The sequence below is a fragment of the Phacochoerus africanus genome, chromosome 4 (assembly GCF_016906955.1).
Source record: "Phacochoerus africanus isolate WHEZ1 chromosome 4, ROS_Pafr_v1, whole genome shotgun sequence".
NCBI classification, from domain to species: Eukaryota; Metazoa; Chordata; class Mammalia; order Artiodactyla; family Suidae; genus Phacochoerus; species Phacochoerus africanus.
Genome location: NC_062547.1, coordinates 66,848,695 through 66,920,783, shown reverse-complemented (window position 1 = coordinate 66,920,783; position 72,089 = coordinate 66,848,695). Strand labels below are relative to the sequence as shown.

Below are 72,089 nucleotides of genomic sequence, written 5' to 3'. Positions count from 1 at the left end.
CATTTGAAGTTTCTGGGCCAGGGTTTGAAACCAACTGCAGCTGCTTTGGCAATTGCCAGATTCTTTAACCCAGGCCCTTAGCCTGGAATCAGACCTGCACCTCCACAGAGACCCCAGCTGCTTGCAGTCGGATTTTTTTTTTTTTTTTTAAACCACACTTGTGGAATATGGACCTTCTTAGCATGGGCTAGGAGTGGAATCTGAGCTGCAGCTGTCGGCCTACGTCACAGCCACAGCAACACAGGGTCCGAGCCACATCTGCAACCTACAGCCTACACAGAGGCTTGCAGCAACTCCAGATCCTTAACCCACTGAGTAAGGCCAAGGATCGAACCCACATCTTCACAGACACTATGTTGAATTCTTAACCTGCTGAGCCACAGTGGGAACTCCTGAAAACAATTTAAAATATGTACTTTTCATATGTTTAACAAATAAGGGATAAAATGGAATTTTAAAGATGAGTTTTTCAATGATTCAATAAGCATATGGAAATTGAAGATAATTACAGAAATAACAATTGAACTCTAAAAGAAAAACATTCATTATATAGCAATAAAAGGGTGGTGTGCCCTTCATGGCTCAGCAGTTAATGAATCTTAATGAGTTAGGATCCTTTCAGATGCAGGTTCGATCCCTGGCCTTGCTCAGTGGGTTAAGGATCTGGCATTGCTGTGAGCAGTTGTAGCTGTAATTCAACCCCTAGCCTTCGAACCTCCATATGCCACAGGTGTGGATCTAAACAGGAAAAAGAAATAAAAGGGTAAAAGGTGTTGCACTGAAAAAACAAAAATAGTGGCTCATCACCTCTCCTGCTGGTTGGTAACCTAATGAAAACAGTGAGTGAAGTATTCTCTTCTCTATATTAAAATGAAATGGTTCTCGGAGTTCCCGTAGTGGTGCAGTGGAAACGAATCTGACTAGGAACCATGAGGTTTTGGGTTCGATCCCTGGCCTTGCTCAGTGGGTTAAAGATCTGGCGTTGCTATGAGCTATGGTGTAGGCCAGCAGCAACAGCTCCGATTAGACCCCTAGCCTGGGAACTTCCATATGCCATAGGTTCAGCCCTAAAAAGACCAAAAGACAAAAAAAAATCTCTCCTTTTCATGTGTGCCAGCTTTAGGTCTGAAATGAGAGGCAGGATTTTAGGTTCTGAACATGTCAAATATTTTACTGATTTAGGCTAATGGATTCTTTGTAACACTAAGAAATTGGTAATAACTCAAGTTTGGACAGAAAAAACCAAAAGGATGAGCAGTTAATCAAGTGAAGTGAGATTTGATCACTGGAACACAGTTACAAATGGCATCAAATCAGAATACACAAAAAGTACAGTGGGAAAATTAAAAAAAAAAAAGAATACACAAAAAGCTTAGTTTAAAGGTGAGCATGCTAAATAAAAAACAAAGGAGAGGAGGAGTTCCTGCTCTGGTGCAGTGTGTTAAGAACCTGACTATATGGGGGAAAAATGTAATTGTAATGTATACATGTAAGGATAACCTGACCCCCTTGCTGTACAGTGGGAAAATAAAAAAAAAATTATAAAAAAAAAAAAAAGAACCTGACAATAGCAGCTAGGGCGGCTGAGGTGGCTTGGGTTCAATCCCCAGCCTGACACAGTAGGTTAAAAGATCCCTTGTTGCCACAGCAATGGTATAGGTCTCAGCTGTGGCTCGGATTCAGTCCCTGGCTCAGGAACTTCCATATGCCACAGGTGTGGCCATAAAATATAAATAAAAAACAAAGGAGAGGAGCCTTTGAGATCTTTACAGCAACATATTTGACCAAATAGTCTAGGTTTGGCAAGTATACAGGGAATGAGTTCCTAGAAAGATGAAGTTAAAGAGAAACTAGATTCAGATTAGTTCAAACTCAATTTACAAATTAACAATGCAAAGTGATTTTGTTTTCTATACTTTTCATTCAAAAGAAAATTAAAACTGTATTTTAACTGCTAGTGTGAACTTCTCATGTTTCTGAGCTTGCCAAAGTTGATAGCAGATGTTGTTATTAATGTGACCAATTAAATCTCCACAATGTTATCTCAGCAAACAATAGTTTCCACGATTGTCCAAAGCCCTGGAATCATGAAATAGGACAGTTCAGTGACCATTAAATGGGAAATGAATTATGAGAACTACTGTTTCCAAGGACGCCTTTCCCCACCTCTTCAAATGAAATTTGAAATTTCAATTTCTAAAAAAATAGACCTTAAATTTCCCACCATGGCACAGTGGCTTAAGAATCTGACTATTGCAGCTCGGGTCGCTGCAGAGGCTTGGGTTCGATCCCCAGCCTGGCACAGTGGGTTAAAGGATCCAGCATTGCCACGGCCGCAGCTGGTTGGGATTCAGTCCCTGGACTGGGAATTTCCATATGCTACAGGTGCAGCCATAAAAAATAAAATAAAATTAGACTTTATACTTTCTTCATTTAGACATAGTTTAAATAACATTGTTTCATTTTTGCATTTTCTCCAAAATCAAATTTTAAAACTTCTGAAATTTGTGCATAGTAAGTGATCTCAGTTGTTTGGAGAGTAAAATTACTTTTGTTTAATTCTGTTTAAAAAAAAAAATGTTGGAGTTTCTGTCGTGGCTCAGCAGAAATGAATCTGACTAGTATCCATGAGGACACAGGTTTAATCCCTGGCCTCACTCAGTGGGTTAAGGATCCAGTGTTGCTGTGAGCTGTGTGGTATAGGCCGGTGGCTACAGCTCCAATAAAACCCCTAGTCTGGGAACCTCCATATGCTGTGAGTGTGGCCCTAAAAAAAAGACCAAAAAAAATGTTAACACTATACCATTTGCCAAGAGGTTGGCCTGAAGTCTCTTTTTGGGGGTCATTTTTAATGCATTTTAGGTGGTTATCCAGCATGCATATAATGGAACTAAAAGCTCCTATGAGAAGAGAAGGGCTTTGGAGCATTAATTATGTAATTAGGTGTAACACCCCTGTATGTTAATTATCCTTTTTCTAATGATTCTTTTGAAGGATAAAAGTGGCGCCTTTTTTTTTTTTTTTTTTTAATATTATGGCCACACCCAAAGCATATGGAAGTTCCCTGGCCAGGGACTGAATCTGAGCCATAGCTGAGACCTATGCCACAACTGCAGCAATGCTAGATCCTTTAACCCACGGCAGGGGATTGAACCCACACCTCCACAGCGAGCAGAGCTGCTGCAGTCAAATTCTTAACCCATTGTGCCACAGTGGGAATTCAGGTTTTGTTTTTTTTAAAGATTTATTTTAGCTGTGGATATTTTCCATGAGAGGAAGAAAACTGAGAATAACCACCTGAAACTAAGTTGTGTGAAGTCCTTGTGCCACTCTTCCCAGGATCTTTCCTGGGCACAGACATCTTGTGTAGAGTTTGCTCTTTGGAAATGTTCCTGGGTGATCTGACCTGTCAGCACTGCCCCTCCCCAGGTTTGTCACCCTGAAAAGATTTATTCGTTTATGTGAGCCTCAGTTATTAAAAAAACTTAAAAATTTAAGTAATCAGTGAAGCTTGAAAGATGGTATAAAATATTTCCAAAGAGGCAAGAAATAGGTGAATTTCAGAAAAAAGAAAATATCATTGTATTACATTGAATGTGTTAAAACATAAAAAAATTCTTGTTTCTCTTTCTTCCCTAAGCAAGTGTAGTAATATTCTGAGGTCTCTTTGTTTTAGGGTTTTTTTTGGGGGGGGGGAGGTGTTCAAATGCAATTCCAGGGCTTAGGCTTCAGCTATTTAGATATAGTTATTTGTTTATTAAACAGTTTCTTGCTGTGGGAATAATTATTAATGAATATCATTATTTTCTGAAAGTAATAGATACCTAGGGGTTTTCCTGTTGAATTCAAAAAATGCCTTGCAGTTTTCTTCCCTCCTTTCTCCTTAAATACTAGGTTTGTGTGATTTTGCTGGATTCTTCAGTCACTGGGTTTGTGTCATTTAGAATATCATCAGGGAGTTCCCTTTGTGGCTCAGCAAGTTAAGAATCCGACTAGTATCCCTGAGGATGTGGGTTCAATCCCTGGCCTCGCTCAGTGGGTTAAGAATCTGGTGTTGCTATAAACTGTGGCATAGATTGCAGATGTGGCTTGGAGGCCAGCAGTTGCAGTTCTGATTTGACCCCTAGCCTGGGAACTTCCATTTGCTGCAGGTGGGGCCCTGGAAAGGAAAAAAAAGAATAAAATATCTTTAGCATGGTCCAAAGCAATGTGACTGGGAGAGCCTGAAGTCAGTAACCCAAGGTGAGGCCCCCTTGAGGCTGCAAAGGAAAGTACTTGAAGGCCCAGGTGATTCTTCCTGGGGAGCCAAGCTCTATATCCCACCTGTTCATACCCACGAGGGAATCTTTATAGGGAGAGACGCTACAGAGCCCTAGAAAGCTGGGGGTGCAAGTGCACACGACAGAAGGGGTTTGGGGGAAGATGGAGTGTGGCAATACCCTTTCGAGGTTTTAACTGTGGTTCACTTTGGGCCTGTTTCTAGGTTTAGGTTGGAGTTTTTCGTCCGAGGTGTAGCTGCCCTCAGAGTGTATTTTGTTTACACTGAGAAAGTCTGTGATAGTCAGTTGTTCTGTGTCCTGGGTTAGGGTTCATGAATTTGGAAGTTTATTTGAATCAACCTTAAACTGAATCCTGCCAGGAGTTCCTGTTATGGCACAGCGGAAACTAATCCCATTAGTATCCATGGGGCTGCAGGTTTGATCCCTGCCCTTGCTCAGTGGGTCAGCAATCTGGCGTTGCTGTGAGTGTGGTATAGGTTGAAGACGTGGCTCGGATCCTGCGTTGCTGTGGCTATGGTGTAGGCCGGCAGCTGTACCTCTGATCCGACCCCTCGCCTGGGAACTTCCATATGCTGTAAGGGCAGTCCTAAAAACGCAAAAAATAAAAACAAAAAAACTGAGTCCTGGGGAGTTCCCATCGTGGCGCGGTAGAAACGAACCCGACTAGGAACCATGAGGTTTCGGGTTCAATCCCTGGCCTCACTCAGTGGGTTAAGGATCCAGCGTTGCTGTGAGCAGTGGTGTAGGTCACAGCTGTGGCTCGGATCCCCCGTTGCTGTGGCTGTGGTGTACGTTGGCAGCTGTAACTCTGATTAGACCCTTAGCCTGGGAATCTCCATATGCCACCGGTGCAGCCCTAGAAAGACAAAAGACAAAAAAAAAAACAAAACAAAACCGAAAAACCTGAGTCCTGCTGAGTTTTCTCACTGTGAGAATGGAAGCCTGAGGGGGAGATTTTCCATTAATCCCCGGGGAAAGGAGGATGTGGGGGGCCCCCAGAGTTCATTCCTGTGGCTACTAAGGTGTCCCCATCCTCCTCCTCCAGGGACTGACCCTGTCCAGCTGTTCCATCTCAGTGGGGCGAGCCTATCATGTGTCAAACTTTCTAAATGTGGCTTCTTCTGCCCTGGGGGACGCTGGCCAATTATCTGTGCCGATTCCAATATTTGTTTCTAGCCTTTGGATTCTTTTATCCATTGGCAAGTGCATTGGATCTAGTTTTCCTTAGCACTTCGTAATTAATTCTTTGTGGAAGAAATAGCATTTTCAGTTTCTTGAGCTTAAAAATGTAAGTTGAGTGAGAGGATGTCAGTAAGGCAAGAAAATGGTGGAACTAAATAGAATCTTTGTTCCTTTTAGGGGAGAGAACCTCAAGGTGGGAGATGAATGTGTTTACATTTTCAGCTACGTGTTTGTTTCATTTTTATATCAGTGTTCGGCGTGTGCATGTCCTTAGAGAATATTGATATTTCAAAGGCTAAAGCAATTGAATTCCTGTTTTAATTGATGTGAGGAAAGCTAATCAAATTTTACGAAACTTCTCCTGTGCTGAAAGAACTAAATCCACGAGTTCCCTGGCGGCTCAGCAAGTTATAAAGATCTGGCATTGTCACTGCTGTGGCTCTGTCATTGCCGTGGCTTGGGTTTGGCCCCAGGAACTTCCACATGCCGTGGGTGCAGCCAAAAAAAAAAAAAAAAGACTAAACCCAAACCCTTGTTACATTATAATGATGTGTTTATTCCTGAAAATACCCTTCCCCCACCATGTGAGATACAGGGGACCACAGACTAGGGTGCACCTTGTCATTTCTTGTTGTAGCAAGGGATTTAAAATTTTTCACCTTGTATGGTTTATCCTTTTGTAACCATTAGTATTGAAAGGAACTAAATCTTACAGTGGTTTCCTGTATACCAAAGTTAAAATGAAAGAATCTTTAATTTCAGAGTTCCCGTAGTGGCTCAGCGGTAACGAACCCTCCTAGAATCCGTGAGGATGCGAGTTCAATCCCCAACCCCTCTCAGTGGGTTAAGGATCCAGTGCTGCCCTAAGCTTCTGTGTAGGTTGCAGACTCAGCTCAGATCTGGTGTTGCTGTGGCTGTGGTGTAGGCTGGCAGCTGGAGCTCCTATTCAACCCCTAGCCTGGGAATTTCCATATGCCTCAGGTGTGGCCCTAAAAAAAAAAAAAAGAAAGAAAAGACTGTTCTGTAGTAAAACATGGTGCATATATTTTCCTCTGCTTAATCTCAAGAAACCTGTGAGATACAAAAGCCTAACTTCAGAAAAGTCACTGCCCACCTATCCCGGTCTCCTCCAGTGCTGTTTTCAGCAGCCACCTACACAGTTCTGATCATTTCTTGAGCTTCCTGTTAGTGTTTCTTTATATAAAAACAAGCCATTGGGAATTCTTAACCCACTGTGCCACAGGAGGAACTCCTTGATTACTTGTTGATCATCCTGTTAGTGTTTCTTTTTTTTTTTTTTTAAGTTTTATTGCGGAGTTCCCATCATGGTGCAGCAGAAACGAATCTGACTAGGAACTATGAGGTTGCAGGTTTGATCCCTGGCCTCGCTCAGTGGGTTAAGAATCTTGCGTGGCTGTGGTGTATGTCAGCAGCTCCAGCTCCAGTTTGACCCCTAGCCTGGGAACCTCCATATGCCACAGATGTGGCCCTAAAAAGCAAAAAAAAAAAAAAAAAAAGTTTTATTGACATATAATTAATTAATTCATTTTGGTTTTTAGGGCCGCACCTGTGGCATATGGAAGTTCCCAGGCTAGGCACATAGTTTTCATACCCACTCCACATTTTCAAAATTTATTTTAGTGAGGTATAGTGGATTTACAATGTTAATATCTGCTGTACAGCCAATCAATTGGGTTTTATACACACATACACATACTTTTTCATATTCTTTTTTTTTGTCTTTTGTCTTTTTAGGGCCGCACCTGCAGCACATGGAGGTTCCCAGGCTCAGGGTCCAATTGGAGCTGTAGCTGCCCGCCTACACCATAGCCACAGCAATGTGGGATCCGAGCTGTGTCTGCAACCTACACCACAGCTCACGGCAATGCCAGATCCTTAACCCACTGAGCAAGGCCAGGGATCGAACCCACAACTTCATGGTTCCTAGTCAGATTTGTTTCCACTGCACTACGACGGGAACTCTCCATATTCTTTTTCCATGATGGTTTATCACAGGATATTGAATATGGTCCCCAGTGCTACAGGATCTTGTTTATCCATTTCTATATCTAATAGTTTCCCTCTGCTAATCCTAAACTCCCACTCCCTCCTGCCCTCACCCATGTCCCCCTTGGCAACCACACGTCTATTCTCTGTGTACCAGCAGACTCCACATTTTTTGATGTTTGCTGACGGCTTATGCCTCACCTCTCTTCCCCTTGTGTCCACACTTACAAGCTGATGACAAAGTCTGTAATCCCTGGGGCATTAGTTTCACATTCCAGCTACACAAGACCCTGTCTATGTACAGAACTCGTGGCCTGGCCCCACCCCTGACAAAGGTTGTTTGCTTGACCAAACTTTAGTCACACTCCTGAATCTTCTCTTGGGTCCATCTGTGGAGTTCCTTGTAAAATCCAGCTTTAGCAGAAACCCTGCTAAGTTACCTAAACCAGAATTGCCCAGCCCCTGTCCCCCATAGCTGATCACCTCCTATATCTTTCCAGGTTCCTGCACCCCCACCATCCCTCAGGTGATGTGTGAGCACCTTGGCCTGACTTTCGTAAGAATCCTGTTAAGTCACTTTATCCAGACCTACTAGTCCCTGATTTTTCCCTTAGAAATTTTCCATCCACTGAGCACCCCCACCTTGCTCTCAGGCCATGAATTCCTACCTGTACAGGCTGTATTCCCAGTTGAACCCAATCTCAGTTTCCACCCGCTGTGAAATCCCATCATAGTGATCTCCGTACCTGTCCTAAAATCTGCCTTACTCTCTTTGACAAGTGTCATTGGATACTTTAACACCCCTACACCCCCTAGCCACAATACCAACCCAGGCCAGCCTCCTTATCTTGCTTTCTGCAGCCATCTCAGAGCTGCTTGAGAAGCCAGCCCTGCCCTCCCACTAAGACCTCAATTATGTGGGTCATAGGCTTTTCCCTACCCTGTGTGTGTATATTCGCATGACCCACTAGCATCAGTCTCAGCATGTGAACCCACCTCTGCTGGTGACCGTAACAGCTGGCCCCATGAGCAGCAAGCATGTCCAGATATGACCGCCACCCATGGGTCTGTCTTCTGCACAGACTTGCTCACCTGCTCTGCTGTCCAAAGGCAGCCGGCGCTGGGGGCTGCTGGGCACTGGGGAGCTCATGCTGTGAGCTCTGCTGCCTTGTGTTGCACTGTTGACCTACCAAGCCTCAGTTTAGGTTCAGCCCCCAGAGTTGACAGCTTTGAGAATTCCTAGGCTTTGAGGAACCACAGTACAGGATTGGAGCCCTCCTGAAATTAGTTCTGGATCAGTATCTGTCCCAGGATTTATCTTTGTGTTAGAAGCTATGACAGAGGCTGAGTTGGCCCCTGACATGCCCTGGGTGGGGATGGCAGAGACGGACTCTATGCTGTGCAAGCGTTGGACCCATTGGGCATTGCTCCTGAAAGAACAGTCATTTTAAAGGAGAGAACGAGGAGTTCCCGTCATGGCACAGTGGAAACAAATCCCACTAGGAACCATGGCGTAGTGGAAACAAATCCCACTAGGCCTTGCTCAGTGGGTTGAGGATCGGTGTTGCTATAGCTGTGGTGTAGGCTGGCATCTGAGGCTCTGACTGGACCCCTAGCCTGGGAACCTCCATTAGTTCTAACTGATGTCAGCCTGGGGTCTTTAAACCCTATGAAGCAGGAAGTTGTCACAAAAGAGACCCCTAATCCTTTCTTTCTTTTTTTTTTTTTTCCTTGTTATAGGCACACAAGTGGCGTATGGAAGTTCCTGGGCCAGGGGTCGAATTGAAGCTGCAGCTTGTGGCAACACCAGATCCTTAACCTACTGAGCCAGGCCAGGGATCGAACCCACATCCTCATGGACTCTATGTCAGGTTCTTAACCCGCTGAGCCACAATGGGAACTCCCAAGATCCCCCCCCGCCCCCCCGCCACATACACACACACACACAATCCTGATGACATTAATGTGAGGCACTCTGGAGGAAAAAATGTATAAATACCAGGGTAGAGAGGTCACCCTCTCCCCCAAGGTACATACAGTGACCAAGAACAAAACAAAACAGGGAAAGACAGGAGAGAGAAAGCAAATGAAAAAATACTGAAACAAAGGCCCACAATTTGACCCAACAGAAAATGTGAAATATACTAAAATAACTTACACAACAAAAAAGATAAAGGGGGTAGTGTGTGGTTTCTGAAGCCCCTACAACATAGGTTCTGAGTTAAATTTGCCATCAGCTATACTTCACTGATGCACAGACCTTTGTGCAAATAATCAATACTAGGTCTCAAATTACGGCTGTATTGTGACCCCACTAAACCTAAGCAGGTACCCTGATAATCTCAGAGGAGTTACTAAATATAAAACAGGGGACAGGGAGTTCTGTCATGGTGCAGTGGAAATGAATCTAACTAGGAACCATGAGGTTGCAGGTTCAATCCCTGGCCTCACTCAGTGGGTTAAGGATCTGGTGTGGGTGTGGTGTAGGCCGGCAGCTGTAGCTCCAATTAGACCCCTAGCCTGGGAACCTCCATATGCTGCAGGTGCAGCCCTAAAAAGCCAAAAAATAAAATAAAGTAGGTAGATGTGTCTCACCTTAACCATCAGCCAACTATTCTCTTTCCTAAAGACCCCATGGTCATAGGACCCATTTGTCCTAAAGCATCCTATAGTGAACAGGAAGACTCTGGACTAATGATTTGTAAATTAAAACGAAATAACATTTTTGCTGATTCCAAATTGGCTTGACAAAATAGGACTTATCCCCCAGGTAAATTACATAATATAGCCAATGTAAAATTAAACAGAGCCTTGAAGGATTAAAAACCATTATACCAAAATTATTTAGTGAAGGAGTTCCCTTGTTGCAAGTGGGCTAAGAGTCTGGCATTGTCACTGCAGCCCTGAGGTTGCTGCTGTGGTGCGGGTTTGATCCCTGGCCTGGGAACTTCCACATGCCGTGGGCGAGGCCAAAAAAAATTATTTAGTGAAGAGGTAATTACTCCTAGTGCTTCTCCTCTTCACAGTTGAATTTGGCAGAAAGAATGGAGGACACCTCCTAGTGGATTAAGGCAACCCCCAGGCTGTGGTTGCACCATGCAAACCCCTGTTCCCTGTCCCTAACATTATTGAAATTGCTGGCTCCCTTCACTCAGTAACTGGTAAACATCCTACTCTCATAGATTGTTTGGTATTATTTCAACAGCCTCTCACCTGCAGCTGGTCTTCACCTCTGAAGGGATGTGACACACCTTTACCTGCACACGGTCTCTGCAGACAGGACGTAAGCTTCGTCCACCTTGCTCCAGGAGCACAGGTAGGACGTTACATTAATGACAGTCTCCTCTAAGGAATTCATTTGACATTCAAATACAAATACTGTAAATACAATTATTGTATAACATTGACATACAAATATTGAAAGCAGGAGCTCATGGAAAGTGGATGGGGTCATTAGCCCACTTGTAAGGCCCTGACACCTTGGTTAAATCCCTCAAAATTATTTGGTAACCCAGAGGCTCCTCTCTCCCTGACACCATGAAGAAATAGCTGTTGTCGGTCTCAGCATGCATAGCATCTCCTAGGTTGTTTTAATGCTCGGAAAGCAACTTATTCTCATTTATAAATTTTATTTCTAGGAGTTCCTGTTGTGGCTTGGCGGGTTAAGAACCCAACATAGTGTCTGTGAGGACGTAGGTTCAATCCCTGGTCTCACTCAGGGATTAAGGATCCAGCATTGCCATGAGCTGTGCACAGTCACAGAGGCCAGCAGCTGCAGCTCTCTGATCTGACCCCTAGCCTGGGAACTTCCATATGCCAAAGGTGTGGCCCTAAAAAGGAAAAAAAAAAAGAATGAAAATTAGTTTGGAAGTGTCCCCTTCTGTCCACGTTGTTTCAAGAGCTTGAGAAGAATTGGTATTAATTCTTCTTTAAATGTTTGGTAGAATTCACCAGGGAAGCCATCTGGTCTCGGACCATCCTCCCATCCTCCCTTCCCCCAACCCCCTTCCCTCCTTCACTTCCCCAGCCCTTTTTTTTCTGCGCCTGCAGTATACAGAAACTCCAGGGCCAGGTATCCAACTTGAGCCACAGCAGTGGCAATGCTTAACCCACTGTCTGTGCCACCTTTGTTGGGACGGTTTTGTTTTTTTTTTTTTGTCGTCTTTGCCATTTCTTGGGCCGCTCCCGCGGCATATGGAGGTTCCCAGGCTAGGGGTCGAATCGGAGCTGTAGGTACCGGCCTACGCCAGAGCCACAGCAACGTGGGATCCGAACCAAGTCTGCAACCTACACCACAGCTCATGGCAACACCAGATCCTTAACCCACTGAGCAAAGGCCAGGGATCGAACCCACAACCTCATGGTTCCTAGTCAGATTCGTTAACCACTGAGCCAGGACGGGAACTCCAGTTGGGAGGGTTTTGATTACTGACTCAACCCCCTTATTCATTGCTTAGCTGTTCAGATTTTCTGTTTTTGTGATTCAGTCATAGTAGGTTGTATGTTTCTAAAAATTTATCTAATACCTCTGGGTTATCACATTTATTAGTGTATAATTGTTCTTAATAATCTTTTATGACTCGTACTCCTGTGGTACCCCTTATAATTTCTCCTGTTTTATTTCTGATTTTATTTTTATTATTATTATTATTATTATTTTGTCTTTTTGCCTTTTTTAGGGCCGCTTCCTGCAGCATATGGAGGTTCCCAGGCTAGGGGTCTAATCGGAGCTGTAGCCGCCAGCCTATGCCAGAGCCACAGCAACGTGGGATCCGAGCCGCATCTGCATCTGCAGCCTACACCACAGCTCACAGCAACGCCAGATCCTTAACCCACTGAGCAAGGCCAAGGATGGAACCTGAAACCTCATGGTTCCTAGTCGGATTCGTTAACCGCTGCGCCACAGCGGGAACTCCTTATTTCTGATTTTATTATCTGAATCTTCTCTCTGTTTTCTTAGGCTAGCTAAGGGTTTGGCAATTGGTTTATCTTTTCAAACAACCAACTCTTACTTTGACCGGTTTTTTACTTCCATGTGTTTTCACATCTTTTCACTTCAGCTTGAGGAAATCCCTGTAGCATTTCTTACAAGGCAGGTTGCAGTGAGGATTTTTTTTTTGTTCTTTTCATCTCTTTTAGTTTTGGACGTTCTGTCGACATTTTCTCTTCCTCAGTGTGTGATTATTTCCCTTTCACATTTCCACTGTATTGATGTGTTCCCCCCCCCCCATCAAAGGAATAGTTCATTTCTGTTCTGTTTTTTACTTCTTGCATTACGCATTTGGTTCTTTATTAGAGCTTCCATATTTGTGTGCATTACCTATCCGTTCTTGCATATCTTCCACTATTAGAGCATGTTAGTTGCTTTAAATCTGGTCTGATAAATCTCGAAAACCTGCTACATCTCAGTCAGGGCCTTTGCCTGGTCCTAGCTCCTGAAGATGTGGGTTTTTTTTAAAGTCCTTCACTGTGCCTTTGAAATTTTTTGTTGAATACTGGACATGATGTACTGTGAAAAGGAACTGTGAAAAAGAGGTAAACAGGGCTTTGAGGGTGAGGTTTTATCTTTATCTGACAAGCATTCAGGCTGTGTTTACAATTTTTTTGTAGCTGTCTGTGGTAAAATATCCTCAGGTGTCCTGGCTTTTGTCTCCCATGTCGTCTTTGGGGTACTTTAGAGATTTGTATCTAAGTTCTAAAACATACAGTTCTTTTTGTGTTTTCTACTATTCTTAAACATGAGTCTTGTTGACATAATGGTATGTTGCAGGTGGAGAGGAAAAGTTCTGTAGTCTCATGAGGCGGTTTCTGTATTTTCACGAGCCTGTGTCCCTGAGCTGTGTCCTGTGGTATGATAAGAAAAATATTTGGTCTTTGTCCACAGTTCTTATCAAAGACCTCCTCAAGCCCTTGGACTTTAAGTGATAAGCGTGATAACATCTTACTTGTAACAAGGCAACTGTTTCCAGGCCCCTAGGTGGGGTCAGGGTAGGGGGTTGGTCACCAGAGGCATTGAACTTTCAGCCCAGCCCGGCCTCTGGGGAGGAGAGCGGGACTAGAGATGGAGCTATATACCAGTGGTCCTTGGTTTAGTCAGTCAGGCCTGAAGAAGGAAACTCCATCTAAACCCCTAGAGCTTGGAATTCAGAGAGATCTGACTTAGTGACACATCCGGGTGCCTAGAGAAGGCATGGAAGCTCCCTACCCCCCACCCTCCCCCAACCACCGCTTTGCCCTGGGCCCCCTTTCCACTTGGCTGTTCCTGACTTTTTTTTTTAATCATCTTTTATGACAAACTTGTAATAATAAAGTGTTTTTCTGTTTGTTTTTTTATGGCAGCATATGAAGTTCCCAGGCTAGGGGTGGAATCATAGCTGCAGCTGCTGGCCTACGCCACAGCCACAGCAATGCCAGATCTGAGCTGAATTTCTTTTTTTCTTTTTTTTTCTTTTTTTTTTTTTTTGCTATTTCTTGGACCGCTTCCGTGGCATATGGAGGTTCCCAGGCTAGGGGTTGAATCGGAGCTATAGCCGCCAGCCTACACCAGAGCCACAGCAACGCAGGATCCAAGCCGCGTCTGCAACCTACACTACAGCTCACGGCAACGCCGGATCATTAACCCACTGAGCAAGGGCAGGGACCGAACCTGCAACCTCGTGGTTCCTAGTCGGATTCGTTAACCACTGCGCCACGATGGGAACTCCTGAGCTGAATTTCTGATTTACACCACGGCTCACGACAAAGCTGGATCCTTAACCCAGAGTGAGGCCAGGGATCAAACCCACATCCTCACAGACACCATGTTGGGTTCTTAACCCACTGAGCCACAATGAGAATTCTTAAAGTGCTTTTCTTAATGTTTAATCTTCTTAATGTTTCTTGATAGAACAATTATCAGAGTTGTTCTAGCCAATTAACAAACATGAGATGCCATCCAGGGACCCTCTGAATTTGTAGTGGGCCATGCAGAAATTTGTGTAGCCTGCCCCCTTCCCTTTTTGCACCTGGCATCTGCCATGGTGGCAGTCTCATGGGATTGAACCCTGCAACTGTGGATGCTGATGTTAACTCTGGTTGGTTTGTGTTAAAACTGAATTGTAGGACACCCAGTTGGTGTTGGAGAGTTGGAGTAGTTTTGGAAAACATACTGAGTATTTGCTAATAGGTTAGGCAAAAACGCTGGAGGAGACTCCATTTGGCCATGTCCCTCCCTCTGTGTCATTTAGGCACTGGCAGAATCCCAGTTGCTTAGCCTCTAATGAAACAGATTCTTTTGAGGACAGAACTAGTTAGGAAGATTAGAATAGGAGTTCCCTGGTGGCTCAGTGGGTTAGGGATCTGGCATTGTCACTGCTGTGGCTTAAAAAAAAAAGAAGAATATTGTGGGCATATTTCAAAATAGCTATTTCTCTGTTGCTTTCCAGTTTGGGAGACAGCCATTTGCCCTATGACCTCAGTTCTTTGGTAGATCTAGACCAGTCATTGATTTTTTGTGTGTGTTTGCTTTTTACAAAAAGTTTAGTTTGTTTGTTGAGGAGGGGACTGTTATTTTTTAACCTCTTTATCTGTCAGACCAGAAACCAGAGGTCTCCAACTTCTTTTTTTTTTTTTTTTCACAACCGCACCTGCAGCATATGGAAGTTCCCAGGGCAGAGGATGAATTGGAGCTGCAGCTGCTGGCCTGCAACACAGTCACAGCAACACCAAATCTGAGCCACATCTGTGACCTATGCCACAATTTGTGGCAAGGCCAGGGACCAAACCCACATCCTCACAAACATTATGTCGGGTTCTCAAAGTGCTGAGCCACAACACGAACTCCATTTTTTCATGTTTGGCTACTGATGTGTTGGGAAAACTCAGTATTCTTCCTGAGTAGAAAAAACCCAGTTCTCTCCTCCTGTGTGTCTCCTTTACTATTACCCAGAAAACTTCACTTCTGAAACTACTGGTCACCAAATGTGTGAGGGTTTTTTTCCCACAATAAGTAATTCTTTGTGACACGAGCGGGTGTCCTACAGTTTAACTCCGACCTAACATGGTCTCCCTGAAAGTAGCACCAGATTCCACAGGTGAAGGGTTCAGTCCCACAAGGTTGCCCACTACCCTACTCCCATCCCCCACTTCAGATGCCAGGCACAAAGAGTAGGTCCCCAGGTTAACTCACAACTTCTGTTTGACTTCACTACAAGTCAGAGGTTCCTACAACCCCCTTCTTGGGTTTTGTTTACTAGAACTACTCACAGAACTCGGGGAAACAATATAACATTGACCAGTTTATTAAAGGATATGATTGGGAGTTCCCATTGTAACTCAACAGTAACCAACCTGACTAGTGTCCATGAGGATGGGGTTGATCCCTGGCTCTGCTCAGAGGGTTAAGGATCCCATGTTGTTGTTGCTGTGTCATAGGCCAGCAGCTGCAGCTCTGATTCGACCCCTAGCCTGGGAACCTCTATATGCCAAGGGTGCAGCCCTAAAAAAATAAATAGATAAAAACAAAGGATATGATAAAGGATATATGTGAACAGCCAGATGAAGTGATACTAGGGTGAGACCTGGGAGGGTCCCCATGGAGTTGGGGTGCATCACCCTCCTTATATGCAGATAAACTCACCAATCTCAATGCTCTCCAGATCCCATGTTTTTAGGATTTAACGGAGGCATCCTCACATAAGCATGGTCAATTATTAGCTCCATTTCCAGGCCCTCTCCCCTCTCAGGATGGGATGTTGGGTTACAAATCCCAAGCTCCTAAGCATGGCTTTGTCTTTCTGGGGAACAGCCCCCATCCAGGAGCCCCCACCAGAGTCGCTTTAGTAGAACAAAATAAGCTCCTTGTCTTCTCATTTCAGTTACTGTATTTTGTAGCTCTTCTTGTTTAAGTTTTATATCTTGTATCTCTTTGGTCAGTGTTTCCTGTAAGTTATCCATCTTTGCCTCCAGTTTATTTCCAATGTCTTGCATCATCTTCAGCATCAACAACCTAAAGTCTTTCCTGGAGGCTAAGAATCTCCTTATCGCTTAGCTGATTTTCTGGGGTTTTTTCCTTTCTCCCTCATCTGAGTTAATAGTTCTCTGTCTTTTCATTTTTATAGGTTTTTAGTGTGGTGACCTTTTTACAGATAATAATAGAGTTGTGGCCTCTCTTACTTCTGGTGTCTGCCCCCCTTGTGGCTGAAGTCTGCATGGGGGCTTACTGTAGGCTTCCTAATGAGAGGGGCTGATGCCTGCCCACTGGTAGGTGGAACTGATTCAAATCCCTCTGGTGGGTAGGGCTTAGTCTCTGGAAGGGGTTAGAGGCAGCTGTGTGCCTGAGGGGTCTTTACTGTAGCCTGTTTACTGAGAGGTGGGGCTGTGATGCCACCTAGATTGTTGTTTGCCCTGGGGCTTCTCAGCAGCTGCCTTTCTCTGGAGGGGGCCATTTTGGGAAAATCTGGCCCCACCTGTCAGTCAGCTGCTGAATATTCCCGGGAGCTTTGCCTTCAATGTCCCTCCCTCAAAACAAGCCGCATTCACCCCTGTTTTCCCAGGATGTCCTCCAAGAACTGCAGTCAGTTTGACCCAGATTCCTATGGAGACCTCGCTCTGCCCTGGGACCCAGGGCACGTGAAAGTCCATGTGTGCCTTTTAAGAATGGGGTCTCCATTTCCCCCAGTCTTGTGGAGCTCCTGTGCACAAGCCCCACTGGCCTTCAATGCCAGATGCTCCAAGGGCTCTTTCTCCCAGTGCTGGATCCCCGCACGTGAGGGTTTGATGTGGGGCCCAGAACTCTCACTCCTGTAGGTGAGTCTCTGTGAACCGGTTAGTTTTCAGTCTGTGGAGCTTTCCACCCGGGAGGTATGGGGTTGTTTATATAACGAAATCGCCCCTCCTACCTCTTGATGTGTCCTCCTCTTTTTCTTCTGGAGTAGGATATCTTTTTTAAGGTTTCCGGTCCATTTTGGTGGAGATTGCTCAGCCTTTAGTTGTGAATTTTGTTGTTTTTAGGAGAGAAGTTGAGCTCCAGTCCTTCTATTCCGCCATCTTAATGCTCTTTGTCGTCTTATTCCTTAAGAATTGACAAGGGTTTTAAGAGCCATGTGCCAGGAACCAGGGACAGAGACCAGTGTATATATTTTCTATTATGTGACAACTGACAACATGTGAAAGGCTTACCCCCTCCTTCTTCCCTCTGGGCCCCACATCTGTACAGGGTGATAAGAAGAGCTTTGTGCGTGAACCCCATGCTAGCCCACCCCCTAACCTCAATTTAAAAAAACCCAGGCAGGCTCCTTTCCTTGCTCTCTGAAGGCATTTCCCACCTTCTCGAGAGGCCTGCCTCACTCTCCCCAGAGACCTCAGTTGTCCAAGTAATGAACCCTTTACTATATTCCTAGTGGATGGATGTTTAGTCTCCACCACTCAACCAAATCTTGGGTGGCAGTCAAGGTTCCACCTGTCTCTAAAGATTATGGAAAAGATAAAATGGTGTATATATATTGTAATACACTTTACTTCATAGCAATGTGCTTTGTTTATAAAAACTACATGGGATGATGAATTTATGTAACTCATTCTTTCTCAGTTGACACTTGGCTTCTTACTAATTTTTGCTGCCATACTGCCACTTTATAGGACAAACCAACATAGACAAATTATATTCTTTTTCAACCTTAATAACTTCCTAAAATTTTTTATCAGCAACTATATTCAAAAAAGAATATACAGAATGTTTTGTGGTAAGTTTTAGTAATAATAGAAACATCCTTGGAATCTTCCTGAAGGCTCACAAATGGCATGTGGGCAGTGGTGAGAGTGTCCAGACATTCCCATTCCTGACTCATCCCCACCCTGCCGCACACACAGTCATGGCTTTGAACCTCTGTTGATCCTTCATACCTTCGCCGTCTGTTATTTTTCACTCCGCCGCGGTCTTTCAATTTGCCTCCTTTAACCTTTCAACAAATAAGTATTAAAGGAATTTCACTGAAAAAGTTTCCCGGCTTCTCTGCCCCAGTGCTTCGCACACACTGGCATCTGAGACTTCAGGCTTGGTCTAGGACTGTTGCGGGGGCGGGGGCGTGGGGGGGTTCACCCTCCCACCAGAACCAAGCCCCCCTGAGGCCAGGGGACTTTATAAAGTACCAAATGGGGGTGGGGGTGGGGAAGGAGGGATAGATGGGCATCTCCCACTGGAAATGGTCAAAGATCAAAGTGGAGCCAGACTCATTACATATGGTGAGGTCCCTTATAAGTGTCCGCGTTTGTGAAGAAGGGTCACAGTTCCATGAGGGCCTCGCGGCCTTATGGTTCAATGCAGTGTCCGCGGAGGGGACAGTTCTGGCCCACTGCCTTGACAAGGTCAGCGCAAAGACACGACCCCCAACCTGCTGTCACTCAGGCAGAAAGGGCGGGGCCTTGCGTCTAACTGTCCAATCAGGCGTGTCGCCGGTTACGTACGTGTGGGCGACGCTCCAGTGATGGGCGTGGGTGGTGTGGACGGTTCGCTCAGACCTCTTCGCTCCCGCGCCGTAGATCCGCGCGGTTAAAGGCGGTCGGTGGCTGCGCGGCATCCTGTATCACTGTGAACGGCACTTGCCGCGACAGTCGTGGGGTGGATAACCCGGAAGCTGAGAAACCGAAAAATGGTGAGTTAGGGACCAGGTGTCAGGAGACCGGGGTGGAGGGACCGGTTGGGACCAACCGTGGCGGGACCCGGGCCTCCCCACTGTCAACTCTGGACTCTCAGACCCGGGTGCACCGGGAGCGCGGCACATACTGTAGGGGCTCCGCTAGCGGTTGGAGCCCAGGGCGGCCTTTCCGTTCACTGCTGCGACCGGGTCTCCTCTCGGATGGTGCGGAGACCACAGGATGGTTATCAGGGGACAGTCGTGACTCAGTATCCTAGGTTCCTGCGCTGGAGGAGCTATGGTCTCTGGGGTCCACAGTCCCTCCTTTCTCCTCCGGGGCTACTCCTTTTTTTTTTAACCCCCTCACTCTTCCAAATGTTTGAAGAGGGTCATAAATTTACCACCGTGTACCCCTACCCCAGCTCTTCCTTGGGCAGGCAATAAATTTGCCTAAATTTCCAGATCTTTCCCCACATTCCCAAACGCCATCTTCTCCTCTTCAGTTAGAGCTTCCTTATTAACTATTTGTCCTCCGTGATGCATTTCAAATTACGCAGTAAATTGTTTACCGTTTCTCCACAGACTCATGAATGGCTCTTTTAAAGATTTACTTGTCTATGTATATTTTTCAATGAGAGGAAATCAGATTAACCACGTGATACTACTTTGCTTAAATCTGCCTCTGCACCCCCACCCCCAGTCTTTCCTGGGCACGGACATCCAATTTGAGCCCTTTAGGTGGACGTTCCTATTTGGAGACTCCTGGGTGGTCTGTCTTTTCATCACAGTTCCAGGTCAGCCCTGCCCCTCTCTGAGTTTGTGACTTTGTTCACTTTAAGTCTCCGTTTTTAATAACTTTAAATGTACCTGATCAGGAGATCTTGGAAGAGAACCTAGACTACTTCCAAAGGGAAGAGGTGAATTCCAGAAAAAAAATATTCCATTAGTTTCTTTTTTCCTTGATTTTTTTTTTCTTTTTTCATTTTCACTTTTTTTTTTCCTTCTCATGAGTGACTAAGTAACATTCAGGATCTAGTTTTTTCTTCAGTTATGATCATTTCCATTTTCTTGCCATGGAAATAATAATTAACCGACATTTATTTTCTGAAAGAAATAGATATTTGTGTATTTTTTTCTTGAGCTAGAAAAAATGCCTTACAATTTTCTTCCCTCTTTTACACATAAATTCTGGATTAGAGTGGTTGGGCTGAATTATTCAAACTGGGTTTGTGGCATTTAAAATATCAATGGTGTCCATGGCAACCCCAGTAAGGAGCAGAGACCACCATATTTCCAAGCTGAGTACCCCCTGCTTGAGCCTGCAAAGGAAAGTACTCTGTTGTCCTGGGGAGCCTGCTCACACCAACTGTGGAAGGAGCCTTTATAGTGAGAGAAGATACAGAGCCCTGTAAAGCTGGGAACAGTGGATGGGGGTGGGGAGTGACCCCCTTTCTGAAGTTGTAACTGTGGTTTTCTTGGGCCTGTTTCTAGACACAGGTTTGAGCTGCATCCCCAGTGGCCAGAGTGTAGGTGCACTCCGTAATTTGAGTATATTGAGAAAGTCTGTGACGGTCAGGAGTTCTGTCTCCTGGACAAGAGTTTAACAATTTCCGAGTACATTTAAGTTAGAACTTTAAGTTGAATCTGGCCAAGAGTTTTGTGTGTGTGTTTTTCTTGCTTTTGGTTTTTTAGAGCCGCACCTGCAGCATATGGAAGTTCCCAAGCTAGGGGTTAAATCAGAGCTATAGCTGCTGGTTTGCACCACAGCCACAGCAAAGCCAGATCCCAGCCATGTCTGTGACCTATGCCACAGCTTGTGGCAACGCCAGACCCTTAATCCACTGAGCAAGACCAGGGGTAGAATCCACATCCTCGTGGGTACTAGTCAGGCTTGTTACCACTGAGCCACAACAGGAACTTCCTGGCCGAGGGTTTTCTTTTTGCCATTTCTAGGGCTGCGTCTGTGGCACATGGAGGTTCCCAGGTTAGGGGTCTAATCAGAGCTGTAGCCGCCGGCCTACACCAGAGCCACAGCAACACAGGATCCGAGCCGCGTCTGCAACCTACACCACAGCTCACGGCAACACCGGATTCTTAACCCACCGAGGAAGGCCAGGGATCGAACCTGCAACCTCGTGGTTCCTAGTTGGATTCATTAACCACTGAGCCACGACAGGAACTCCGGGTTTTCTAACTTAAAAGAACTAATGCCTGGGAGTTCCCGTTGTGGCCCAGTGGTTACAAACCTGACTGGTATCCATGAGGACTCAGGTTCCATCCCTGGACCTGCTCAGTGGGTAAGGATCTGGCATTGCATGAGCTGTGGTGTAGGCTGCAGACAAAGCTCAGATCTGGCATTGCTGTGGCTGTGATGTGAGCCAGCAGCTGCAACTGATTAAACCCTTAGCAAGGGAACTTCCATATGCTGCTGGTACAGCCCTAAAAAGACAAAAAAAAAATAAAATAAAAAAAGAAGGCTGTAAGAGAGAGCGTTTGCATTATGATGGAGCCTCCAGAGTTCATTCCTGTGGCTGCTCAGGTGTCCTTCACCAGGGATTGACCCACTCTAGGAGTTGTATCCCCATAGGAGTCTGGACCTCAAGCTTGGGGAGGTGGGTTTTCTTCTAAACTGTGGGGAAGCAGCTGCTTATCTCACTGATTCAAATGTTTGCATCCCTTTCCTTGTGTATGTTTATATATTGAATACTGCATTCTTACCTATAGTTTCCCTTAATAGTTTATGAGATTATTTACTCTGAGTGTATATTTATAGTTTCCAGGCTTTAAATATATTGAGAGAAACATTGGGAGTAAGGCAAGGAATTCTGGAACCAAACAATATTTATTCATTTTAGGCAAGAGAGCCCCAAGATATGAGCTGGGTGTATTTGAGTGCTCAGGTGGTTTTTACATTTGTAGGTCAGGTTTTTTTATGTGCATGCCCCAAGAGAGCTTTGAAATTTTAAGTGCTGTATTACTGAAGCAAACGAATTCCTGTAATTGATATGAAGAAAACCATATAAAACTTAACATATATCATTGAAAATCCTAGTACATTTAATGTATTAGACCCAAATTCCTAGTGCATTACAGATTACATATTTCTGAAATAACCCCCAGAGTGAGTATAAGGAGAGACTGATGCCTTTCTTGTTAATTTTAGTTAGAAGGAGATTTAGAAACTTTTTTTTTTTTTTGGTCTTTTTGAGGGCTGCACCTGCGGCATATGGAAGTTCCCAGGCTAGGGGTCTAATTGGAGCTGTAGCCACCAGCCACAGCCACAGCCACGCCAGATCTGAGCCATGTCTGTGACCTACACCACAGCTCACAGCAGCGCCAGATCCTTAACCTACTGAGCGAGGCCAGGGATCGAACCCACAACCTCATGGTTCCTAGTCCGATTTGTTTCTGCTGTGCCATGACAGGAACTCCAAAATTTTTCATTTTTTATGACTTAAACTTTTATGACCTTTAGCTTTAAAGGAGTAAATCTTAGAATCTATAGAAAATAAAAAAATTTTTTAAATTGAAAACAAAAGTAAGTTAACTAAAAGTAAAGGCTCTTGGAAGTTCCCTTCATGACTCAGTGGTTAACAAACCCAACTAGGATCCATGAGGTTGCAGGTTCGATCCCTGGCCTCACTCAGTGGGTTAAGGATCTGGCGTTGCCATGAGCTGCAGTGTAGGTCGCACACGCAGCTTGGATCCTGCTTTGCTGTGGTTGTGATGTAGGCCAAGCAGCTGCAGCTCCCATTCAACTTCATATGCTGCCAGTGTGGCCCTAAAAAACAAAAAAGGGGGGGGGCTATTAAATTGAAAAATATGGATTATGCAAATTACTCAGTTAACTTGATTATTTGATTATTTCAAATAATGGGAAGGTAAGCAAAAATCTGTTAAGGTCTAAAGTAGACTCCAGAATATCCTGGCCCCTCAGGTGCTCTTGCTTCAGTCACCCCCAAATAACGTATCAATCGTTTCTTGAGCATCTTGATTTGGTATTTCTTTATCAAAAAAGAAGCAATTGCAAATGCATATTTCTTTCCCACTTTTGTCCTTACAATGAGTAGTCAAATTCCACATTTTCTGATGTTTGCTCACAGTTTAAGCCTCACCAGTCTGTTAAATAATAAAAATTATCCACATAGATTTTAAAGGTCTAATCAGCTTTATTAAGTGATTGGTGAATCAGACAGCATCTCATCTAGCAAGCAGAGAGTGTTCCAAACAGAAGGCTTGTATGGGCAGAAGAGGGTCGGGATAAGGAAAGAGTGGGTTATCTCATCTTCCTTTCAGGGATAGAAAAATCCTGTGTGGCAGATTACCTCATTGGTGCTGACCAGGAAATTCCAGACTGGTTAAAATTACATTTCTGGGGGAGGCTGTATTTGCAGTTAGGTTAGGTATTAAGTCTTAGTGACATGGGCTTAGCACACATGGCTCCATTTGGGGCCTTTTGTTTCTTTTTAACACTGCCCTCTTCTCCTTGTGGACATGCCGATGAGAAGTCTGGGTCTCCTTTTGTCTAGAGATTGCAGGAGATTGTGGCCACACAAGCCCCTCCCTTGGGCAAGAATTGTTGCTTCAGTCCCACCCCGCAATCACAGTGAACACCCAGGCCAGGCTCCTTTTCTTGTTTCCTGAAGCCATCTCAGAGGTGCTTGAGAGGCCAGCCCTGAGACCTCTATTCTGTGATCCGTAACTCTCGAGGTGGGGAGGGAGTTTGCTACACGCGCAGCAGCCCCAAACCATAGCTCTGCAGGTGACCATAGCAGTTGCCACTGAGCAGCATGTCCAGACAAGACCATCACCTGTGGGCCTGTCTCCTGCTGGGACTTGCTCTGCTGACTGATGGTAGCCGGCGCTGGGGGCTCTGCTGTGAACTCTGCTACCCTCTGTTGCATTATTAACCTACCAAGCCTCAGTTTTAGATCCAGCCATCCAGAATTGTCATTTTAAAAACTCTTAGGCATTTGGGAGCAGCAGTATGGGACTGGAGCTCTCCTTCAATTAGTCCTGGATCTGTCTGTTTGCTGGGATTCATCTCCGTATGAGAGTGAAACTGTGATGGTGCCAGGGTTGGACCAAACATGCAAGGCACACCTGGGAGAGGGTGACTGTAGCCTGTGCAGGAGCTGGGCAGTTGGATGGTAGTTCCTGGCAGAGCAGTTATTAAAGAGAAAAGAGAAGAGGGGAAAGTCAGTCATTAGAAGGAGGGTGAGTCCCCATTCCTAACTCTAGAGAGTTCCTAAAAACCGTTGAGTTCTTCTGCCGCTGCCTTTATTGCAACAAAGATCCTGACCTTTGGGTTTATAGGGGACAGTACCATGGCACCCATGTGGCACAGCCAAGGGATTAGTGCAAACCTGACTTAAGCCCAGGTCCCTTAGACTTTAGAAAGTAGCCAGATGTTGTGGAGGAGGTCTCTCACCCTGGTGACAGTGATCTGAGACTCTCTGGAAATGGAATTTATAAATATCAAAGGACACCCCCTCCCCCAAAGGACCTACAGTGACCAAAAAACAAAACAGGGAAGCACAGGAGGCGCGGAGAACAAAAGAAAAAAAAATTCTGAAACAAAGGTCCACAATTGGACCCAACTGGAAATCCAAAATATAAGGAAAGAATGTATACAACCAAAAAAGCTGAATGAGCACACCTGACTTTGGGCCCTCTATACCTTAGTTTCTGAATTAACTTTCCCATATGCTGTGCTGCACTAATTCTCAAACTTTCATGCAAATAATAACTCCTAGGGCTCAAATTACAATTATACCTGGGATCCACTGATAATCTTAGGGGAGTTACTAAATATTATATGGAAGACTAATAAGCATATTTTGCCTAAACTGTATGAGAACTATGGTCTTAAACTGTCCTTGGTCTTATCACCCACTGTCCTAAAACAGCCCACACCAAGGAGGAAAGGTCTGATCTAGTGAATCTTAAATGAAAAAAGATTTTTTGAGTTGCAAGCCAGAGAACTAACCCATACAACAGCCGTAACCAGGGCCACAGTGGTGACAACACCAGATCCTTAACCCTGAGCCACGAGAGAACTCCATAAATGAAATTTTAATTTAGTCTTTGCCACTTTCAAGTTATATTGATAAATGGAACTACTACATTAATTTTTTTTTTGTCTTTTGTCTTTTTAGGGCCTCACCCGCAGCACATGCAGGTTCCCAGGCCAGGGGTCTAATCGGAGCTACAGCTGCTGGCCTACACCACAGCCACAGCAACACAGGATCCGAGCCACGCCTTCAACCTACACCACAGCTCACGACAACACTGGATCTTTAACCCACTGAGCAAGGCCAGGGACTGAATCTGCAACTTCCTGGTTCCTAGTCAGATTCATTTCTGCTGCGCCAAAATGAACAGTCCCGGGGATGCCCAGGACTACTATATTATGTTGATAATGGGATTCACTGACCATACCTCCCAGTTACATTAGTTAATATGGCCCAGTGTAAATTAAACAGGGTTTCAGAGGATTGAAAATCATTGTACAAACTGTTTAGTAAGGAAGTGATTAATCTCCTGTGCTTCTCCTTTTAATAGTTTTATTTGGTCTGTTCTTCTCAAATCTGGAAAGAATGAATGACACCTCACACTGGATTACGGCAAACTTGAGGCTATGACTGCACCAAATAAACCCCTATTTCCCCATCCTCAGCATTTTGGAAATTACTGACTCTAGCCACTCAGCAACTGGTAAACATTCTGCTCTCACAGATTTGGTTCTGTTCAATGCCTGTTTCAACAGCCTGTCAGTCGGCCTTCATCTGTGAAGGGACATAAAACACTTTAACCTGGTTACCCTCAGGGAACCACAACACCACTGCCACTTTGCACACACTCTATGCAGGCAGGATGTGAACTGTAGCCACCTTGCTCCAGAAGCAAAGGTGTGACATTACACTAATGGCATCCTCTTCTGAGGACATCACAATATAAAAAATAGAGTTCTATTTGAGCCCACTTAGAATGTTACTTACAAATTGGCCCACCTTGAATAATGTCCTGCAAAAAAACAAGGCTCTGGACTCTGGTCAAAATGCCAGATTAACAGGCAGGGCTCCTGTTAGTCTCATCAGACACTGCTTCCCAATAGAGGCTTCAGTGACCTCCTCTTGTGCCTCTGGAGTTAGCCATCATGGCCTTAAGTTGTCCATTGGCTTCTAACTCCTTCCCTAGGCCCAAGTCTGTTTGCCTTTTGAGCTGCAGTGACCCCTTCTTCCAGAGCTATGCTAAAAATAGCCTGAACATGTCACCCCTCATCCAGCTTCCCATGACGACCTGGGGCCTGTAACTAGCACCCCAGGAGCGCAGCCCAGGTATGGAGACCCCCTTGAGACAAGACACAGCCAAACCTGGGCCCTTAGCCATAATTACCCACAGGAAGGGTGGCCTCCCCTCTCCTCAGTTCTTGCCACATGCCTTCGTGCTGAAGGAGATCACCCCCCCTTCCCAGACCCCCTGGGGGTTCCTTAGGTTCCCTGACTGAGAAGCAATGGAATTCATAAGACTTTGGGGCAACAGGGTCACATTCACATATGATCCAGCTCAGGCAGAGTGGCTGCTTTCCATCTCTTCATTGGACATCCTGATGAAGGAAGGGACTCAGTGGTCCACAACTGACCAAACACCAGGCTGTTGTCTTAGCACTGACCAGCAAGTTGGCTTTGTCAGTGTGTTTACAGACCCCTGGATGGTTGTCTTAAGAGTTGCCCCTTGAAGTTCCCGTCGTGGCACAGTGGTTAATAAATCCGACTAGGAACCATGAGGTTGCGGGTTCAATCCCTGGCCTTGCTCAGGTTGAGGATCCAGCGTTGCCGTGAGCTGTGATGTAGGTATCGGATATGGCTCGGATCCTGCGTTACTGTGGCTGTGGTGTAGGCCGATGGCTACAGTTCCGATTAGACCCTTAGCCTGAGAACCTCCATGTGCTGCAGGAAGCAGCCCTAGAAAAGGCAAAAAGAAAAAAAAAAAAAAAGAGAGAGTTGTCCCTTTGTGGTAAAAGAATCCTGTGACTCTCTTGCCTAACAGATACTACAGTGTAAATCAAGGTGCTTGTCTGTATATATACTGAAGCCACAACAGGAGGCCTCACCAGGCCACTCGTATCCATGTCAGCATCCTGGGCACTGACCAAGGCACTCATTTCACTTCTCAAATGATGCAGTGCTGGGCTGTGGAATACGGCACTCAGTGTAGTACCCTCTCGCTTGTAGGCCTCATGAGAGCTCCAAAAGGCTCACTGAAGTAACTTCAGATAAGTTAACTGAAAAATGACCTTTCAGCCATCAGTCACCTAAGATGTTAATGTATTTGACTTCATCTTTTTTTTTTTTTTCTAATAGACTTTACCTTTCTTTCCAGCAGCTTTAGGTTTATAGAAAACTTGATGACAAAGTACAGAGAGTTCCCACTTAATCTCTCTGCTGTCACAGTTTGCCCTAATTTTTTATATCTTGTATTATCGTGGTACAGTTGGTTACATTTGATGAACCAATGCATTAAAGTCTATAATTTACCATGGTGTTAACTCGAGGTAAATGACCTGGGTTCTGGCAACATAAAATGAGTTGTGTTAATCATTTCTGCATCATGTAATCTACTTTCATGCCCTTAAAGTCCCCTGTACTCCATCTATTCATTCATTCCTCCCTCCTACCCCCAAAGCCCTGGCAGCCAAAGATCTTTTCATTGTCTAACAGTTTTATCCTTTCCTGAACTATGCTTGGAATATTACAGCCAGTGATACTGGATACTTTCACTTAGTAATATGATTTTAAGGTTTCTCCATGTCTTCTTAGTTTGATACTTCATTTCCTTTTAACACTGAATAACATTTCACTGTATTGATGTTGGAGTAATTATTTCTCTATTCACCTGCTGGAGGATATCTTGTTTATCTTTCAGTCTAGGCACTCATAAGAAAGTTTTTATAAAAATTCATGCACAGGTGGGTTTTTGAGTTTTGTTTTTGGCTGCACCCACGGCATATAGAAGTTCCCAGGCTAGGGTTCGAGTTGGAGTTGTAGCTGCTGGCCTATGCTACAGCCACAGCCACCCCAGATCCGAATCACATATGTAACCTAGGCAGCAGCTTTTGGCAGTGCTTGGTCCTTAACCCACTGAGAAAGGATCAAACCCACATCTTCATGGATACCAGTTAGGTTCTTACTGCTGAGCCACAGTGGGAATTCCTGTTTTTTATTTTTATTATTATTTTTTTTTATTTATTGTCTTTTTGCCTTTTCTAGGGCCACTCCCACAGCATATGGAGGTTCCCAGGCTAGGGGTTTAATCGGAGCTGCAGCCGCCGGCCTACGCCACAGCCACAGCAACGCGGGATCCGAGCTGCATCTGCAACCTACACCACAGCTCACGGCAATGCCGGATCCTTAACCCACTGAGCAAGGCCAGGGATCGAACCCAAAACCTCATGGTTCCTAGTCAGATTCGCCAACCACCGCACCATGACAGGAACTCCTGTTTTTTGTTTTATGAACATAACTTTGCAACTTTGTAATTTGGCAAATTACAAAGAACCCTGACCGTGGGACTGTAATGGTTAAGAATGGGTTAAGTATTTTAAGAAACTGCCTGTTTTCCAAAATAGGCATACCATATCCATTCCCACCAGCAATGAGTGAGGGTTCCTTTTGCTCCACATCTTTTCCATCCTTTGATGTTTGTTCTCTGTTTTGGGGCTTTTTTTTTTGCTTTTTAGGGCCGCACTTGCGGCATATGGAGGTTCCCAGGTTAGGAATCGAATGGGAGCTGTAGCCGCCATCCTACTTCATGGCCACAGCAGATCTGAACTTCGTCTTCGACCTGCGCCACAGCTCACGGCAACGTTGGATCTTTAACCCACTAAGCAAGGCCAGGAATCGAACCCGTGTCCTAATGGTTACTGGTCAGGTTTGTTACCTCTGAGCCACAACAGGAACTCCTAATGATTGAATTTCTTCTCCATAATCATTGCATATGCACCAAAAGACAGTTTTATTTCTTCCCATTCCGTGTACCTTTTTTTTTGTCTTTTTTTTTTGTTGTTGTTGTTGTTGCTATTTCTTGGGCCGCTCCCGCGGCATATGGAGGTTCCCAGGCTAGGGGTTGAATCGGAGCTGTAGCCACCAGCCTACGCCAGAGCCACAGCAACGCGGGATCCGAGCCGCATCTGCAACCTACACCACAGCTCACGGCAATGCTGGATCGTTAACCCACTGAGCAAGGGCAGGGACCGAACCCGCAACCTCATGGTTCCTAGTCGGATTCGTTAACCACTGCACCACGATGGGAACTCCTCCATGTACCTTTTATTTCCTTCATTGTGAGAGCTTAGACTTCCAGTGCAGCATTGACTAGGACTAGTGAGAAGGGGACATCGCTGCCTCCTGATCCTACCAGGAGGCATCTCATTTCTCACCATTAAGTGTGGTGTTAACTGCAGTGGTTTTGTAGATGGTCTTTCTCATGAAGTTCCTCTCTATTCCTAATGTGCTATCATAAATGGATTTGGGGTTTTGTCAAATGCTTTTTACATTTTCACTTTCTCCTCTTTCATTCTTCATATTAATAATTCCTGTCTTTTCTCTTTTTGGTTCTCAGATTGTATAGATATTTCTGAACTTCAGCCTTTCAAAAACCAGCTTTTGGTTTTGTTGATTTTTCTCAGTGATTTCTTGTAATTTCATTGATTTCCTCTCACTGATTTCCTGCTTACTTTGGACTTAATTTGCTCTTTTTCTAGTTTTGAAGGGTAAAGGCTTAGATCATTAATTACAGAGCTCTTCAAGTATGTGCCATCAATGCCATAAATTTCCCTCTAGGTCCTATTTTTGCTGCATTCCACAAATTTCAGTAAATTGTACTTTTTTTTCTTCGTTTAATTCAAGATAATTTTTGTTTCTTTTTATGGCCACACCTGCAGCATATGGAAGTTCCTAGGCTTAGGAATCAAATCAGAGCTGCAGCTGGCAACCTTTGCCACAGCAATGCCAGATCTGAGCCACATCTGCAACCTGTGCCACAGCTTGCAGCAATGCTGGATTCTTAACCCCCCCGAACAAGGCCAGTGATCAACCCTTCATCCTCATGGATACTAGTTAGATTCTTAATGCACTGAGCTATGACGGAAACTCCAATTCAAGATAATTTTTAATTGTCGTTGAGACTTCTTTGATCCATGGATTATTTAGACATGCACTGTTAAATTGAGGGGTTTTCAGTATCTATTTTTTTCTTTTTTTCCCCCTTTTTTTGGGCTGTGAAAGTTCCTGGGTCAGGGATCAACCTTGCTCCAAAGTTGCAGCCTGCACCACAACTGCAGCAACGCCAAATCCTTAATCAAGTGTACCAAAAGGGAACTTCCATTTTCAGTTGTTGGTTTCCAAATTAATGACTTTGTGCTCTGAGAATGTTTTGTATCATTTCCCTTGTTTCAAATTGGTTAAGATGTGTTTTATGTTGGTAATATGTTCTGTCTTCATGAATTTTCCATGTTGACTTGAGAAGATTGTGTATTCTGCTGTTGTTTGATGGTGTATTCCACAGTTTTCAGTTGAGTCCACTTGTTTGAGGGCACCATTCAATTCAGCTATAGTTTTCCTGATTTTTTTCCAGCTGGTTCTCATCATCATTAATAGAGGAGTACTGAAGTCCAATATATTATATTAGTAGATTCATCTGTTTTTTTGCAGTTCTGTCCTTTTTTCCCCACATATATTTTACCATTGTATTGCTGTAAACATAAGCCCTGAAGATAGCTATATCTCCTTGGAGACTTGACCCCTTTATCATTATGTAATGCTTTTCTTTATCCCTGTGCTTTGTCTGAAAGTAATATAGCTATTCCACTCGTTTTTTTTTTTTTCTTTTTCTTTTTTTAGGGTACCAGGGGCTTACAGAAGTTCCTGGACTAGGGGTCGAATTGGAGGTGCAGCTGCTGGCCTACGCCACAGTAACTTGGGATCCAAGCCACATCTGCAACCTACGCCAAAGCTTGCAGCAGTGCTGGATCCTTCACCCACTGAGCAAGGCCAGGGATTGAACCTAAAACTTCATGGTTCCTAGTGGATTCGTTTCTGCTTCGCCACGACAGGAACTCCTTCATCCCTTATTCTTAATCCATCTGTCTTTATTGTTAATGCAGCTTGATTACAGACAACATATAACTGTTTTTTTGTTTGTTTTTTTTAATATACTATGACAGTATCTGACTTCAATTATTGTATTTTCACCATTGGCTTTTTTTTTTTTTAGGTATAGTTGATTTACAATATGATATCAGTTTAAAATATAAAAACTAGTAATTCAAGATTATACTGCATAAAAGTTTTTACCAAATATTGGCTATATTACCTCTGCTGTACAATATACCCTTGCAGTTTGTTTATTTTACACATACTAGTTTGTACCTCTTAATCACCTATCCCTATCTTTCCCCTCCCCACTTTCTTCTCTGCACTGGTAACTGCTAGTTTATTGTATCCGTGAGTCTGTTTTCTTATATTCACTTGTTTCTTTTGTTTTTTAGATTCCACATGTAAGTGAAGTCGTATGGTACTTGTCTTTCTCTGACTTAACTTCACTAAGCATAATGCCCTCCAGGTCCATCCATGTTGTTGCAGTTGGCAAAATTTTATGCTTTTTTATGGCCAAGAAGTATTCCATTGCATATATTTACCTCATCTTTATCCATTCATTTGTTGATAGACTCTTAGATTGCCTCCATATCTTGGCTATTATAAATAATGGTGCTGTGAATATTACCATGCTTGTATCTTTTTGAAATAGTATGTTCATTTTCTTTGGATATATACCCAAAAGTGGAGTTTCTGGATCATATTTTTAGTTTTTTTGAGAAACCTCAATACTGTTTTCCATAGTGCCTGCACTAATTTACATTCCTACCAACAGTGTGTGAGAGTTCCCTTTTCTCCACATCCTTGCCATTTGTTATTTGTGATCTTTTTGATGGTAGCCATTCTGACAGGTATGAGGTGATGACTTGTTTTGATTTGCATTTCTCAGATGATTAGTGATGAGTATCTTTTCATTTGCCTGCTGATGATCTCTATGTCTTTTTTGGAAAAATGTCTACTCAGGTCTTTTGCCCATTTTTTAAACCAGGTATTTTTTATTTTACTTTATCTATTTGTCTTACAAGGGCCGCCCTCATGGCATATGGAAGTTCCCAGGTTAGGGGTCAAATTGGAACTGCAGCTGCCAGCTTACACCACACCCACAGCAGTGCAACCTACACCACAGCTCATGGTAACTAACACCAGATCCTTAACCCACTGAGCAAAGCCAGGGATCAAACCCAAGTCCTCATGAATATTAGTTGGGTTTGTTACTATTGAGCTACAGTGGGAACTCCCTATTGTTTTCTTTATACTGAGTTGTATGAGCTATTTATATGTTCTGGATATTAATCCCTTATCAGTCATATCAGAGACATCAGGTCCTTAACCTGCTGAGCCACAACAGGAACTCTGAGGAGGATTCCCTTTTCTCCATACCTTCCAGCATTTGTTGTTTGTAGACTATTAATGATGACCATTCTGACGAGTGTGAAGTGGTATCTCGCTATCATTTCAATTTGAATTTTCTGATAATTAGTGATGTTGAACATCTTTTCACCTGCCTAGTAGCCATCCATAGGTCTTTGGAGAAATGTCTACTTAGGTCTTCTGCCATTTTTTGATTGGGTTGTTTGGCCTTTTTGGTTGTTGAGTTGTGTGAGTTGTTTGTATATTTTGGAGATTAAGCCTTTGTCAGCTGCATTGTTTACAACTATTTTATCTCATTCTGTAGGTTGTTTTTTTTTTTTTAAGGGCCGCGCCCAAGGCATATGAAGGTTCCCAGGCTAGGGGTTGAGTTGGAGCTGTAGCTACCAGCCTACACCGCAGCCACAGCAATGCTGGATCCAAGCTGCGTCTGTGACCTACACCACAGCTCACCGCAGTGCTGGATCTTCAACCCACTGAGCAAGGACAGAGATTAAACCCACGTCCTCATGGATACTAGATAGGTTCGTTACCGCTGAGCCAACAGGAACTCCTGTCTTTTCAGGTTTATTTATGGTTTCCTTTGCTGTGCAAAAGCCTATAAACTCAATTAGGTCCCATGCATTCAGATTCTTATCCACTGCACCACAGCAGAAACTCTGTCACCCTTTATTTTTAAAAAGTGAAGGTGAGATTATGAAACCAATTCTTTTAAAATATACGCTCGTCTTGGAGTTCCCGTTGTGGCTCAGTGGTTAATGAATCCGACTAGGAACCATGAGGTTGCAGGTTTGATCCCTGGCCTTGCTCAGTGGGTTAAGGATCCGGCATTGCCGTGAGCTGTAGTGTAGGTTGCAGATGTGGCTCGGATCCCACGTTGTTGTGTTGTGGCTCTGGCGTAGGCCATTGGCTACAGCTCCCATTCGACCCCTAGCCTGGGAACCTCCATATGCCACGGGAGTGGCCCAAGGAATGGCAAAAAGACAAAAATAAAAAAATAAAATATATACTCGTCTTGTTACCAAGTTTTGCTGCCAAAATCTATGAATTAAAACTCAGATTGCCACATCACAGGGCAAATAGTAAAATTCCTTTCTTCTCCAGACTTCATTAATTCTTTATTTTTTGTCAAAGAGAATGTACAGAATGTTTTATTGAAAGATTTAGTAGTAATAGCAATATAAACATTTTATAATCAAGATTCTTAAGTGGGCCTTGAGCAGTCTTTAGAGTCCCACAATGTTCTGGTCCCTCATTCATCTCTATCTTGCTTCATAGATGATCTGTGTTGATCTTTAGTTACTCAGACCTTTACCATCTCTTCTTTTCACTACGCAGTGTTGTTTTAGTTTTGCCTGCTTTGACCTTTCAATAAATGAGTATTAATGAAACTACATTCAGAATGTTTGGGGGGGAGGGGTTCCTGTTGTTTCTGTCCATGAGGATGCGGGTTCCATCCCTGGCCTCACTCAGTAGGTTAAGGATCTGGTGTTGCCTAGAGTTGTGGCATAGGTTGCTGATAGAGCTCGAATCTGGCATGGCTGTGGTGTAGGCCCGTAGCTGCAGCTCCAGTTGGACCCCTAGCCTGAGAACTTCCATGTGCCTCAGGTGCAGCTGTAAAAAAAAAATGGGGAAGGAGTTCCCATCATGGTGCAGCAGAAACAAATCTGACTAGGAATGAAGAGGTTGCAGGTTTGATCACTAACCTCTCTCTGTGGGTTAAGGATCCGGCATTGCTGTGAGCTGTGGTGTAGGTTGCAGATGCGGCTTAGGTCCTGCATTGCAGTGGCTGTGGCCAGCAACTCTAGCTCCGATTGGACCCCTAGCCTGGGAACCTCCTCCATATGCTTCAGTTGCAGTCCTAAAAAGCAAAAAAAAAAAGGGGGGGGGGGCGAGTTCCCGTCGTGGCACAGTGGTTAACGAATCCGACTAGGAACCATGACGTTGCGGGTTCCATCCCTGGCCTTGCTCAGTGGGTTAATGATCCAGTGTTGCGTGAGCTGTGATGTAGGTCACAGACGCAGGTCGGATCCTGTGTTGCTGTGGCTCTGGCGTAGGCTGGCAGCTACAGCCCGATTAGACCCCTAGCCTGGGAACCTCCATATGCCGCTGAAGCGGCCCAAGAAATGGCAAAAAGACCAAAAAAAAAAAAGGGAAAAAACGGGGGAAAGAAGTTTTTTGCTTGGTTCCTTGCAACAGTGTGTTTAGTATGTTACCTAGTGTCTGAGGTTGCAGGTCATCCAAAGTACTTTTACATTGCAGTGGTTATAGGATTTGGGCTTTTTCTAGTTTAATTTTTAATCTTATTAAAGATAACTTCTATATTTTTATATTGATCTCCAAGTACAAATACACAATAAGGGAGTTCCCATCATGGCGCAGTGGTTAACGAATCCGACTAGGAACCATGAGGTTGCGGGTTCGGTCCCTGCCCTTGCTCAGTGGGCTAAAGATCTGGCGTTGCCGTGAGCTGTGGTGTAGGTTGCAGACGCGGCTTGGATCCCGCGTTGCTGTGGCTCTGGTGTAGGCCAGGGGCTACAGCTCCAATTCGACCCCTAGCCTGGGAACCTCCATATGCCGCGGGAGCAGCCCAAAGAAATAGCAAAAAGACAGAAAAAAAAGAACAAAAAAACAAATACACAATAAACTCTCTGGACAGGAAGAAAAATTGCTAAGCCATAGATCAAGTTCAGATTTACAGGAAATGGGGAGTTCTCTTGTGCAGCAGTTAAGGGTCCAGTGTTATCTCTGCAGCAGTTTGGGTTGCTGCTATGATGCAAGTTTGATGCCTGGACATGGGAATTTCTGCAAAAAAAAAAAAAAAAAAATCCTGAAGTGTTGATGACCACAGGTAGCAAATGCTAGAAATATGCACAAATGGAGGAAGTGCCAACTGATGCTCACCACTGCTATTTCCTGTAAATTTTTTTTTTTTTTTTGCAGCATGTTCAGCACACAGAAGTTCCTGGGCTGGGTATTGAACCCATGCCACAGCAGCTGGATCTTTAACCTCTGCCACAGGGGAACTTCCTCTTGTTTGTCCTTTAACTTCCTTAGTTTTAATGTTTGAATTGGTCGGGCTCTTGCTTTAGGGCTTGTTCTTCCTAAATGAGAAAATTCTCCCTCTTTTGGGATCAAGGAAGCTTTTACCTATGACTTCTAAAAGTGTTCCAATTGCATCTTTCACATTTAAATATACAGTGAATTGGCTATTGTCTGTGGAATACAGGGGAATACAATGCATTTCCTGGTTTGATAGTTTGTTACAGATATATTTTGGGAGAGGTAATATCTTGGTGGCATTAGGCTATTTCTAAGAACATATTTTGTATTTTCCTTTATCTCATTCTCCTTTAATGTTATCTAACAAAAATTTTAAAATTTTCCCATTATGGAGTTCTAGTGGTGGAGCAGTGGGTTAAGGATCTTGTGTTGCTGTAGCTGTGATGTAGGTTGCACCCGTGGCTCAGATTCAATCCCTGGTTCAGGAATTTCATATGCCATGGGCATGCCAAAAAAAATTTAATTATTCATTCTTGTTTAGTACCTAATTAAATTTGTTATGGGGGAAGCCAATGGAAGTTTCCAGATGTTTTTTCCAACTGTAATCATGGAGGATGGGCTCAGTTCCACATGCAGCAAGTTGTAAAAACACATGTAAAATATTGTTTTCCAGAGAAGCTCATTAGAGACTCAAAACCTAGAGTATGGGGGGGGGGCGCAGATGACAGACACAATCTGGTGGGCATAACAAAAATTGAGACTCAGAATGAAGAGTTTGGAATATACTGTAAACAGTTGAGGCACTGACCCATTCCTGTCAGGTTGGTGGGGTCGCTCTGGTTCACAAATGCCAACAGAGGACAAACATTGTGAGCAGGCATTCCTAGGAATCAGCAGTCTCAGGTCTGCTAATGTTAATTCTCTTCTGCCTGCTTCATAATAGGACATTGTTAAGAGCAAGTGTGACAGATCAGCATAGAAAGAGTAGTTACAGCTGACCTAAGCAGCTCATTTACTCCATGGACTCACCAAGAAGGGGGTATTTCTTATTTTGTTCCTTAAATGAATGGTTAAATTCTGCCATTGTAATTGTGGGAGCTTTTTCTCTGTCTTCTGCATGTAGATGTTAGTAGGTCAGTGATCTTTTTCAGAGACCAGAGTTTAGGGAAATTATGTGGCTAAGGTTGCCCAGAGGTTGGGTTGTCATGTTCCTGTGCACCACGTGGGGGCATGTAAATAAGAGAAGTGGGAAGGCAGCCTCTCAAGTGGCTGGTTGAGAATCATCGCTTCTTGGAACTAACTGAGAAAGGGAAATTTTATGATCTTTTAGAGGAAGGCACTTCTGAACCCTTTGTGTTTTATAATGTTAGGCATATTCACCATCAAACCATTGTGGTCTTCAGTGAACTCCCTTGCAAATTGCAGTTCTCATTCAGTTCCCCAAGGTCAGCAAGGTCCAGGGCACACTGTCAGTGGTTTTGCCACAAAGAACTCTTCTAGCATCTTGTCTTCTCAGTATATGCACATATATGTGGTAAAAATGGTGAGAATCTGCTCTGAGGCCCATGCATATAGGATTTTGTGGAAGTCTAAGCTTTCATGCCTTCTTTTTCATGTCCTCTTTCTCATGCCTGAGCACTAACTTGTGAATAACTCTCTAGCTTCATGAAAATAGGACAGAAATAATCTCAAAGGGAATAATTGAGGCTCTGTCAAATATTTTTATAAGTCTCCTGGCCGATCATGTTTGTTGATAGGAATAGAAGAAAAAGCTTCTCATTCTTGTGTTTTTTTCCCCATTAAAACATCATGCAGATGTGACCATGTGCTTCATGGTGTGCTGTGTGATATGATGGGTATTAAAGGAGATGAAAGAGGTTCTCACAAGGAACTGATGGTCTTAAAATGGAAATACTTCTATCATTTGTATAGTATTTCTCACATTTCTCCAACATGCTTTGGACCCTGCCATTAAGGAACAATAACGTTTTAAGTGATGACAGTAAAAATGTAGAAGTAATTTACACATGTTCATGATGCTGTTAAATTTGTGAGGTAAGTGGTTATGTATTGAGAGTAAGAATTTTGATGATCAAGTCATGGAATATTTTTTTGATAACAGCATCATGTGTGAACTTCTTATGAGTGGACTCTAGATTCCCAGTACTGTACATCTCACTCATCTTATGTACATATTGGGGATGTTTTAGGAACCAGTGGCCTTTGAGGATGTGGCTGTGAACTTCACCCCAGAGGAGTGGGCTCTACTGGGTCCTTCACAGAAGAAACTCTACCGAGATGTGATGCGGGAGACTTTGAGGAACCTAGCCTCAGTGGGTAAGGATAATGACCTTCCTTTACTTTGTCAATTATACAAGTGTTTCTTGCTTATCATTGTTGTTCTAAGATTTGGAATGGGGAAGGGAAATACTTTGATAAATAAATCAATCATGGTCGAGGGTCCTCGTGGACCTATGAAATAGTTTTTTCCACAATTTACTGATTTTTGGGGTTTGCATTTTAGGGGAAAAATGGGAGGACCATAACACAGAAGATCAGTATAAAATCCAGGGAAGAAATCTGAGGTGAGTTGCACTCATAATGAGAAGCTTGTCCCACAAGGGAATCTTATGTCATGAAAATTTAAAAACAAGTAAGACGCAAAAAGAGACCAGCTTCAAACTTACTCTTAAAATTTTTACCAAAAATACATTCTTAAAGGCAACATTCATTGTTTCCCAGATAGTTTACTTTGCAGCCTATTCAGAAACTGAATATATGGAGGATTCCCCTGGTAGTTCAGCAGGTTAAGGATCTGGTGGTGTCACTGAAAAATCTGTAACTTCCCTGTAAATGGTAAAAATGTAATACTAATGTTTACTAATAATTATAAAATCATTAATAATTACAAAGTTATTAAATAAATGACTAGGGAGTTCCCATTGTGGCTCAGCAGTAACAAACCCAACTAGTATCCATGAGGATGTGGATTCAATCCCTAGCCTCTCTCAGTGTGTTAAGGATCTGGCATTGCCAAGAGCTGTGGTGTAGGTTGCAGATGTAGCTCAGATCCCACATTGCTGTGGCTGTGGTGTGTGCCTGCAGCTGCAGCTCCAATTCAACCCCTTGACTGGGAACTTCATATGCCATAGGTGCAGCCCTAAAAAGCAAAATAAATAATTAAATTTATAATTGTAAAATTATTAACAAATCATGAATGTGCTTTTGATCTTTTTTTTTTTTTTTTAACAGGAGTCAAACATTAGAGAGTCTCTGTAAAAGTGAAGAAGGTATTCAATGTGGAGAAAACTTCAGCCTTACTATAAATCTTAATCTGAACAAGGATTCTACTGCAGTAAAACCATGGGAGTGCAGTATGTGTGAAAAAGTCTTCATGAGTCGTTCATCCCTTAATAGGCATGTGAGATCTCACATTGTGCCCAAACCATCCAAGTATCAGGAATATGGAAAGAAGCCTTATAAATGTAAGGTATGTGGAAAAGCCTTCAGTTATCTCCAACCTTTTCAAAAACATGAAAGTAATCATGGTATAGAGAAATCCTATAAATGTAAGGAATGTGGGAAATCCTTTAGATATCGCCAGTCTGTTCGAAAACACGAACGGACTCACACTGGAGAGAAACCCTATCAGTGTAAACAATGTGGAAAAGCCTTTCGATACCATCAAACCTTTCAAACACATGAAAGAACTCACACAGGCGAGAAACCCTATGAATGTAAGCAGTGTGGTAAAGCCCTCAGTTGTCCTAGTTCCTTTCGAAGTCATGCAAGGACTCACACTGGAGAAAAACCCTATGAATGTAAAAAGTGTAGTAAAGCCTTTAGTTGTCCCAGTTCTCTTCGAAAACACGAAAGAACCCATACTGGAGAGAAACCCTACGACTGTAAGGAATGTGGGAAAGCATTTATTTCTCTTGGAAGCTTTCAAAGACATATGATAACACATACTGGAGTTGGACCTTACAAATGTAAGGATTGTGGGAAAGCATTCAATTGTCCCAGTTCATATAGAATACATGAAAGATCTCACACTGGAGAAAAACCCTATGAATGTAAACAATGTGGTAGAGCTTTCAGTTGTTCCAGTTCCTTTCGAACACATGAAAGAACTCACACTGGAGAGAAGCCTTATCAATGTAAGGAATGTGGAAAAGCCTTTCATTGGCTCACCACTTTTCAAGTCCACGTGCGAACTCACACTGGAGAGAAACCCTATATATGTAAGCTGTGTGGTAAAGCCCTCAGCTGTCCCACTTCCTTTCGAAGACATGAAAGGACTCACACTGCAGAGAAACCCTATGAATGTAAGCAATGTGGGAAAACCTTCAGTTCTCCTCTAGGTTTGCAAATACATGGAAGAACTCACACTGGAGAGAAGCCCTATAAATGTGAGGAATGTGGCAAAGCATTTGTTTCTCTCACAAGCTTTCGAAGACACATGATGACACACACTGGAGATGGACCTTATAAATGTAAGGAATGTGGGAAAGCATTTAACTGTCCGAGTTCATTTCGAATACACGAAAGAACTCACACAGGAGAGAAACCCTATGAATGTAAAATATGTGGTAAAGCCTTCAGTTGTTCCAGTTATGTTCAAGTACATGAAAGAACTCATACTGGAGAGAAACCGTATGAATGTAAGGAATGTGGGAAGGCCTTCATTTATCGCACAACCTTTAGAGGCCACATGAGAGTGCACACTGGTGAGAAACCGTATAAATGTAAAGACTGTGGAAAAGCCTTTAGTCGACCCAGTTCATTCAGAAGCCATGAAAGAATTCACACTGGAGAGAAACTTCTTGAATGTAAGCACTGTGGGAAAGCCTTCAATTGGCCCACATCCTTACATAAACATGTCATGAGAATGCACACTGGATAGATAAATTGTAACTGATAAATACAGGAGAGTTTTCAAACTTACATGAAAACTACTGGAGAGAAATGCTGTAAATGTAAATACTATGGGAAAGCCTGATGCAGATTAATTCATATACTCTAGAAAATTCACAACATGAAGGAGATGTTTAAAAAGGTTAATACATTATCAGTGGCTCATCTCTAATCATAGATTCTACTTGTTAATTTTTGCAAATGAACTTTGAGTTAAAATAATTCTGTAAGTACTCTTTAAGCAGTAGTACATAAGCTTAGTAGGTAGTATTTTTCTTTAAATCAGCTTATCAAATTTTTGTCTTTCCATTTTGAAATCATTGGATCTGTGGGTGAACTGGAATATAATTGTAATGCACCGATATTATAGAATATGCCAAAATATATAATTTTTTAGTTGTTTTGTAAATAAAGAGGTCATGTGACAATGACACTTTTGTACTTGTTGGGTTTTCCTGTTGACTTCAGGTGGTGGGTACTAGATATTTCTTACCCATTGTAAATATACTTTTTTTTTTAAAAGGGCTGCACCTGTGGCATATGGAAGTTCCCCAGCTAGGGGTTCAGTCAGAGCTGCAGCTGCCAACCTATACCACGGCCATAGCAACACCAGATCTGAACTGCATCTGTTGCCTATGCTGCAGCTCACAGCAACTCAGGATCCTTAACCCACTGAGCGAAGCCAGGGATCAAACCTCTATCCTCATGGGTACCAGTCGGGTTCTTAACCCACTAAGCCACAATGGGAATTCCTAAATATTCCTCTTTCATTAGAAAAACTTTCTTTTTCTTTTGTCAAAAGAGCCTTCTTCTATTTTCCTTGCTAATAAATAGTTGGCATAAATTTTAAGTATGCAAAGTTTATCATAGAATATAATCACATTTGACTTAGTATTTACATCTTTTCTTTTTACTCTTGTCATTCCATCTGATTTGCACAATAGACTTTACATTATCAAAAGAGACCCCTGTTAACATCAAGCTTAAAGGAAACAACTTCACACTGTTTACAAGTTCAGTTATCTTAGATTTAAACTCATAGCTACAACATCTTTGTACTGAAGCAACATTTTTCATCCCAACAGTGCATTAAAAAATCCTACATTATTCTGATGTCATCATTTAAGGTATCCTTTACCCAAAATGCAAAAGTAGTTTACTTATATATGATGTAACTCAAATCAACTAGTGGTATTAACCATCCCTCTATTTATATTGTGCCTATGCTGGAAATACAACAGTGAACATAACTGATGTGGTTACTGCTCTTTCAGTGCTTCAAGTCTATGAAATTAAATATAAATATCACACTTCTAGCTACTTTTTAAAGTGTTATTAACATTCAAACTGCTTCATTTTGTAGTAACATTGTATGTAATAGACCAATAAGTCTTTATATTTGCAAGAAGAAAAGGAAAGAGACCTATGACAGGACAGTAAAATGTAGAATTGGAGATGTTTTTCTGGGATGTATTAATGTCAACATGGGTAATGTGACCTATATCTTCTAGAACCTGGTTTTTTTTTCATGGTTCCATATTAGACTGCTCCACTAGCCTTACTTGTATGAGATTTGACAGGCAAAGTGAAGAAGGCTTTAGTAACCACATAGAGTTTGACATATACCTGGTTCCAGCCCATTTTCCTGATTCCTTGCCCTGCCATCCAAAGTATCCTCATTACCACCAACTACACGACTTCCATTTTCTCAGGCCCATACACGTCCACAGATTGCTCCATAAGTTGCACAGCAAAGATCTGTCACAGTTTGGATTTTCTGGCAAGTCCTGTGGTTGAGAATGTTTTCTGAGGCACTGACTTCCCCCTTCTCTATATTATATTTGTGTAAGGTCTAATTTGTGTAGTAAACACTTTGTTCCGTTGCTATTGCTAGTGACTGGTCCTGACTCCACTACAACATTATGGTGGTGCAGTCAAAAGGAACCATGCAGTCCTGTAGTGTGTTCCTCCACTGCACTGTGTGCGACCTAGTCCTTCCATGTGAGAATTAGCACCTTCCTCTTATCAGACAGTTGATATTTCCAATTACTCGCGGCTGAACATAATGACTCAGTACAGTTGCTTATGTTTGATTGTATGTGATTTTAAAACAATGTTCATTTTTTGTCAAATGTTTCTGTAGGTTTTTTTTTTAGAAATATTCTATTAACTCCAAAAACTTATATACTGACAAATATTATCTTTTCCATTTCCTAATAGGATATATTGAAACATCCCATTGCATTTTTGGATTTTTAGATCAACTTTGTTTTTAATCATTATACATTTTGAATCAGTACTGCTGTGTTGTATATTTTTCTCAGGTAAATTTTATTTTTTTCATAATTACAGTTTTTGTCATGAAATGGATTTCTCATTTCTTAATTAAAAACTTCAATCATGGTTTTGTTGGTGCTTTCTTGACAAAAATTTCCAGAATCACAATGATATTCAAATAAGGGTGTGTAATGAATCATCATAATAAGGATAACCATAGACCATAATGATAGTCATAAAGTTTTATCAGTAACCACCTCTCTCGGCCTCCCAGAGTCTAAACACCCACACTGGCCACAGATTGGCCAGGGCATTCTCATGCAAGAAACCATGCTCCCCAGCCTGGAGCTGCACACAAGTAGAACAGCCACTGCCAAGCAAAGACGACCTTTTTGAGATGGAGGCCCTGAAGACCTGCAGCTGGCTGCCCACCTGCCCTGAGTCATAAGGCAGTACCCTCCAGGTGTGATTCCCCACAGAGGCCATTTCATTGTAAATATACCAGTACTTGAAGAGAGGGTGAAACGTGGCCTCCTGACATATTCCATCAACAGGAAGACGTGTTTCCACTGTTCTCAGTTTGCTGCAATGGTTCTGAGACAGTTTCCCTTTTTCTAGACCCACTGGCCCCTTGAAAACCCTTAGGAGGTCACCTGAGTGACCAGGAGAGATCATATATCTATGGATGGCATATGCTGCAAGCACTCCTAAAGGTCCACTGGAGAGCTGCTGCTTTCTGTCCCTAAAAATGCCATCCCTGTTCAAAGAAGGGAGCCCAACATTGGCACAATTAAACTCCAGGAGATCATTCTAGCACTAGAGGCCGTCCTGGCCAACAGTCAAGCACATCTGCATATTTTTTTACAGATTATCAGGCCATTGCCGATGGTCCAGCTGTCTGGTCTCACCACTGCCAACATGAACAATTTCTTATATAAGTCCAGGTTACACACATCCATGCACATAATAAGCCTCAAGCTTCAGGGGCTCATTTCAATACTCAAGCCAATCAATTGATATGAGTTTCTGAGACACCTACACCTCAGAGCTGATGCTATAACCTTAACCTAGTAAGCCCATAAAATATAAAAACATTGAGAGGCCTCTGAACTAAAGGTCTAGACAGGATGCCAAGCCCCCATGCCCCCACCCTGGCTAACCTGCTAACTAACACAGTTTATTCTACATTTAAAAAAAATTTCACTGGCAATAAAATTTATGGGCTTACTTTCCAGACTAAGAGTGGGGCTGCCTACAGCTGATGGCAAACACTTTATAGGATCCCTCACCCCCTCTGCAGGAGTTACTCATGCTCTGATCATGATGGATACTTGCACAGATATACTACTCGTCACCAGATGTGCCACTTCTAAAAGCAAAGTGTAAGAACCCAAAATACTCCTTCCTTCAGCGTGCTGACATTTTTGCTGTGTTCAATTCATTTCTTCAAATACACAACACTGGGCTCTTTTAAAACGGCATATGATGGAACTTACATCTCCCTGACAACCCCAGACCACAGCCCTCAGAGAATACCAGAATGGCCTACTTAGACAAACCATGCTACTAACATTGTGAAATTAATGTATGGTCTTCTAAATAATTCTTTTTTTTTTTTTTTTTGGCCAAGCCCAGGCCAGGGATTGAACCTGCCACAGCAGTAATCCAAACTGCTGCAGTGACAATGTTGGGTCCTTAACTCACTGTGCCACAAGAGAACTCCCAGTTCTTCCTTTTAGAGACAAGACTTTAGTATCCATTACTTTATTGTGATCAGGCTTACTGGTAGCTTATTAGTAGAAGCCTTCCTATACCAAACATTTATGCCAATATAGTCACTCCCACAGGCCTTCAGTTCATTGTAACAGTGCCCAACTGAAAAGGATATTTCAGCCTTTGACACCTACAGCAAGTAGTAAACACAGCCTAAACTCTAGAAAGAGAATACAAAAGCTTACAGTAAAGGTCTATTTCCCTCTGTTCCTTTCATGTGGAATATCAGGTGAAGCTTTCAACAAAAAATCAAAAGGCCAAACTTGAGAAAATAAAGTTTGAAGAGATAGCAAGCAAAGAACCAGATTCAGATTTAGCAGAGATGTTGGAATTATCAGACCAGAAATTTAAAGCAGCCACAATTAATACACTATAGGCTCTCATGGAAAGAGAGGACAACATACAAAAACAGATGGGTAATGTAAACAGAGACAGAAACCCTAAGAAAATCACAAGGAATGGAAGAAACAGAAAACACCATAATAAAAGTGAAAAATGCATTTTAGGGGGCTCATAAATACACTGGAAATGTCTGAGAAAAGAATCAGTGAACTTGAAGAAATGCCAATAGAATCTTCCATTCTAAAATGCAAAGAGTGGGGGATTAAAATGGCAGAGTAGGAGGACTAGAGCTCAACTTCTCTCATAAAAGTAACAAAATTACAACCAACTGCTGAATAACCTTCAACAATAGACTGAAAACTATCAAAAAAAGGTATTCTACCCCAGAAGACAAAGAGGCCACATCAAGATGGTAGGAGGGGCAATTACACAATATAAGCAACCCCATATCTTCCAGGTGGGCAGCCCACAAATGGGAAAGTAACTATTGCAGAGGCTCACCCATGGGAGTGAGAGTTCTGAGCGTCCTATCAGATTCCCATGCCTGCGTATCTGGCATTGGAAGGAGGAGCCCCCGGAGCATTTGGCATTGAGGGCCAGCAGGGCTTGTGCACAGGAGCTCCACGGGACTGGGGAAACAGAGACTCCACTCTTGAAAGGTACACATGGGCTTTCATGTGCACTGGGTCCCAGAGCAAAGAAGAGGCTCCACAGGAATCTGGGTTAGACCTGCCTGTGGTTCTTGAAGGATTTCCTGGGAAAACGGGGTGACTGTGGCTTGTTGTGGGGGAAGGAGATTGGAGGCAAAGGTCTCAGGAATAATCAGCATGAACTCCTCTAAAAGATGGCCATTTTGGAAAAATCTAGCCCTGCCCATCAGGGCTGAGAAGCCTCAGGTCAAATAACAAACCAGGTGGGAACAGAACCACATCCATCAGCAAATAGGCTGCCTAAAGACCCTGAGGCACACAGCCAAGCCTCTAATCACAACCAGACACAAAGCTCCACCCACCAGAGGGATAAGAATCAGCTCCACCTACCAGTGGGCAGGCACAGTCCCTCCCATCAGGAAGCCTGCAGCAAGCCCCATACCCAACTTCAGGCACAAGAAAGGAAGACATCAGAAGCAAGAGAGGCTACAACCCTATTGTCTGCAAAAAGGAGACCACACCAAAAATCAATACAAAATGAAAAGTCAGGGAAATATGACTCAGATAAACGAACAAGAAAAGGGAGTTCCCATCGTGGCTCAGCGGTTAACGAATCCAACTAGGAACCATGAGGTTGAGGGTTCGATCCCTGGCCTTGCTCAGTGGGTTAAGGATCCAGTGTTGCCGTGAGCTGTGGTGTAGGTTGCAGATGCGGCTCAGATCCCACGTTGTTGTGGCTCTGGTGTAGGCTGGTGGCTACAGCTCCAATTAGACCCCTAGCCTGGGAACATCCATATGCCACGAGAGCAGCCCAGGAAATGGCAAAAATACAAAAAAAAAAAAAAGGAACAAGGAAAAACACCAGAAAAAACAGCAAGGTGATCTGTAGATTACCAATCTCCATGAAAAAGATTTAGACTAATGACAGTAAAGATGATTCAAGAGCTAGGAAATAAAACAGAGGCAAAGATTGATAAATTATTAGAAACAATAAGCAAAGAAACAGATTTAAGGAATAAGCAAGCAGACATGCAAAATAAAATAACTGAAATAAGAAAATTCACTAGAAGGAACCAACAGCAGAATACAGGAGGCGGAAGAACAAATAAGCAAAGGTAGAAGACAGACTAATGGAAATCACTGATGCAGAAAAGAGAAAAGGACTGAAAAGAAATGAAGACAGCAGACAGCTTAAGAACCCTAGGACAACGTTAAATGTGCCAATATCTGTACTACAGGGGTGCCAGAAGGAGAAGAGAGAAAGGGCCAGAGAAAATAAATGAAGAGATAATAGCCGAAAACTTCCCTAACATGGGAAAGGAATCATTCACTCAAATCCAGGAAGCACAATGAGTACCATAAAATAAACCAAAGGAGGAACCCCCCAAGACACATATTAGTCAAACTGACCAAAATTAAAGACAAAGAGTAAACACTGAAAGCAGCTAGGGAGAAGAAACAAATTACATACAGGGGAACCCCAATAAGGTTATAGGCTAATTTTTCAGCAGAAACTCTGCAAGCCAGAGGGAGTGGCATGATACACTTAGAGTGATGAAAGGAAAAAAGCTCCAACCAAGATTCTTTACCCAGCAAGGCTCTCATTCATATTTAAAGGAGAAATCAATAAAATAAATAAAATAAATAAAATAAACTATCCTTTCAAAAAAAAAAGGAGAAATCAATAACTTTACATACAGACAAGCAAAAGCTAAGAGAATTCCACACCGCTAAACCAGCTTTACAACAATCACTAAAGGAACTTCTCTAGGTGGAAAAGAAAGGGCCACAAGTAGAAACAAAAATATTACAAATGACAAAGCTCACTGGAAAAGGAATACATATGGTAAGGGTAGGAGGAAATCACCCACACACAAATATACTACCAAAACCAGAAATCGTGAGAAGAGGAGGGTACACATGCAGGACATTGGAGATGCACTTCCAATTAAGAGACCAACAACTTAAAACAATCTTGTATGTATATAGACTCCTATATCAAAACTTCAGGGTAACTGCAAACCAAAAATCTACAATAGATGCATGCCCAAATTAAAAAACAAAATACTGGAGTTCCTGTCGTGGCGCAGTAGTTAATGAATCCAACTAGGAACCGTGAGGTTTCGGGTTTGATCCCTGCCCTTGCTCAGCAGTGGGTTAACAATCCAGCGTTGCTGTGAGCTGTGGTGTAGGTTGCAGACTCGGCTTGGATCCTGTGTTGCTGTGGCTCTGGCATAGGCCGGTGGCTACAGCTCCGATTGGACCCCTAGCCTGGGAACCTCCATATGCCATGGGAGCGGCCCAAGAAATGGCAAAAAGACAAAAAAAAACAACTAAAGATAGTCATCAAACCACAGAGATGAAGGGAAGAAAAAAGACTAACCAAAAAAAAAATCCCAAACAGTTAAAAATGGCAATAAGAACATACTTATCAATAATTACCTTAAATGTAAATGGACTAAATGCCCCAACCAAAAGACATAGACTGGCTGAATGGATACAAAAATGAGACCCACATATATGCTGTATTCAAGAGAACCACTTCAGTTCTAGGGACACATACAAATTGAAAGTGAGAGGTTGGAAGAAAATATTCCATGCAAACAGAAATCAAAAGAAAGCTGGAGTAGTAATACTCATATCAGACAAAATAGACCTTAAAATAAAGAATATTATAAGAGACAATGAAGGACATTATGTAAAGATCAAAGGATCAACCCAAGAAGAAGATATAATAATTGTAAATATACATGTACCCAACATAAGATCACCTCGATATATAAGGCAACTGCTAAAAACCATAAAAGGAGAAAGTGACAATAACACAGTAACAGTGAGGGATTTTAACACCCCACATACAGCAACAGACAGATCATCCAGACAGAAAATCAACACAGAAACACAGGGCCTTAAATGAAGCATTAGACCAGATGGACTTAATAGATATTCTAGAACATTCTATCCAAAAGCAGCAGAGTACACATTCTTCTCAAGTGCCCATGGAATATTCTCTAGGATAGATCACATTCTATCATAGAAGATCACAGAAGAGTGGATAAAGAAGATGTGGTGCTGGAGTTCCCATCTCGGCACAGTGGTTAACGAATCCGACTAGGAACCATTAGGTTGCAGGTTCAGTCCCTGCCCTTGCTCAGTGGGTTAAGGCTCTGGCGTTGCCGAGAGCTGTGGTGTAGGTTGCAGACACGGCTCAGATCCTGCGTTGCTGCGGCTCTGGCGTAGGCTGGTGGCTACTGCTCCGATTAGACCCCTAGCCTGGGAACCTCCATATGCCACAGGAGCGGCCCAAGAAATAGCAAAAAAAGACAAAAAAAAAAGATGTGGTACATATACACAATGGAATATTACTCAGCCATAAAAAGGAATGAAATAATGGCATTTGCAGCAACATGATGGACCTAGAAATTACATGCTAAGTGAAGTTAGTCAGACAGACACGAAGGTCATATGCTATCGCTTATATGTGGAATCAAAAAAAAGGATACAATGAACTTCTTTGCACAACAGAAATTGACTCACAGACTTTGAAAAACTAATGGTTACCAAAGGAGACAGGTTGCAGGAGGAGGGATAGGCTGGGAGTTTGGGATGGAAATGTAAATAAAATTGGGCTGTGATGATGGTTCTACAACTATTAATATAATAAAATTCATTGAGTTAAAAAAACAAAATGCAAAGAAAAAAGATAAAAAAGAAAACAGACATTTTTTTTTGTCTTTTTTTTAGGGCGGCACCTGCAGCATATGGAAGTTCCCAGGCTAGAGGTCAAATCGAAGCTGTAGCTGCTGGCTTATGCCACAGCCACACCAGAACTGAGCTGCGTCTGTGAGCTACACCACAGCTCACGGCAACATTGGATCCTTAACCCACTGAGCGAGGCAAGGGATCAAACCTGTGTCTTTATGGATACTAGTCGGGTTCATTACTGCTGAGCCATGACAGGAACTCCCTATGTCAATAAAATAATCGCTTTAAACCCCAATGGTTTCTCATAAAGATTAGAGCAGAAATTAATAACATAAAGACAAAGAAAACAATTAAGAAGATCAATGAGGAGTTCCCATTATGGCGCAGCGGAAACAAATCCAACTAGGAACCATGAGGTTGCAGGTTCGATCCCTGGCCTCACTCAGTGGGTTGAGTATCCAGCATTGCCATGAGCTGTGGTGTAGGCAGACACGGCTTGGATCTGGCATTGCTGTGGCACTGGCATAGGCCATCAGCTGTAGCTCCGATTGGACCCCTAGCCTGGGAACCTCCATATGGTGCAGGTGCAGCTCTCAAAAAATAAAAGACAAAAAAAAAAAAAAAGATCAATGAAACCAAAAATTGGTTCTTTGAAAAGATCAACAAAATTGATAAACCATTAGCCAGATTCATCGAGAAAAAAGAGAGGATTCAAATCAATAAAATTATAAATGAAAAAGGAGAAGTTAAAACTGACAATGAGAAATACAAAGGATCATGAGAGGCTATTATGAGCAACTGTGTGCCAATAAAATGGACAGATTCTTACAAAGGTACAATCTACCAAGACTGAACCAGGAAGAAATAGAAAATATGAACAGACCAATCACAAGTACTGAATTGAAAATGTGATTTTAAAAGTTCCAAAAAACAAAAGTCCGGGATCTGATGGCTTCACAGCTGAGTTCTACCAAACATTCAGAGAAGAGTTAACAGAGGAAGGAACACTCTCAAGCTCATTCTATGAAGCCACCATTACCCTGATACCAAAACCAGACAAGGATACCACAAAAAAAGAAAATTATAGGCCAATATCACTGATAAAAATAGATGCAAAAATTCTCAACAAAATATTAGCAAACCACATACAAATATACATTAAAAAGATCATACACCATGATCAGGTAGGATTTATCCCAGGGATGCAAGGATTTTTCATAGCCATAAATCTATCAATGTGATACACCACATCAACAAATGGAAAAATAAAAACCATATGACCACCTCAATAGATGCAGAAAAAGCTTTTAACAAAATTCAACACCGATTCCTGATTAAAAGTCTCAAGAGAGTGGGCATAGAGAGGAACTATCTCAATATAATAAAAGCCATTTATGAAAAACTCACAGCTAACATCATTCTCAATGGTGAAAAACTGAAAGCATTTCCACTAAGATCAGGAACAAGACAAGGATGTCCTTTTTCACCAATGTTATTCAACATAGTCTTGGAAGTCCTAACATGGCAATGAGAGAAGAAAAAGAAATAAAAGGAATCCAAATTGAAAAAGAAGTAAAACTATCACTGTTTGCAGATGACATGATTTTATAGCTAGAAAATCCTAAAGTCATTACCAGAAAACTATTAGAGCTCATTAATGAATTGGGAGGATAAAAAAGTTACATGATACAAAATTAATACACAGAAATAGATTGCATTTCTTTTTTAGTTTATTTTTTATTACTCAATGAATTTATTACATTTATAGTTGTACAATGATCATAGATTGCATTTCTATATACTAACAATGAAAAATCAGAAAGAAATTAGAGAAACAATCCCATTTACCATTGCACCAAAAAGAATAAAATACCCAGGAATAAACCTACCTAAAGAGACAAAAGACTCTGAAAACTATAAGACACTGATGAAAGAAATCAAAGACACAAATAGATGGAAAAATATACTATGCTCTTGGATTAGAAGAATTGATATAGCCAAGATGACAATACTACCTAAGGCAATCTGCAGAGTCAGTGCAATCCCTATCAAATTACCAATGACATTCTTTACAGAACTAGAACAAAATATTTTAAAATTTGTATGGAAGCACAAAAGACCTCGAATAGCCAAAGCAAAATTGAAAAGAATAAATGGAATGGGAGGAATCAGGCTCCCTGACTTTAGACTACTACAAAGCTATGGTCATCAAGATGGTATGGTACTGGCACAAAAACAGAAATATAGATCAACAGAACAGGATATAAAGCCCAGAAGTAAACCCAAACACCTATGGTCAATTAATTTATGACAAAGGAGGGAAGAACATACAGTGGAGGAAAGATAGTCTCTTCAATAAGTGGTGTTAGGAAAACTGGACAATTGCATGTAAGAGAATAAAATTAGAACATTGTCTAAAGCCTACACAAAAATAAACTCAAAATGGATTAAAGACCTAAATATAAGACCATACCCTATAAAACTTCTGGATGAAAAAATAGGCAGAACGCTCATTGACATTAATCACAGGAATATCTTGTCTGATCCACCTCCTATAATAAAGACAATAAATACACAAATAGGGAGTTCCCGTCATGGCTCAGTGGTTGACGAATCCGACTGGGAACCATGGGCTTGCAGGTTCGATCCCTGGCCTTGCTCAGTAGGTTGACCATCCGGCATTGCTGTGAGCTGTGGTGTGGGTTGCAGACGTGGCTCGGATCTCACATTGCTGTGGTTCTGGTGTAGGCTGGCAGCTACAGCTCCAATTAGACCCCTAGCCTGGGACTCTCCATATGCCATGGGAGTGGCCCAAGAAAGTGGCAGAGGGACAAAAATAAAAAAATAAAATAAAATAAATGCACAAATAAACTAGTGGGACCTAATTAAACTCAAAAGCTTCTGCACAGCAAGGAAAACCATTAAAAAAATGAAAAGACAACCCACAGAATGGAAGAAAAAATCTTTGTAAGGTTTACTCTCCAAAATATACAGAAACTCATACAACTCAACAAAAAACGATCAACCCAACTGAAAAATGGGCAGAAGACATAAATAGACATTTCTCCAAAGAAGACATATAGATGGCCAGTAGGCACATGAAAAAATGCTCAACATCACTAATTATTAGAGAAATGCAAATCAAAACTACTATGAGGTACCACTTCCCACCTGTCAGAATAGCCATCATTAACAAGTCAACAAATAACAAATGCTGGAGAGGCTGTGGAGAAGAGGGAACCCTCTTGCCCTGTTGGAGGGACCGTAAATTAGTACAACTCCTATGGAAAACAGTATGGAAATACCTCAGAAAACTAAATATAGGCTGAAACTACCAGACCAGAAGCTCAGCTCTTTAAGTCTTTTCATTTCACTGGGAGCAGCAATCCTTCCCCCAAAACCATTTGCTGATTCCCATACAGATTTTCACCAACTTCAGATATGTAGAAGGATATGATTATTCACTATTTAGTACAAACTAGTTTTCACAGAGTAAACTGTCTCGGTGATGCGAATGGTGTTTCTTGAACAGGTCCAGTCCTGAGGCATCACTTTCTCCCTGACTTAAGAATCCCTGTGACCTACTGCTCCTCTGATTACACCCATTTAAACAGCAACTCTGAGTGAACCTTCCTTCTGGACAGATGAGAGCTGAGAGACTGTTGGTTTTATTGCTTAAGTTGACCCCTTCAGAAAGAACAGAAGCATAGAATGGGACAGCAATACAAGAGGAAAAGTAAGGCAGCTATTATCAGAAATGGGTGCCTAACAAATCTGTCAACCCAATTCCTTTCATTTCATGTCACTGAAATAAAAAGTGGAGTTTTTAAAATGAAAAAAGGAGTTCCCGTCGTGGCGCAGAGGAAACAAATCCAACTAGGAACCATGAGGTTGCCAGTTTGATCCCTGGCCTCGCTCAGTGGGTTAAGGATCTGGCGTTGCCATGAGCTGTGGTGTAGATCAGAGATTCAGCTCGGACCTGGCATTGCTGTGGCTGTGTTGTAGGCTGGCAGCTACAGCTCTGATTAGACCCCCAGCCTGGGAACCTCCATATGCCACAGGTGCGGCCCTTAAAAAAAAAAGAAAGAAAGAAAATGGTAGAGACAATCCAGAGCACCAATATATTCTTTGGTGCATTCATTAAGAGCAAGAACATTAATTTATTTTAATTTTTTAAAATCTTTTTCAGGCCTGCACCTGTGGCAGATGTAAATTCCGAGGCTAGGGGTCGAATTGGAGCTGTGGCTGCAGACCTACACCACAGCTCACAGCAACGCTTAACCTGCTGAGCAACAACATGAATTCCATGGAACATTAATTTAAATGATGGTCCTATCATTTGTTAGTCTTCCTTTAATAAGATACATTGTATGTTTACCTTAAAGAATCTTAATAATAAATAACAAAGGACTATGTAAAAATATCACAATAAATTTCTTAGCATTATTAGACACAAACACTAACTACCACAAATTTTAAATCCCATACCAGGAGTTCCCTTGTGGCTCAGCAGGTTAAGGATCCGGTGTTGTCACTGCTGTGGTTCTGGTTACAGCTGTTGCATAGGTTTGATCCCTAGTCTGGGAACCTCTGCATGCCATGGATGCAGCCAAAAAATAAATAAATAAATAAATCCCAAACCACAATATGAATACTTAGATATGTTGTATATGTGTGTATATGTGTGTTAAATGTCCATTAGTTACCTGTCCTAAAATATATATACCAATATATACTCATTAGCACTTATACATTATATAGAGTATATGTATGTATGCATATTAGTATACATATACTCATCAGTGTGGCTATGTAGATACCCATATATATTTAATGTATACACACATAGGATATATGTATTCATGAATACTGAGTATGGATCTATAATTAATATGCCTTCACTTTTGACTTATTAATATGCAGATTCTGATTTAGTGGGTCTGGAATGTGGTTTGAAATTCTGTGTTTATAACAAGTTCCAGGTGATGCCAATGCTCCATGAACCATATTTTGAGAAACAAGGCTTTGAATCTGTGGTAATAGTGATTGTGACATTCATACGTACAGCCCCAGTATGTGTTCAGTATCTCCAACACAGTAGCACTTCCATAAAATTTATTGGATGAATGGATAAATGAAAGAGTAATAATATAGCTAAAATGAGTATTTTTTTGAGGCATTTTATTTATTTATTTTTTTTTGGTCTTTTGTCTTTTTTGTTGTTGTTGTTGTTGCTATTTCTTGGGCCGCTCCTCGGCATATGGAGGTTCCCAGGCTAGGGGTTGAATCGGAGCTGTAGCCACCAGCCTACGCCAGAGCCACAGCAACGCGGGATCCAAGCCGCGTCCTCAACCTACACCACAGTTCACGGCAACGCCAGATCTTTAACCCACTGATCAAGGGCAGGGACCGAACCCTCAACCTCATGGTTCCTAGTCGGATTCGTTAACCACTGCGCCACGACGGGAACTCCTTAAATGAGTATTTTTGATTCATGAGCCATATTAAATGTTTCCTACGCTGCCCATTCCAATTTATTCAGTTACATAAAGTGGGTGTTACTGTTTGTAAATATTCAAGAGGTTCGCTATCTACCAAAACAGAAAGACTCACAGAGAGAAGAGATTTGTGGTTGCCAAGGGGTAAAATGGACTGGAAGTCTGGTGTTAGCAGATGTAAACTATTGCATTTGGAATTGATAAACAATGAGGTCCTACTGTATAAGAACAGGGAACTATATCCAGTCTCCTGGAATGGAGCATGATGGAAAAGAATACGAAAAAAACTAAATATATGTAAAAGAGGATCACTTTGCTATAACAGCAGAAATTAGCACAACATTGTAAATCAACTACATGCCGATTAAAAATATATTCAAGTGGTTCAGAGGGGTAAGTTAAATACTCCATGGTATGTATGTACAAAGAGCTAGGGAATGTCAGATTTCTTATTCTGTCATTTTATTTTATCTGTTATCTCATCCTATCTTATTTTATGCTGTGCCCGCAGCATGCAGAAGTTCCATGCTGTGTTCAATTTACCAGGGTTCAAACGCAAAAAACAGCAATGACAATGCCGAATCCTTAACCAGGGAACTCCATCCTCAGTTTATTTTTGAAAGGAGATGCTAGGCCACCAGGGAACTCCATCCTTAGTTTATTTTTCTTTAACGTATACTACGTTACTACTGTACCTGCTTATTCTCTCTTCTTATAAACACCAAGTAACACGTTCTGATAAACTTTTCAAAGAACATTTTTGTGTGTTGTGCGTATTAACGTATTGCTTTACCTTTCTACATGCCTCTGTTTCATCATTTGTATAATTTTAATAATAATAATCTCAGGAGTTCCCATCGTGGCGCAGTGGTTAACAAATCTGACTAGGAACCATGAGGTTGTGGGTTCGATCCCTGCCCTTGCTCAGTGGGTTAACGATCCGGCGCTGCCATGAGCTGTGGTGTAGGTTGCAGATGCAGCTTGGATCCCGAGTTGCTGTGGCTCTAGTGTAGGCTGACGGCTACAGCTGCGATTAGACCCCTAGCCTGGGAACCTCCATATGCCACGGGAGCGGCCCAAGAAATGGCAAAAAGACAAAAAATAATAATAATAATAATAATAATCCCATTTCCTTATGGTGGTGTAAGGATTCAGGTAGAAAGTCCAGGAAAAGCAATTAGTAAAATGCCCAGAATGACATGCATTTAATAGCTATGTAACCTAGTGACAGAGAGATGGGTCTGGATCCCCTCTCTACTGAGGAGAGAAAATGTAGTATAATTGAGATTTGGTTCTGTTTTTCTTTCAAGGACAATAATAACTGATACATGAGATATAATGAGATATGACTGTTCAATTTACTGGGCACTCTTCTTTAGAGTAGGCATGTACAATACCAAAGAATACTAATTATAGAAAACAGGCTCTCCTTCTAACAAAGAACTCAAAACATGATGGCTGAGAAGTTCCCATCGTGGCGCAGTGGTTAACGGATCCGACTAGGAACCATGAGGTTGTGGGTTCGATCCCTGGCCTTGCTCAGTGAGTTAAGGATCCAGCGTTGCCGTGAGCTGTGGTGTAGGCCACAGACTCGGCTTGGATCCCACATTGCTGTGGCTCTGGCGTAGGCCAGCTGCTACAGCTCTGATTAGACCCCTAGCCTGGGAACCTCCATATGCCACAGGAGCGGCCCTAAAAAGGAAAAATGATGGCTGATGTAAGATAAACATAATGGCCTCTCTATATTTAGAGATTTAAGAAATCATGAAACCCAAAATAATAACACATAATTCATATGTCAAAAAATTAGAAGTCACTGTAATTGTGAGCGATCAACAAGACCAAAATCTAGTTCTTGGAGGTTAATAAAACTGATAAACATCTAGTCAAGCTAGCTGAGGGAAAAAAGGAGGGAAGATGGAAATGACTAATCTTAACAATGAAAAGAGGTAAATGAAAATGTAAAAGCATTTTTAAAAAAACCATAGTTCCCATTGTGGCTCAGTAGTGACAAACCCAACTAGTATCCACGAGGGTGAGGGTTTGATCCCTGGCCTTGCTCAGTGGGTTCAGGATCCAGTGTTGCCGTGAGCTCTGGTGTAGGTCACAGACTCAGCTTGGATGTGGTGTTGCTGTGGCATAGGCCAGCAGCTACAACTCCAATTCAACCCCTAGCCTGGGAACTTTCATGTGCCATGGGGCCTAAAAAAAAAATTAAAAATTAAAAAAATAAAAAATAAAAAAACCTCAACATCTGCGTGGGTGATGAGATGCACTGAGGGTTTGGGGTGGAAATGCTATAAAATTTGGTTGTGATGATCATTGCACAACTATAAGTGTAATAAAATTCATTGAGTAATAAAAAAAAACCCAACATCCATTTATGATAGCAAATGAGAAAACTGGGATAGAGGGGATTGCCTCCTTTTGAAAAGAAACATCTATAAGAAACCTGCAAGCTAATGTCATACTTGATGAGAAACAAGATGCTTTGCTGGCGAGATCAGGAAGAAGACAAGGATGTGTCCTTTTTCCAATATTTATATGTTCTAAATGTGAAATGAATGTCCTCAGAGGAGAGCATCGTTAATGTCATGTCATACCTCTGCTGCTGGAGCAGGTGGCTACAGTTCAGGTCTTGCCTGCAGAGGCTGTGTGCACTGGCAATGGCGTTGAGGTTCCCTGAGGGTAAGCAGGTAAAGGGGTATCTAAGAATCATTGAAACAGACCCTGAACAGAACACTTGGTCAAATCTGGTGATAGTGGAGTTCCCGTCGTGGCGCAGTGGTTAACGAATCCGACTAGGAACCATGAGGTTGCGGGTTCGGTCCCTGCCCTCGCTCAGTGGGTTAACGATCCGGCATTGCCGTGAGCTGTGGTGTAGGTTGCAGACGCGGCTCGGATCCCGCGTTGCTGTGGCTCTGGTGTAGGCCGGTGGCTACAGCTCCGATTCAACCCCTAGCCTGGGAACCTCCATATGCCGCAGAGCGGCCCAAGAAATAGCAACAACAACAACAACAACAACAACAACAACAACAACAAAAAGACAAAAAAAAATCTGGTGATAGCAAGATATTTCCCAATTGGTAGTCAGTAATATCCATAAATATGGGGACTGGGAATAGGAGTTTATTTGGTGAGACCACAGCCTCTAGGTTGTAGGAATCCACTGTGAGGTGTTCTTTATACTTTCCAGGTTTAAGAAAAGCCCAAATCTTTTTTTTTTTTTTTTGTCTTTTTGCCATTTCTCGGGCTGCTCCCACAGCATATGGAGGTTCCCAGGCTAGGGGTTGAATCAGAGCTGTAGCCGCTGGCCTATGCCACAGCCACAGCAACATGGGATCTGAGCCATGTCTGTGACCTACACCACAGCTCACGGCAATGCCAGATCCTGAACCCACTGAGCAAGGCCAGGGATCAAACCCGCAACCTCATAGTTCCTAGTCGGATTCATTAAGCACTGAGCCACAACAGGAACTCCAAGAAAAGCCCAAATCTTGTCTGTCAATGAAATGGTTTGAGAAGATGTGATACATATATACAATGGAATACTACTCAGCCATAAAAAAGAATGAAATAATGCCATTTGTAGCAACATGGGTGGACCTAGAGACTATCATATAAGTGAAATTAGACAGTGAAAAGACAATCATCAAATGATATAACTTACATATGGAATCAAAAAAAAAAGGTACAGGAGTTCCCACTGTGGTTCAGAGGGTTAAGAACCTGACTGGTATCCATGAGAATGTGGTTTTGATCCCTGGCCTCACTCAGTGGGTTAAGGATCTGGCATTGCCATGAGCTGTGGTATAGGTAATAAACACAGCTCGGATCCTGCAGCTAAACCCTTAACCCACTGAGCAAGTCCAGGGATCAAAGCCACATCCTCATGGATACTAGTAAGGCTCTCAAACCACTGAGCCACAATGGGAAATCCTTTTTGTTTTTTTTTAAGGTCACATCTCTGGCATATGGAAATTCCTGGGCTAGGTATCAAATCAGAGCTGCAGCTGCCTGCCTACACCATAGCCACCATGGCACCAGATCAGAGCTGCATATGAAACCTACATGACCATTTATGGCAATGCCAGGTCCTTAACCCGCTGAATGAGGCCAGAGATAGAACACACATCCTCATGGAGACTATGTCAGGTTCTTAACCCCCTGAACAACAATGGGAACTCCTAGTGAATTCCTGAGATAGCAAAGAGTCCACCTAGGAACATGCCTTTGACACTCAACTAACCAACCCAGAGCCAGACCTGGCCTTAACCTATCTTTTTTTTTTTTTTTTTTGTCTTTCTAGGGCTGCACCCTTGGCATACAGAGGTTCCCAGACTAGGGGTGATTCCTATCAACTGATAGGGCTCCACCTAGAATGGATACCTCAGTCCCACATCCCAGACAACATCACCATGGCCTAGGAGCTGTGAAAGGAAAATAAAAATGGAGTCAGTGTTGCTCTCTAAAATGCAGGTGGGAGGCTATTAAGAAAGTGTGCCTGATGCCCATCTCAATCTGGATGGAATCTGACCTTTTGACCCCTTATTGTCCTAATGAAGTTACTCAGAACATCTTCCAGAAACAAGATACTTATCAGACCAGACCTCTACCCTAAAATAACTAGTGATTCCTGTTGACTAAAAAACAAAACAAAACAAAAAAAACACCAAAAAACCCTATATAACATGAGAGCTGTGAGTTCAGTTTTATTTGGGGACTCAATGAGGTCCACAGTCCAGAAAAGAGCAGCTCAGAGAGCTCTGAGGAACTTCTCCAAAGAGTAAGTAGGGGAGAGGCCAGTATATATGTGATTCTGGAGAAGGTGTACGTGCAATCAAGCACACACCTTGGTAGACGGTTACTGCTAGTCAGGAGGAACAGAAATCTTAGCTAATGATTTTACTAATTTTCTAAGCATGGGAAGATGCAAGAATCTGGGCTTAGAAAATTTTCTCCTGAAAATCTCTTTCTCAGGGACAGTTCTGCCAATTTCTCCAGAACACCAAGTGCCTCATTCCTGATCTCTTCTTTCTCTGAATTCTTTCCAGAGCATACTATATGTCAGTGACTGCAATAGCTAGTGACTCAATTCTGGTAGAACCAGCTGGCAAGCCACATTTCTTAGTTGGCATTCTTTAAGGACAAATATATCCTAACTCAGAAATTTCAATTAAGAGCCAATCACAGGGGAGTTCCCATTGTGGCACAGTGGAAACGAATCTGACTAGCACCCCTGAGGGCGCAGGTTTGATCCCTGGCCTCACTCAGTGGGTTAAGGATCCAGCGTTGCCATGAGCTGTGGTGTAGGTCGAAGATGTGGCTCAGATCTGGCATTGCTGTGGCGTAGGCCGGCAGCTGTAGCTCCAATTAGACCCCTAGCCTGGGAACCTCCATATGCGGCAAATTCAGCCCTAAAAAGAAAAGAAAAAAAAAGGGGGGGGGGGAAGCCAATCCAGAGGTCTCACCAGAAACTTTTGGCAAAAAGACAAAAAGACAAAAAAAAAAAAGAAGAAAAGAAAAAGAAACTTTTAACAATCTCAAGGCTTTTTGTCTTTATAATTCCCTGACTCTTTCTCATCCCCAGAACATTCTTTCAGGGTTACCTAAATCTGTGTCTCCTGAATTGCAATTCTTTTTTTTTTTTTCCTTTGTAGGGCTACACCTGCAACATATAGCAGTTCCCAGGCTAGGAGTCGAATCAGAGCTGCAGGTGCCAGCCTATGCCACAGCCACGGCAATGCCAGATCTGAGCCACATCTGGGACCTATGCAGCACCCCGAGGCAATGCTGGATCCTTAACCCACTGAGCAAGGCCAGGGACTGAACCCACATCCTCATGGATACTAGCTGGGTTCATAACCCACTGAGCCACAAGAGGAATTTCCTGAATTGCAATTCAGGGACCCCCCCCAGCCTCCTTCATTATTTTTTGGATGACAAAGGTCACCAGTGGAAAGGATACCACCTCAAATGACATCATCCCTGCCCAAGACTTGCCTTCAGAAATGACCTCACCCCCCGCACTGGAGACAAACTCGTCCTGACACTAAAACCTCTGTCTCAGTGACCCTATGCACCATCTCTCCTAAAGCACAAAGTAGACATAAGGTATTTACTGCTTTTTTCCCCATTTAATATTAGGAATTCCATTATGTTTCTGAGCTCACTGTCTGCTTAGCCCATGATCCTGGTATATTCCTTGTTCTCTGCTAAAATGGACACCCTTATACTCCTATATCTACAGAGATATCTGGCAAAGGTTACTACTATCTTCACCATTCTGAAAATTAATAAAGAATACACTTTCCCCAGGAGGCTCATGCCTCTTTATCAGTCAACCCCTGGTAAGAGACCTTCGCTGCCCAGTGCCTTCTCTTACTACTCACCTCCAGCTTTCCACCATGACCTCCACAACTGCTCCATACCTTTAATTACACACAAATATTACTAATCTTGACATAAGTTGCATGTACTAACTTATCATTTCATACACTCTAATGGAAGAAATTTTCACATACTGAGGATGGGGAAGTCATTTTGGTGGATACATGATTTAACTTGAAATTTCTGTTAACAAAAACACTCTATTACATCCCCAAAAAAACCACCCCAGAATATACATTCTTTTCAAGCACATATGGAATATTCTCCAGGATTGACCACATAATGGGGCACAAAAATAACCTCAACAAATTTTTAAGAGTATAGAAATTATTTCAAGCATCTTCTCTGACCACAATGGCATGAAACTAGAAATCAATCACAGGAAAAGAAATGAGAAAAAAAACTGACTACATGGAGACTAAACACATGCTACTAAAAAAGCAATGGGGAAATCAAAAAGGAAATTAAAAAATACCTTGAGACAAATGAAAACACAAACATACAAAAATCTACGGGATGCTGCAAAAGCATTTCTTGGAGGGAATTTCATAGAGATACAGGTCTTCTTCAAAAAACAAGAAAATCTCAAATCAACAACATAAACTACCACCTAAAAGAACCAGAAAAAGAGGAACAAACATAACCTAAAGTCAGCAAGAGGAAGAAAACCATAAACATCAGAGAGGAAATCAATAAAACAGAGGATAAAAAAAACAATAGAAATAAAAAAATCAGGAGCTAGTTCTTTGAAAGGGTAAACAAAATCAACAAACCTCTGGCCAAACTCACCCAGAAGAAAAGAGAGAGAATAAGATAAGTGAAAAAGGAGAAATCTCAAATGATTCTGCAGAAATAAAAAAAAAAAGAGAGAATACTATGAACAATTATATGCCAACAAATTCGACAACCTAGAAGAAACTGACAACTTTCTAGAGACATTTAGCCCACCAAAACTGAATCAAGTTGAACAGACCAATTACTGGAAATGAGACTGAATATGTAATAAAAACACTCCCTATAAACAAAAGCCAAGGACTAGACAGCTTCACAGGTGAATTCTACCAAACATACAAAGAAGAACTTATACCCATCCTTCTTAAACTTTTCCAAAAGATTGAAGAAGGAACACTCCCAAAGACATTCTATGAAGCCATCATCACCCTGATACCAAAGCCAGAAAAAGATACCACCAAAAAAGAAAATTATAGGCCAATATCCTTGATGAATACAGATACAAAAATTCTCAACAAAATTATAATCAACTGAATCCAACAACATATAAAAAAAAGATCATACACCATGACCAAGTGGGATTCATCCCAGGTTCACAAGGATGGTTCAACATAAGCAAATCAATCATCATATACCACGTTAGCAAAAGAAAAGTCAAAAGTCACTTTGATGATCTCAATAAAGGCAGAAAAAGCATTTGATAAAATCCAATATCCATTCATGATAAAGATTCTTACAAAAGTGGGTACAGATGGAACAAACCTTAACATAATAAGAGCCATTTAACACAAACCCACAGCCAATATGATACTCAACCAAGAAAAAATCTGGAACAAGACAAGGATGACCACTCTCACCACTTTTATTCAACATGGTATTGGAAGTCCTAGCCACAGCAAAAGAAATAAGAGGTATCCAAGTTGGAAGAGAAGACGTAAAATTTTCACCCTATGCAGATGACTATATATAGAAAATCCTAAGGACTCCACAAAAAAATCTACTCAAACTGATCAACGAATTCAGTAAAGTAGTAGGATATGGAATTCCCACCATGGCTCAGTGGTAATGAACCCAACTAGGATCCATGAGGATGAGGGTTCAATCCCTGGCCTCACTTAGTGGGTTAAGGATCTGGTGATGCCATGAGCTGTGGTGTAAGTCACAGACATGGCCGGATCTGGCATCACTTATGGCTGTGGTATAGGCCGGCAGCTGTAGCTCCGATTCAACCCCTAGCCTGGGAACGTCCATATTCTGAGAATGGAGCCCTAAAAAATTTAAAAAAAAAAAGTAGCAGCACACAAGATTAACATTCAGAAATAGGTTGCATTTCTATATACTAACAATGAAATATTAGAAAAGGAACATAAAAATACCTTTTAAAATTGCATGCCCCAAAAATTAAATACCAAGGAATAAACCTGACCGAGGTGGTGAAAGACTTATACATTGTGAACTATAAAACATTAATCAAGGAAATTAAAGAGGATTCAAAGAAATGGAAAGATATTCCATGCTCCTGGATTAGAGACTTAACATTGTTAATATGGCCATACTACCCAAAGCAATCTACATATTTAATTCAATCCCTATCAAATTAACCATGACATTTTTCACAGAACTAGAACAAACAATCCAAAAATGTATATGGAACCATAAAAGACCCAGAATTCCCAAAGCAATTCTGAAGAACAAAATCCAAGTAGGAGGCATAACTCTCCCAGACTTCAGACAAAGCTACAGTAATCAAGACAGTGTGATACTGGCACAAAAACAGACATACAGACCAATGGAACAGAACAGACATGCCAGAAATAAACCCAGACACCTATGGTCAATTAATCTTCAACAAAGGAGACAAGAATATAAAAGAGACAGTCTCTTTAGCAAGTGGTGCTGGCAAAACTGGACAGCTGCATATAAATCAATGAAACTAGAACACACTCTCACACCATGCACAAAAATAAACTCAAAATGGCTCAAAGACTTAACCATAAGACAAGACACCATAAAACTCCTAGAAGACAAAATAGGCAAAACATTCTCTGACATCAACCATACAAATGTTTCTCAAGCCAATAGAAATAAAAACAGGAGTTCCCGTCATGGCGCAGTGGTTAACGAATCCGACTAGGAACCATGAGGTTGCGGGTTCCGTCCCTGCCCTTGCTCAGTGGGCTAACTATCTGGCGTGGCCGTGAGCTGTGGTGTAGGTCGCAGATGCGGCTTGGATCCCACGTTGCTGTGGCTCTGGCAAGGGCCGGCAGCTACAGCTCCGATTTGACCCCTAGCCTGGGAACCTCTATATGCCGCGGGAGTGGCCCAAGAAATGGCAAAAAGACAAAATAAATAAATAAATAAATAAAAACAAAAATAAACCAATGGGACCTAATCAAACTTACAAGCTTTTGCACAGCAAAGGAAATCATAAAAAAAAAAAAAAGACAAGCTATGGAATGGGAGAAAATAGCTGCAAACAATGCAACCAACAAGGGCCTAATCTCCAAAATATACAAACAACTCATACAACTCAACAGCAAGAAAACAAGCAACTCAATTGAAACATGGACAGAAGACCTAAACAGACACTTCTCCATAGAAGACATACAGATGGCCAACAGAAACATGAAAAAAAGGCTCAACATCACTAATTATTAGAGAAATGCAAATCAAAACTACAACGAGGTACCACTTCACATGGTTCAGAATGGCCATCATTAGTAAGTCTACAAATAATAAATGCTGGAGAGGGTGTGGAGAAAAGGGAACCCTCCTACACTCTTGGTGGGAATGTAAATTGGTACAACCACTATGGAAAACAGCACAGAGGTTGCTCAGAAAACTAAATATAGAACTACCATATGATCCAACAGCCCCACTCCTGGGCATATATCCAGACAAAGCTTTCACTGAAAAAGATACATGCACCCCTATGTTAACTGTGACACTACTCACAATAGCCAAGACATGGAAACAACCTAGATATCCAATGACAGATGAATGGATTAAGAAGTTGTGGTATATGGAGTTCCCGTCGTGGTGCAGTGGTTAACGAATCCGACTAGGAACCATGAGGTTGTGGGTTCGATCCCTGCCCTTGCTCAGTGGGTTAAAGATCCGGCGTTGCTGTGAGCTGGGGTGTAGGTTGCAGATGCGGCTCGGATCCTGCGTTGCTGTGGCTCTGGCGTAGGCCACCGTCTACAGCTCCGATTGGCCCCCTAGGCTGGGAACCTCCATATGCCAAGGGAGCGGCCCAAAGAAATAGCAAAAAGACAAAAAAAAGGGGGGGGGGATTGATAAAATTTACATTTTAAGACCAAAGAAAATTTAAATATAAAAATTCTCTCTGCCTGCTTGGGCCACTTCTCCCCTTTTTTTGTGCAGTGTGCATCTACACTATACATTAACCATACACCCTCAAAGACAGTAATGCCTGTTCAATCATAAAGAGCAATTTTCTTCTGATTCCAGTAACTTAACTCCTTAAAGGACAGCAATCTTTTCTCAACCATCTAAGGAGTCACAATTACCCACCACTCACCTTGTATGTGCAGATCTGGACTATGTAAAATTTCATTATGTCATTTTCACGTACATTTCTTTGTCTTGAAAATGTATGTAACTGTGCTTTGACTTATAACAGGTAGAATAGTCCTCAGAGCTTTCTGAAAAACTTGCCTCCTGATAAGAATCCTCAGGTTGGTTTGAATAAAATTATCTATTTCTTTCTTAAACTATTGATTAGTTTTTATAGACAAAATGTACATCTTCAAATTTCTTTCTAACTAAAACAACAGGCTGCATCATTTTGTCCTTCCACTAAATCTACATAGGCAGGTATATTCAGGAATGAGTAGCATGTTATAATTCACTAGGGATTTGGGTTTAGCCCCTTAAATGCAGTAGGATTTTCAAAGATTTACATAAGCTTTGAGTAATTTTCCACATATCAATTAAAATAAAAATTCAGGAGTTCTCTGATGGCTCAGTGGGCTAAGGATCCAGCACTGTCACTGCTATGGCACAGGTTCAATCCCTGGCCCAGGAACTTCCACATGCTGCAGGCACAGCTATAAATAAATAGATAAACAAACAAACAAAAAAGGAAACAAATATTCAATTACTTTTTCCTCATATTCATTAAAATAGGAATTTATTTACCTTAGGAATACTACAGCGTTTTAACAGTCAAAGCTCTCCAGGGATGTGCATGCACAAAAAATGATCAAAAAATGAAAATGCACCTGAGAATTTAAACATATCTCACAGCTTGCCATTCTCTTGCCCAAAAGGAACATAGTCTATTTGGTTCTACAACTTTCTTGCCTTAATCACTATATCTCTCAATCTACTGACATTTCCATCCTAAGAAACTAAAAATGTTACGTACCCACATAGAGAATAAACTTACAAAATGTTAAGGGAAACCAGAGTTACCTACCCACATAGAGAATAAAATTACAAAGTGTTAAGGGAAACCACTGTTTTGTCTCAGCAGGTTAAGAATGCAACTAGTATCCATGAGGATGCAGATTCGATCCCTGGCCTCACTCAGTGGGTTATGAATCTGGCATTTCTGTGAACTGTGGCATAGGTCGAAGATGTGGCTTGGATCCTGCATTGCTGTGGCTGTGGTGTAGGCCAGGAGGCCAGCAGCTGTAGCTCCGATTTGACCCCTAGCCTGGGAACTCCCATGTGCCACAGGTGCAGCCCTAACCCCCCCCCCCCGCCCCCCCGCAAAAAAAAAGAAAGAAAGAGAGAGAGAAAGAAAACCCACATGCAGAAGGTTAAACGCCATCTCAAGCTTGGGGTCCAGATTCTCCCTGGTGAAGGAGGGTGGGGACGCCTAAGCAGCCACAGCAATGAACTCTGGAAGCTCCACGTGCCCTCTTCTCACTGAAGAATAATGGAAATTCTCTGCCTCTCGGGCTTCAATTTTCACAAGTGAGGAAACTCTCAGCAGGATTCTGTTTAGGAACTCCTGACTTTTACAGACTTTCTCAATGTGCACAAATTACTACCTGAATACACCTACACCATGGCGGCAAAATTCAAATCTAATGTCTAAAGCAGGCCCAGGAAAACCACAGTTACAACTTCAGAAAGGGTACCACTCCCATCCCCTACTCCCATGTGCATGTGCATCCCTACTTTCCAGGGCTGTAGTTGTTCTCAACACAAAGTCTCCTTCTGTGGTGAGTGTGAGTAGTTGAGAGACTTGCAGGGAGAGGCTCTCCAAGAATATTAACTGAGCCTTCAAGTTCTTGCCTCTGCAGCCTCAAGCCACAAGCCTTTGCTCCCCACTGGAGGTGCCTCTGGACCACCACTAATTTCTTTTTTTTTTTTTCTTCTTTTTTACAGCCACACCCATGGCATATGAGGTTCCCTGGGCAGGGGTCGAATAGGAGCTGCAGCTGGGGCCTATGCCACAGCCACGCCAAAACCAGATCCTTAACCCACTGAGTGAAGCCAGGGATCAAACCCACATTTTCAGGGACACTATGTTGGGTTTTTAACCCACTGAACCACAATGCTAACTCCAACCACTGATAATTTTAAATGACACAAACCTAGTATTTGAAGAACCAACAAATTCACTCAAACTCGGTATTTATGTACAAAGGACAGAAGAAAACCGTAAGCCACTTTTTCTAGTTCAACCAGAAAACTCACAAATACCTATTCTTTCAAAAAATGAAGATGTCAGTTAATTATTATTTCCTTGGCAACACATTGTAAACAATTTTTATATTTGAACACCTTTAGGTGTTGCAAGGCTAAGCCCTGGAATTCAATTTGAAATACCCCAAAGAAAAGAACTGACCTCAGAAACTTACTACACATGCTCAGGGATAGAAAAAAGGGGCAATATATATATATATATATTTTTTTTTTTTTTTAACAAATGTGAAGTAATACTGGAATATTTTATTTTCTCTGAAATTCACCTCTTTCTGCTGTCTGAAAATATTTTATACTGTCTTTAAAGCTCCAATGATTAAACAAAATTTACACTTATTGAAAAACAGGCTCAAATAAACGAATTAATATTTTCAGGGTGACAAACCCAGGGAGGGGCAATGCTGACGGGACAGATCAGCCATGAGTTTCCCGTGAGGAAAGTCCAACCAAAGGACTTCACATAGAAAAGACTGTGGAGAGAAAAGCACAAGGATTTCATGTCACACAGTCTCAGGTGGTTATTCTCGGCTTTCTCTTGTGTAAAATATCCACAGACAAGAAATAAATCTTTTAAAAAGCCATCCTTGGCTCTGTGGGAAAATAATTAAAATACTGAAATGCACAAAAGAGGGCAAATAGTTGATAATGACACTGAGACTGGAGCACGGAATTTTGCGTTTGAGAATATGAGACAGGATCTGACATTCAGGCACTTACCGGCAACCTAGGAAGAGCTAGACTGGAGGGACAGGGTCTTGGACTTGAGTACTGCTCCTCAAACATTTGGAAAACTCAGGAGAAAACAGGACTGGGGGCCCCAGAGACCACAGATCCTCCCACTCACGAACCACGGAGACTGAGTGAGGACTGTCCCTCGTTAACCATCGCCGTGGTCACCGCACAAGCTGGGACGGACGATGGGCTGGGGAAACGGAGCTACCCAGAGAAGCTCCGGCACCAAAGCCTTAGTTAGTTGCCGCGCTCAGGACGGGATGGGACCCCCAAGGTCCCGGCTGCCGGCCCCGCTCCCCACGCTGCAAGCCCCAGGGACTAATGTCTGGGCGGGGCGCCTGGGGGACTCGAGTCCGCAAACCGTGGAGCTGACCGCAGAGAGGCAGGGGTCCCGTCACAGCCAGTTTCGTCCAGCTCTTGCCTCTAGACGCCCCGTCTCGCACACTCACCACTTCTCGGCTTCCAGCGTCCCCCAGAGTCGCGGCAGCTCCCACGACTGGTGCAGGCAGCAGCGCAACAGAAGGAGCAGCAGAGCCACCTGGGGTGGTCACGTGTAAACAAGACACCAAGCCCAATCAGTATCTATGGGAGTAGGAAAGTCCACGCCGCGGACGCAGCGTCGCTCCACCCACCTTTCCCAGCGGCATCCCTCATTGGACAGTTCCTAAAGCTCCGCCCCTTCGTGCCCAGGTCTCAGTCATCTGTAATAAAGTATGGCTCTGGTCTGCTCCCACCAGTAATATCTGTATTTAACCAGAACTAGTCTTCGATCCCTGGTCTGACACTGAAGCTCCTGAAAGCGAGAAACAAGTGCACAGGGAATTACTGTCAGTTTCCAGATGGAGGAATGCCCTTGTCCAGAACAACAGGAGCGCCCAGGCCAGGCCTGACTAGAACAGTTGGGCCTGATGCCCTATCAGAATCAGGGTCTTGGGATCGATAATACTTCCAAGCCACTCATGGAACTGTGACCCTTGATTACAAACACACTAAAATTTACCTGATCTTAGGTAATCTGGCTCCGTTTTCATCCTTGACTGTTGACAGCGTTGAGGCTCCCAGCAGTTTGTTACTTTAGATAAAGATCCCATGGCCTCCAGAGAACTTGGCTCTAGTAGGATGTTTGAACACACAGCCCTAAGCTAGAACATAGGAACTCCTCTCAGATCAACCACAAGCTACGAAAAATGTGTTGAGTAAAACTCTCAAGTGTACTTCTTACACTAAAAGGAAATTTCATCCGTTTTTGGTTTTTTTGGGTTTGTTTGTTTGTTTTTGAGAACTTTGAAATGCAAACAACTATCATATCCCTAAGATATAGAATTCCTTTTTTTTCCTCTCTTTTTTGGCTTTTGAGGCATAAGGAAGTTCCCTGGGCCAGGGATCAAATCCTAGCCAGAGCTGAGACCTAGGCCACAGCTGCAGCAATGCTGGATCGTTTAACCCACTGCACCTGGCAGGAGATTGAACCAGCACCTCCACAGAAACAAGCAGGATCATTAACCCTCTGGCCACAGCAGAAACTCCCAAATTCTAATTTTCACTGATTTAAAAAAAAAAAAAAAAGGCGATTGGAGTTCCCTGGTGGCCTAGCAGTTTAAGGATCAGATCAGGTGTTGTCACTGCTGTGGCTTGGGTCACTGCTGTGGTGTAGGTTCAATCCCTGGCTCAGAAACTTCTACGACTCTGAGGTAGGCCAAAAAAAAAAAAGTTTTTTAAATTTGGGATGTACCTGGAAACTTAATATGCTTAAGAGAGTGGATTAAAACTAATGAATTTTATTTATTTATTTAAACAGCTTTATTGAGATATAATAAGCATATTATACAATGGACTCCTTTAAAGTTTATAGTCCAGCAATTTCAGTATATTCACAGATACATGCAATCATCACCACAGTCAATTTTAAAATATTTTCATCACCTCAAAACTCCCTCCTGAGAGTTCCCCTTGTGGCTCAGCAATAAACCTAACTAGTATCCAAGAGGATTTGGGTTTGATCCCTGGCTTTGTTCAGTGGGTTAAGGATCTGGCATTGCAGTGAGCTGTGGTGTGGGTCACAGATTCTGCTCAGATTCTGCATTGCTGTGGCTGTGGCATAGGCCAGCAGCTGCAGCTCCAATTCAGCCCCTAGCATCAAAAACAAAAATGAACAACAACAACCAAAAAAAAACTCCCTCCCTCTTTAACTTCTCTTAACTTACCAAGTTTCTCCTCCAAGTGCCAGCCTCAGGCAGTCGCTAATCTACTTTCTGTTTCTATAGATTTCCCTGTTCTGGACTTTCCCTGTGAATGGAATTATGTAATATGTGATCTTTGTGATCAACTTAACTCACTTAGCATTGTTTTTTTAAGGGACATCATGCCGTAGCATATATCAGTAACCGATTTTTAAAATTTTGTGTTCAAATACACCTATAATAGGAGTTCCCGTCGTGGCTCAGTGGTTAATGAATCCGACTAGGAACAATGAGGATGCGGGTTGGACCCCTGGCCTCACTCAGTGGGTTGGGGATCTGGCGTTGCTGTGAGCTGTGGTGTAGGTTGCAGACACAGCTCAGATCCCGAGGTGCTGTGGCTGTGGCATAGGCCAGCAGCTATAGCTTCTATTAGACCCCTAGCCTGGGAACCTCCATATGCCGCAGGAGCAGCCCTAGAAAAGGCAAAAAGACAAAAGAAACAAAAACAAAAAAACAGATACACCTATAATAGTCTAAAAATAGTAATTTTAAGTATACTGATGCATTTCCTGGTATTGTAGCAAGTTAAGGATCCAGCATTGTCACTGCTGTGGCTTGGGTCACTGCTATGGTACAGGTTCAATAGCTGGCTTGAGAACTTCCACATGCCATGGATGTGGCCAAAAAGAAAAAAAAAAAAACTGAAATTCCATAGCCATTAACCAGTAATTCCCCATTTCCCTTTTCCTCCACTTCTGGCAACTCCCATTCTACTCTCTGTCTTTATGACTTTTTACTACTCTAAGTACCCCATATAGGTGGAATCATACATTATTTGTCCTTTTGTTACTGGCTTATTTCACTTAGCATGAGATCCTCGAGGGTGATCTATAGTGTAGCATATGTCAGAATGTCTTTACTTTTTTAAGGCTTACTGATAAGAAGGGACTTAACTGCTGTCATTTTCCTATTTGTGTTCTATAGGCGATACAGCTTTTTGTTCCACATTTTACCACATTACTGTCTTCCTTTATGTTTAATGGGGGGGGGGGTTTGTATTAAAATATTTAAATTCCTCTTTCATTGCCTTTTGTGTATATTCTATAGCTATTTTCATTATAGTTACCATGAGATTACATTTAAAATCCTAAAGTTGGAGTTCCCATTGTGACTCGGCATTAACAAAACCATCCAGTATCCATGAGGATGCAGGTTCAATACCTGGCCCTGCTCCATGGGTTAAGGATCTGGCATTGCTGTGGCTGTGGTGTAGGCCTGCAACTACAGCTCCATTACGAGCCCTAGCCTGGGAACTTCTATATGCCACAGGTGTGGCCATAAATATAAATAAATAAATAAACAATTCATTAGTTTCTTAAATTATGTAAAAAATAACCTGGAGTTACAAAACAAAGCTACAATACCATTAGCTAGTAATACTAATTTTTCAAAGTATATTAGTCTTATAAAGCATGTAGAAAATAAAGTGTAATTACAGGAGTTCCTGTTGTGGCTCAGTGGAAATGAATCTGACTAGTATCCATGAAGATGTGGGTTCAACCCCTGGTCTTGTTCAGTGGGTTGGGGATCTGATGTTGCCATGA

At 42.4% G+C, this 72,089-nt stretch overlaps 1 protein-coding gene and 1 long non-coding RNA gene across 2 annotated transcripts; one reads left to right on the top strand and one right to left on the bottom strand.

Annotated features, from left to right (window-relative positions):
- Positions 1-18,068: 18,068 nt before the first annotated feature.
- Positions 18,069-69,073, bottom strand: LOC125125647 (uncharacterized). The gene is made up of 3 exons (XR_007134454.1): positions 68,755-69,073; positions 18,912-19,081; positions 18,069-18,406 (listed from the first exon to the last, which is right to left on the bottom strand). It is a non-coding gene; the product is annotated as an uncharacterized LOC125125647 (long non-coding RNA).
- On the top strand, positions 18,985-41,029 carry LOC125125645 (zinc finger protein 791-like). The gene is made up of 4 exons (XM_047776948.1): positions 18,985-19,099; positions 37,821-37,947; positions 38,135-38,195; positions 38,863-41,029. Exons 1-4 carry the CDS (start codon positions 19,097-19,099, stop codon positions 40,511-40,513), a joined length of 1,842 nt encoding a protein of 613 aa, XP_047632904.1. The 5' UTR covers positions 18,985-19,096; the 3' UTR covers positions 40,514-41,029.
- Positions 69,074-72,089: the final 3,016 nt, after the last annotated feature.

Coding starts and splice junctions, on each gene's coding strand:
- LOC125125645 (XM_047776948.1), top strand. Junction 37,948..38,134: donor GAGGAACCTAGCCTCAGTGG/GTAAGGATAATG, acceptor TTTGCATTTTAG/GGGAAAAATGGGAGGACCAT. Junction 38,196..38,862: donor ATCCAGGGAAGAAATCTGAG/GTGAGTTGCACT, acceptor TTTTTTTAACAG/GAGTCAAACATTAGAGAGTC.